Source organism: Chanodichthys erythropterus, chromosome 2 (assembly GCF_024489055.1).
Source record: "Chanodichthys erythropterus isolate Z2021 chromosome 2, ASM2448905v1, whole genome shotgun sequence".
NCBI lineage: Eukaryota > Metazoa > Chordata > Actinopteri > Cypriniformes > Xenocyprididae > Chanodichthys > Chanodichthys erythropterus.
In genome coordinates this window covers 14,401,655-14,473,743 of record NC_090222.1, presented here as the reverse complement: position 1 = coordinate 14,473,743, position 72,089 = coordinate 14,401,655, and the positions used below count along the sequence as shown (strand labels likewise).

The following is a 72,089-nucleotide window of genomic DNA, read 5'->3' as shown; positions in this document are numbered from 1 at the left end:
CTGACCACAGATTTCTATTCTTTTTTATACTTATAAACCTGCATATAGACTCGCAGCCTTTGAATTCCTATGCCACAAATATTGTGACATAAATATTTTGTCAGTTCTGTCAGATGACTTTGAGCTGAAAGGCGGAAGCTCAGCAAATGATTCTCAAGCTTTTTCCTGCCAATCACATTGAAGTTCACTATAAGGTCTCTTTAATTAACTGTAATTTCAGAGTCTTTAAACTGTCACTGCGACATTTTGCATAAAAAACATTGCCTGCTCCAAACAGAATTTATTACTGTACACAACCCCGAGGCCAGAGGCAATATTTTGCATGAAATGATTCAAGTATTTCTTCACTTGCCGGGAATAATTTACGTCAAGAGGCTCATGGCGGGACCGCACTCGGGGACAGGACCTGAGTGAGTTCTTTTATGAGCTCAACGTCCACAACATGTCAACCTTTTCCCTCCACAAATAAATATTGTGCAAACGTCAGAAAAACTCGATATTTACGCTCGGCGCATGAAAAACACACAAACATTATTTTTCAAAGACTGCGTGCTTAAACTCTCATTGCCCTCACAGTGAAAACAAGGCAGGGTGGGGGATGGTGAAGCGCATGCTGTAAGTTTTGTGTTTATGCTCCATGAAGTTATGAACAAATAACATCACATTTCTAGACAAAACTCCAGCAAGCACATTATATGTCATCATAAGCTACTTCCTTTGTGTGAATGCTAAATCAAGTCCCTTATTAAGCAACTCAATCTTTCATTTGCCTTTGTGTTGATGTCACTATCACTTTATCCCCTTTCACAGAATCCTGGTTAATTAACTTCTGTCCTGTCTGCCTTGTTGATTGGCTACTTAAGGACTCAAAGACTTCACACTCTTGTCAATATCTCGTGCATCAGAGCTCTGATTGGCTCTTCTTTTGTTAACGAGCTGGTCGGTGCGCTGACAGCCATGACAGCGATGTGGCATGATGTCTTTGTATGGTGAGAGAGAAGTGCGGTCCAGCCAGCTCACGCTGTCACTCCGCAGCTGCTGGCTGTCTCCGGGTGGATCGCTTCGTGCCCCAGCCCCTCGAACACTGTCTGTTGACCTTCCAGGCTTGGGGCTCTGTTTCTCTCTCACAGCTGTGCGCTTTGAACCAGAAATCGGTGTGTTAGAAGCAATCAGGGCCAAGCTCTGTTTTCAGTTCTTTCACCCTCAGGCCTCACAAGCTGTTCTGTGTGATCAGGCTTTTTGGGCAATGAGATTGGATATGCTGGTCAAGAATTAGAGAAACAGTCATTATACAGGCAGCTTGTGGTTTGGCTCCAAACAGAAAGCCTTCACGGGCTGTTCTTCTCTCTCCGGCAATCATTACTGTGTCTTTAAAGATGAGAAATGTACATGTTCAGCGTTAGCTTCAAATGTCTTCCTATATATGTGAAATGTATATGCTTATAACTGGGTTGCGCTCTTTTTGTTTGATTTATAATCATGCAGTGCTGTTAAAGGGTTTCATGTTCTCATGGAGCTTTATTTAATTTAAAACAAAGAACTGATCTGATGCTGGTGAACTGCTTTGACAGTCGTGTAACAAACTGTAAAATGTAGATTAAACTATAGTTGATGTGTTTTGGAACATTGTGGAAAGTTTCTAACTGGTCCAAGCTGGTCAAGTTGGTATGGACCAGAAACAAACCAACTAGGGCTGGGCGATATATCGCATGCGTTTGTCACGCGCATTTCGTCAGTAAAGCCGATTCCCTGCTTTCAAATGGAGCGGCATTTAATAGACAGAGCCGTAGATCACTGACAAGCCACGCAATATTGTGTTCATATCGCAGATGAATCGCCTTCGATAATGAACGTGATATTGCGTAGCTTGTCAGTGATCTACGGCTCTGTCTATTAAATGCTGCGCCATTTGAAAGCAGGTGATGCCGATTTAGCGGTAATCAGGGAACCGGCTTTACTGACGAAATGCGCGTGACAATCGCATGCGATATATCGCCCAGCCCTAAAACCAACTACCTGTTTGGTCTTAGCAGTATTTTAGCTGGCTGGTTATTAGCTAGTCTAAACCAGTGGTTCTCAACCCTACTCCAGTTATTTGCTGGTCTAAGATGGGCATTAACTGGTCGAACTGGATATTAACTATTCCAGGCTGGTTATAGCTGGTCCAAGATGGCCATTGGCTGGTCCAAATTAGTTATTAGCTGGTCCAAGCTGGGCATTATCTGGTCTAAACCGATCATTAGGTGATCCAAGCATTAGTTGGACTGAACTCGGGTGTGTTTCCCAAAAGTATCGTTAGCTAACTTTGGTAGCAAATTCCATTGAACTCCATTGGTAATGACAGAACTTGCAACCATAGTTGACTTTGGGAAATGCACCCCTGGTCATTAGGTCATTAGCTGGTCCAAGCTAGTCATTAGCTGGCTGTACTCTTTTTGCTGTAAAATATTCAGCTCTAATTAATTTAAAACAAAGAATTGATATTATGGTGAATTGCTTTCACAGCTGTGCAACATACTGTACAATGTAGATTAAGCTAGCTTATGTGTTTTGGAACATGGAGGCAAGTTTCTAGCTGTTCATTAGCTGGTCCAAGCAGGTAGACCATTGTGGAACAGGAATAAGTTAGAGCAACTACCTTAAAGTGGACAAGCTAATATAAAAAATAAAAGCTGGTCATTAGCTGGTCCACAGTGATCATTAGCTGGTGTAAACTGGTTGTTATCTGGACAAAAATGGTCATTTGCTAGTTTAAACTGAACATTAGTACCAGCAGGTCATTAAAGGATTATGCTTTTTTACATTTTCAACTTTCTTTAGTGTGTAATGTTACTGCTGCATGAAGAAGATATGCAAAGCTACAAGCAGAAAGTCCACTCTAAAGGGAGTTATTCTCTATATCAGTAGGCACTTTTTCTCCCTGAACTCCATGAAAAGCTTCGATTGTAGGTTTTTTCTTGGAACATACACAATCACAATATTCCTTATTTAAATAATTCTCCCCAAGGCATATGCAAAATAAAAGGCAGAGGCCTTAACTCACTACCTTACCAAAACTCGCGGTTATGGTAAGGGCGGTGAGATTTCCGAAATGCGCTCAAAGCAGTTGGCCAATCACAACACACTGGTCTAGCCGACCAATCAGAGCACATTGTGCTTTTCAGAAGGGGGGACTTCATAGAGACCGGAACTAAACAGATTATTTACTGATAGACTGGGAAGAGAGGTCACATTTAAGCATGAAAATCTATTCTTGTAGACCCCAAAAACAAAGTCAGGATTTTGAAAAAGGCCATAAGGTGGTCCCTTTTAACTGGCCTAAGGTGGTCATTAGCTGGTACAAGCTGCTCATTATATAGTCTAAATTGATCACTAGGTGGTCCAAGCTAGTCATTAGGTGGTCCAAGATGATCATTAGCTGGTTATGCACTCATCTAAACTGGTCATTAGCTTCTCTAAGCTGGTTATTAGCCGATCTAAACTTGTCGTTAGTTGCTCTAAGTTGGTTATTAGCTAATCTAAAACGGTCATTAGCTGCTCCAAGCTGGTTATTATAGCTGATCTAAACCGGTTGTTAGCTGCTCCAAGATGGTTATTAGCTGATCTAAATTGGTCATAAGCTGCTTATTAGCTGGTTTAAGTTGGTCACTGGCTGGTTCAAACTGGTTAATAATGCTTCAAGCTGGTCATTAGCTGTCACTGAATGTCTTTAACTAGTCTAAACTGGACAAGAGCTGGTCCAGACATTAGTTGGTCCAAGTTGGTCATTTGCTATTTTAAGCTCAGTGCTTTTTCAAAAACTAGCTAGACTACCTTAAAATGGCATTTTACCTTAAAATGGCCTTTTTTTGTTGTTGCCGGTCCACAACGGTCTACCTACCAGCTAATGACCAATGTGGATCAGCAAGAAACCAGGGTAACACTTTATTTCAGACTGTTCTCCAAAAAAAAAAAAAAAAAAACGACCCTATAGGTCGTTTTTAAAGCACCATATTACAACCTATATTTACGTTTTGAAGTCATACGCCCTCTAGTGGGCGTAAAAATAATGACAGTGTCGTGTTACGTCTGTCGTCATGAAATGACGTATGACTGTCATTACCAATCAAAATGTTTGTTCATTTAAATGCAATGGGTCTCATTCATGAAACATTCGTAAATATATGAGTGATTTGCACGTAAACAGACTTTCCCGAAAACTCTCCTCCTGATTCACAAATACTTCGTAAACGTCAGAAGTGATAGTTAAATGTGTGTGTGTTAATGAATTCCAATCAGTCGTAAATGGGACGCGCGTGCACGCTCATTCTCAATTACCATAAATCCCGCCCATTAAATCCGACTGACAACTAGGGCATCATTTTATGACACCAAATGAAGGATTTTGGCCATTTTATAGGAAACAAGTTCCATAGTTTGCCCAGCCCTATTGAAATCAATTCATTATTTGATTAAAGTGCTCCGTTTGCAGATGCTATAGGTGCGTTCACGCGGCCTCGAAATTCCTGTAGTTACAAGATTCTAGCTTGTAAAAACGTTCACGTCCTCGTAGAGTTCGTAATTACAGTTTGTAAGCTGGGAGTTTTCTGAAAGCTCCCACATGTAACATGTGGCCACTATACCACCTGACCGCTGTAGATATAATTTCCATAATTTCCAGTCCAAGGACCAAAAGGACGTGAACAGCTCCGAATATAACGTCATTTCAAGATAGCGGTAAATACAAGGTGACGCGAACGCAGCTTATTACTGGCTCTCACAACAAAAGTAAAAAGAAAAAATGTATGTGATTACTATATATAATATTTTTTTCAAAATGCTGTAAATATCTACCTTATTAAGGTGAATTAAAATGCAGCCTTATTAATGAGCAAAACGTTCGGATGTTAAACGCACTATTTACGCGTGACTGGGAGCAGGTGTAGATTTCTTTCGTACCAACTAACATTTGGAAAATACGAACATTTTAATGAATCCGAAAATTTACGCCAGAACCACTTTACACACGATTTACACAAAAATTCGTTCTGCTCTTCTTTCATGAATGAGACCCATTGTGTGGACTTTTTACACCATTTCTCCTATTTCCATTTATAAAAATGAAATGTTATTAATGACTACACCTACCCCATCCCTAAACCTAACCTTAGTGATTTATAGTGCATTTACACTTTATGAGCACATGTGTTCCCTGGGAACACATGATTGCATATAGTTATTGCAATGCTCTACCAGCTGAGCTACGCGAAACCCGAAACCTGATGCAGATAAAAGGGAACAATGCATTAAAATGAAAGCATATGCTCCTATGGGTTGTATTTCATGAATTAAAATGAAAGTGTCCTGTTGTCGATAGGGGCGCCACTTTAGTAAACGCTCCTATGAGTCGTATTTCAGGGAAGTGAAAAACCTATATGGTTGTATTGGTTGGAGAACATGTTGATTTATTTCGATGGTCCACTTTAGACATTCTACTAACATTACAATTATACTTGCAACTACATGTCTACTACCAGTCTTTAAAGAATTAGCAGACTGTCTGCTTGATATTGTCTAACTCTTTATATTGATGGTCCACCAACAGACATTATAAGTAACGTTTGAACTACATGTCAACTTATTACTAACCTGAACACCTAACCCTAACTTTGTAGTCTACTAATACTCTAAAGAGAGCTAGTTGACATGTAGTTGCAAAGTTACTTATAGTTACTAGAATGTCCAAAGTGGACCATCGAAATAAAGTGTATCAGCTGGTATCAAGGTACTTGTACTCTTGTACTCTTTGTACTCTTTCTGCTTCCAGTCTTGCTATGGCAATCCACCACTTTACCATTTATTTAAAATAAATAATGAACTGGGGAAATTAAAATATTTTTTTCTAAAGATTCTCTATAGAATGCATGTCAAATTTGGGCTCTGCTAAAACTAAAACAAGCATTTGTCTGGCACTCATTTGTCTTCAGCACATGACAAAACCACAGCGCCATGTTTTTCTTCTGACAGTCTCTCCTCTGACTCACTAATTGAACGAGACAGCCGTCGGCTGCAGGCCATTCCTTCTCTCATGCGTTTTGAGAAAACTTTCCGTCCTCACGACTGCTTCCAGCAATATGGCAGGACTCCAGTCATCACATTGTCAATGGATAGTTTTACTTCTGCTCTTTCTGGAGCCTGTAAACAAACAAGCCAACAATAATAAGAGTTCAACAGTCCATAGAACATCTGTAAAATCCCATCAAAGATTAAACTAATCAGGAGTAAAACTGTTTCAAGTAGATTTATGGATCAAAACAACACTGGATATGTAATCAAGATGTGTAGCAATGTGGAAATCACATTCTGGAATGAAGTTACTATTGCACAGCTTCCACTTTTTGCACTATACTTTAAGTCAGAAAAATTGAGGTTTTTTTTTAACAGTGTATCTGATTTGTTTACTCATAAATACGTCAAGCAATCAATGTGAATGGCACATTAACACTGAACAGTAGAGCCAAAACTGTTATATGTTCCACTTGTCAGCCCCTGCTTGAACACAGCGTCTCGAGAAACAGCCAGATATTTTCTTGGCTGAACAATATTTGCAATTCAGAGAAAATGACCTTACTCTGAGATGGAAAGGTTGCTGGGGATGAAAATTTGTCTTCATGTTAAGATTGCCACTGAGTTCTCAAAGCCACAGCCTTTGGTCTGCCCGACCAGCTGTCTGGAACTGACAAAACCAGAAATGGATTTACATTGTCCATACTCCAGACTGTCTTTCTCAATTTGGGGGCCATCAAGAGGCAATCTGGAAACTGTTAGTCAGTGAGTCCTTGCAGTAATTGCTTGCAGCTGAGAATTCAGTCCTGTGTGAGTGAAGTAAGGGGGGTGGGGAGAGGGAAACCTGAGATGTAACAAGTGCAATTGATCCTTTTCTGAATTCCCTCTGTGAGGAGCCACATTTGGGCTCCACACAGCTCAGGAAACAGACTTTCTGGAAAGGAAATGAAGCAGTCGCACACAGACAGTCTTCTGTTTTTGTTCAAACACACAAATATGTATTGAACACAGAAAAGATATCAAATATAAAAGGATTTAGGATGCCTTATAATATATACACAGTAAATACCCAGCAGACTACACTGTGTTCTAAAACACTCGCACAAACACACACGCTCAGATGGTCCTGGTTAACGCTGAGACTTGGGGGCTCCTCGATTTGTTTCCCCTGTGTGTTCTAGTAAACAGCATGACAGTATGTTTGATTAAGGCTGCACGCTGGAGAGTGCAGGTTTTGAGGACACAGTAGGGGTCTGGGCTCTCTCAGGGGCCTCTGTGTGTTTACTCTGATTGTTTAAGGTCAGAGAGAGAGAGAGCGCAGAGAAACATGTAGAGAGCTCAGGCATCCCCGGTCCCTTGCCCACAGCCAGCAGAATGCATTGTCCTGAAGGAATGATGATGGAAATATCTCTGGTATCTTGCAAGGATTTTTTTTTTCCTTTCTAAAAAAAAAAAGTACTCTTAAATAAATAAATATACAGTAAAAAACAAAAGCTGTGTTTGCCAGAAATTCACTGTAATGAAATTCACCATCATAATAAACTGTCATCAAATTACAATAATAACATCTCAGCCTACTTAGATTTGCTTTGTACTTAAAAATATACTGATGATCATGCAGGTGGTAAAATAGAAGGCTACACAATGACTAAAGGCCTTTACAATGATTAATAACTATCAGTTACTGACAAAAACATAAAGACCATCAAAGTAAATAATGTAACATAATATACTCAAAAACAGATGACAAAAATAAGATTAAACAATTTACATAAAATAAAAATGTCATTTTAATACAAAGTTCTGTCATGAAACTCTAGATGGCGCAGGCTAATAGGTCCTTTAACTCAACCTGCTCTTAATTATGTCGTTATCTATAGGGCACAGCTGATTGGTTCCTGCTGTATTAGTAGCCAATGAGCTTGTGTGCTCATCCTTCAAAATACTTTGGTAGCATTGCCTTAGCAGAAACCCTCCACCTTCCCCAGCTCCACCTGTATAGATCTGCTACGGGTAATTTATGTACGCTATATTGTACAGCAGCAGCATGTCGTACTTGCTCACAGCAGCCTGTCGTGTATTTATTGGCAATAGCAAGTACCGTACAAGTCCCGTAAGTCAAAGTAACATCCACATAGATGGCAGGACCCAAGGTTTCCCAGCAGAACATTGCCCAAAGCGGTCGACAGGGGTCAGCATGGGCACCCTGACCGGTCTGTGTCTATGCAGCCCCATATGCAACAAACTGCGATGCACTGTGTATTCTGACACCTTTCTATCAGAATCATCATTCTTGAGCAATTTGAACTACAGTAGCTTGCTTGTTGGATCGGACCAACCCTTGTCAAACTCACTCAAATCCTTACACTTGGCCATTTTACCTGCTTCTAACACATCAACTTTGAGGACAAAATGTTCACTTGCTGCCTAATATATCCCACCCACTAACAGGTGCCATGATGAAGAGATGTGTTAGTGTTATTCTCTTCACCTGTCAGTGGTGATGTTATATGGCTATATATTACAGTATTTTAGCACAAAAAATATATTTTTATAATCATTTTTCATAGTGATGTATCTGTTAACAGTTATCAGGTTTTTAAAGTGTTTTCGGTAACATTGTAAGTTAACATTCTTTTCTGATAAAATTGTGAACATTTTAAGTTCACAAAAAAAGTAAATAAATAAATCCAAAATAAATGAATCCAAAAATGTATACACTGTTTTTAGTAGATCTCTATGTTAACAGAAGAGTCAGAAGAATGAAGACAGAGAAAGAAAGAAGTGAAAAGGGATGAAGGAAGTCTTCTAGACATTTGAATGAAGGCATCTTTCTTTTGTTACACAGCCCCTCTCTCTCTCTCTCTCTCTCTCTCTCTGTGTATGTGTGTTGAAGGTCAGATACGCGTATTGTAGGGAGGATTCAACGACCGAATGCCTCAGATGGTGCACTAATGTAAATAACGCTGTTCTATCTACACATTCTCCAGCCTCTGCACCTCCCATGAATCACTCTGAATCTTCAGTGCAATCTCCCACTGTGGGCACAATCAGCCCAACCCTGCGACTGAATGTCTTTTAGATCCTCCCGGTGGAGGAGGAGGACATGCTTTAGGTTGCCTAGATGCTGCTCAGATTTGTCCTTGTTTGTCCAGCAAAGTGAGTTATATGTTGATGTCCATTTGTCAAAAAAGGAGGTGCTGGGGTGAGCTCTTAATCATAGACACATCAGTTGAGGAGTGGAGGTCCTCCCTTACTAGAGGAAGACACATCTTTTTGTCCTTTCTCCCTCCATGTCCTTGCCAGGCAAAGAGATGATGAAATGCAAGTGAAATCCTTTCAGTTCAAAGTAATGTTTGGATGACGCCTCAGTTCATGGTGAAAAAGACAGTACAGATGGGATGATTTAGAATAGTACACTTGCAGAGGAAGTGGCCATTCTTTTGGGAAACTTCCAAACCATTCTTTGGTTTAATGTTATTTTTGGGCTTTGCGCTTTATTGTACAAATACAAAGCAGAGTGAATGCAAACTCTTTTGCCGAATTTGCTGAAAATCATTTAATATTAATTTACTTGCTACCATATATAATGTATTAAGATGTATAATAAATTACTGTAATATGTCATAATACTGTATGTATATGTAGGTGTCATTGTTACAAATTACATGTAGTTACTGTAGTAATAACTAGAAATTCTGCAAAATTATATGCGATTAATCCTAAACCAAACTCTAAACCTATAGTAAGTACATGAGGTTAATTATTATTACTTAGCACTTAAAAGTATAATTACACTGTAATACTGACACCTTAAAATAAAGTGTAACCTATATGTATGTATATTATGTAATAATACTATATAATGTATTATTAAAATTTCATAGAATTGTCACAGTCACGCCTTCCCAGACTCCAGTTCCCACGATCCTTTTTGTCTTCACTCCTGAACTTACTTCCCTTATCAGCCTTCCCACTTCTCCTGGATTCCCTGCACCTGTTTATTGTCATTAGCATTCCCTTTAAGTTGGACTCAATCCTAGCACTCCCTGTCCGTTCTATTGTTATGTTAATGTGTATGGTTGGTTGTCTGCTCCCTAAAACACTCATTCATTGTGGATTTCCATATTCTCTTCGTCTCTACAACACCTACATGTAACAAGAATATGCAGTATCTTTAATACAAGTGTTTCATGCATTAATGCCTTACTTCACTTGTTTCAAATATAAACAAGGTTGAAAATAAGTCTTAATATCTTATGCAGCATTGCTTCTAATGTAAACTTATTGTGTTTTTAGATTTATATGTATGTTTTTACTGAAAAAATAAAAAAAAGATTAATAAAAGGAATGTTTCGAATTCAGAACAAGTTAGGCTCAATCAATGGCAAGAAATAATTTCAACACATCTTTCATTTTCTTTTCATATATCAAGAATATATGAAAAGAATATTCAGGCACTTACAATAGAAACTTAGAAAACTTAAGCTGTAAAGCTTAAATCATTTTACATTCATTTTAGGGTTTAAGGTGTTGTCATTGTCATGTTGCATGACAACTAAGTTCTAAAAATGGACATAACTGTACACATTGTTACAGATCCCTTGTTTCCCTGGACTCCATTTCCCAGAATCCTCCTGTTCTCCACACCTGCACTCACTTCCCTCGTCAGTTCCTCATCATCACTCATCACCTGCACCTGGACTCTATTGTTAGCACTCCCTTTATATTGCACTCACTCCCTTCACTCCTCGTCCGTCTTGAATGTTGTATAACGTGTATGTTTGGTTCTCCTTGCCTTCTATGTATTAAATACTACGTGCAATTGTGGAAATCCGTATCTGCCTCTTCTCTACACCAGCATACCATAACAGAAAGACGGAACCAAGAAGTTGGATTTTCACAAGAAAAAAAAAAAAATGGAGACTTTCCCCAGCTCCCTGGATCCAGCTCCTCCAACACCTCTCACCCTGACAGCCAGCGATCGCCTTATCGGGCTCCTGCAGGTAGGTCGTTCGCTGGAGAGGTATGTGGAGGAGTTCGTTGAGATCGCTTATTTGTCTGACTGGCCTGAAGCAGTTTTGATCTCCCTGTTTTTGGATGGATTGGATGATGACACTATCCGTTTTGATGAACCTGTTTTTTGTTTCTCCTTAAGTGAAACTATCAATTTAATATTGTGGTTAAATGGCTCCAAATTCTTTGTAGATGAGGTTCAGGATGAGTGTTGTCGTCCAGTCCATCCAGAAACACGGTTGGCCGGGCCAGTCAGTCAACCTCCGTCTTCCTCCGCATACCCCTCCAGCAAACTCCCTGCCTGCCCCATGCTGGACCCACATTCCTCAATTGGGTCCAGAAAGCAGCGGAGGAGGAAGCAGCCCGCTCCAGTGTCTCCAGAGCCCGCTCCAATATCTCCAGAGCCCACTCCAGTATCTCCAGAGCCAGCTCCAGTCCCCACAGAGCCAGCTCCAGTGCCTGTGGGGATTTTAATTGTGTTTGAGGGCATGGATTGGCCCTCTGCTCCAGTCTCCGCAGAGCCAAGTTCTCCAGTCTCCTCCGAGCCAAGTTCTCCAGTCTCCGCCGAGCAAGCAGCGCCAGTCTCCGCCGAGCAAGCAGCGCCAGTCTCCGCCGAGCAAGCAGCGCCAGTCTCCGCCGAGCAAAGTTCTCCAGTCTCCGTCGCCGAGCAAAGTTCTCCAGTCTCCGTCGCCGAGCAAAGTTCTCCAGTCTCCGCCGCCGAGCAAAGTTCTCCAGTCTCCGCCGCCGAGCAAAGTTCTCCAGTCTCCGCCGCCGAGCAAAGTTCTCCAGTCTCCGCCGCCGAGCAAAGTTCTCCAGTCTCCGCCGCCGAGCAAAGTTCTCCAGTCTCCGCCGCCGAGCAAAGTTCTCCAGTCTCCGCCGCCGAGCAAAGTTCTCCAGTCTCCGCCGCCGAGCAAAGTTCTCCAGTCTCCGCCGCCGAGCAAAGTTCTCCAGTCTCCGCCGCCGAGCAAAGTTCTCCAGTCTCCGCCGCCGAGCAAAGTTCTCCAGTCTCCGCCGCCGAGCAAAGTTCTCCAGTCTCCGCCGCCGAGCAAAGTTCTCCAGTCTCCGCCGCCGAGCAAAGTTCTCCAGTCTCCGCCGCCGAGCAAAGTTCTCCAGTCTCCGCCGCCGAGCAAAGTTCTCCAGTCTCCGCCGCCGAGCAAAGTTCTCCAGTCTCCGCCGCCGAGCAAAGTTCTCCAGTCTCCGCCGCCGAGCAAAGTTCTCCAGTCTCCGCCGCCGAGCAAAGTTCTCCAGTCTCCGCCGCCGAGCAAAGTTCTCCAGTCTCCGCCGCCGAGCAAAGTTCTCCAGTCTCCGCCGCCGAGCAAAGTTCTCCAGTCTCCGCCGCCGAGCAAAGTTCTCCAGTCTCCGCCGCCGAGCAAAGTTCTCCAGTCTCCGCCGCCGAGCAAAGTTCTCCAGTCTCCGCCGCCGAGCAAAGTTCTCCAGTCTCCGCCGCCGAGCAAAGTTCTCCAGTCTCCGCCGCCGAGCAAAGTTCTCCAGTCTCCGCCGCCGAGCAAAGTTCTCCAGTCTCCGCCGCCGAGCAAAGTTCTCCAGTCTCCGCCGCCGAGCAAAGTTCTCCAGTCTCCGCCGCCGAGCAAAGTTCTCCAGTCTCCGCCGCCGAGCAAAGTTCTCCAGTCTCCGCCGCCGAGCAAAGTTCTCCAGTCTCCGCCGCCGAGCAAAGTTCTCCAGTCTCCGCCGCCGAGCAAAGTTCTCCAGTCTCCGCCGCCGAGCAAAGTTCTCCAGTCTCCGCCGCCGAGCAAAGTTCTCCAGTCTCCGCCGCCGAGCAAAGTTCTCCAGTCTCCGCCGCCGAGCAAAGTTCTCCAGTCTCCGCCGCCGAGCAAAGTTCTCCAGTCTCCGCCGCCGAGCAAAGTTCTCCAGTCTCCGCCGCCGAGCAAAGTTCTCCAGTCTCCGCCGCCGAGCAAAGTTCTCCAGTCTCCGCCGCCGAGCAAAGTTCTCCAGTCTCCGCCGCCGAGCAAAGTTCTCCAGTCTCCGCCGCCGAGCAAAGTTCTCCAGTCTCCGCCGCCGAGCAAAGTTCTCCAGTCTCCGCCGCCTACGAGCCCTCAGCTCCAGCCGCCGCCTACGAGCCCTCAGCTCCAGCCGCCGCCTACGAGCCCTCAGCTCCAGCCGCCGCCTACGAGCCCTCAGCTCCAGCCGCCGCCTACGAGCCCTCAGCTCCAGCCGCCGCCGCCGAGCCAGCCGCTCCAGCCGCCGCCGCCGCCGCCGCCGCTGCAGCTCCAGCCGCCGCCGCCGCCGCCAAGCCAGCCGCTCCAGCCGCCGCCGCCGAGCCAGCCGCTCCAGCCGCCGCCGCCGCCGAACCTACTGCTCCTATGAACTGTGTTTTTGAACCCTCCAGCCCAAAGACTGTTTTCCCTCCCTGCCTCCCTCTCCCGCCTCCCATGTCTGTCTTCACTGAACCTTCACCTCAAGCCCCCTCGCCCAGATCTCCACCTCGGACCTCTGGGCGATTACCTACACCCTGGCTCCAACCTCCCTCTGCTCCACCGTTGCCCATCAGTCCTCCAGCCTCACAAGTCTCCATCCTGCCCCCGTTCACACCTTGGTCCCTCGTCAGCCTGCCTTCCCCTCTGGACTGCACTCCTCCGTCTCCGCTCCGTCCCTCCGTCCCTCGCTTCCAGTTGGCTTCCTCACTCCCCCTAGTGTTCACTTTGTTGTCTGTCGTCTGTGTTCAACTGCGGCCTTCTGGAGCCCCGGCTGCGCTTCGGTCGGCGGAGCCTTCGGTTCCGCCATCACCCGCCAGTCCTTCAGCGACGCCTGGGCTCAACGCCTCGAAGGCTTCGGCTCCTGACCCGCCATGGCTGCCCGCTGCACCTGACCCGCCATGGCTGCCCGCTGCACCTGACCCGCCATGTATGCCCGCTGCATGTCTGCCCGCTGCACCTGACCCGCCATGGCTGCCCGCTGCACCTGACCCGCCATGGCTGCCTTCGGCTCCTGACCCGCCATGGCTGCCTTCGGCTCCTGACCCGCCATGGCTGCCTTCGGCTCCTGACCCGCCATGGCTGCCTTCGGCTCCTGACCCCCCATGGCTGCCCACGGCTCCTGACCCGCCATGGTTTTTGGACCTGCCCTGGAGACCTCCACTCCAGTTTACTCCTTCCCCTGCTCCGGTTTGAGGTCTCCAGGGCGCCCGCCCCCCTCCCGGTTGTTACATCTACGGCGCGAGGACGCGCCTACCGGGAGGGGGAGGTACTGTTACAGATCCCTTGTTTCCCTGGACTCCATTTCCCAGAATCCTCCTGTTCTCCACACCTGCACTCACTTCCCTCGTCAGTTCCTCATCATCACTCATCACCTGCACCTGGACTCTATTGTTAGCACTCCCTTTATATTGCACTCACTCCCTTCACTCCTCGTCCGTCTTGAATGTTGTATAACGTGTATGTTTGGTTCTCCTTGCCTTCTATGTATTAAATACTACGTGCAATTGTGGAAATCCGTATCTGCCTCTTCTCTACACCAGCATACCATAACACACATAAAATGGTTAGTTAGCCAATTTAATACTAAAATACAGTGGCCTAGAGAACTCAATGTGCTGCAACTGAAGAAAACACATGCAAATAGAAAAAACACCAGCAAATTAAGAAAACATCTTTATCAGTTTGACAACACATGTGTTGCAAATACCCACAAAGCAACCAAATACAAAAATGCAATGCAAAAAGCATTTATTTTGACCTGAAATGACCATTAAGCATCATGAAGTTTATTTTTGTGAACCTCTTTGAACGTTATTTAGTTATAGTTGTAAAGTAAGTTAGCCAGCTTACATAACGTTTCACAGTTAATTGTGTATTTTTTGTGTATTGCCTAAAATTATTTAGACTAATCATAAAGGCTAAGTAATTTATGAACAGGGTGTTAAAATAAACAAGAAACTTACCTTTCAGGTCATCAACAACACCACTGACAAGTAGACATTGAAAAATAAGCAGCCCTAGCCAGTTTCATCAATTGTTGGGGTCCCCTTGAAATATTGCATAGTGAGTATATGCAGCATGTTTCTATATTTGGTTGCGTTGTGAGTATTTGCAGCACATTCCTGTATTTGGTTGCGTTGAGTTTTTGCAGTGTGTTTCTGTATTTGGTTGTATTGTGAGTATTTGCAGTGTGTTTGTGAATTTAGTTGCAGTGTGTTTCTGTATTTGCAGCGTGTTTCTGTATTTGGTTGTGTTGTGAGTATTTGGAGTATGTTTCTGTATTTGGTTGCATTGTGAGTATTTTCAACATGTTTCTGTATTTGGTTGTGTTATGAGTATTTGGAGTGTGTTTCTGTATTTGGTTGCATTGTGAGTATTTGCAACATGTTTCTGTATTTGGTTGTGTTATGAGTATTTGGAGTGTGTTTCTGTATTTGGTTGCATTGTGAGTATTTTCAACATGTTTCTGTATTTGGTTGTGTTATGAGTATTTGGAGTGTGTTTCTGTATTTGGTTGCATTGTGAGTATTTTCAACATGTTTCTGTATTGGGTTGTGTTATGAGTATTTGCAGTGTGTTTCTGTATTTGGTTGCATTGTGAGTATTTGCAACATGTTTCTGTATTTGGTTGTGTTATGAGTATTTGGAGTGTGTTTCTGTATTTGGTTGCATTGTGAGTATTTTCAACATGTTTCTGTATTTGGTTGTGTTATGAGTATTTGGAGTGTGTTTCTGTATTTGGTTGCATTGTGAGTATTTTCAACATGTTTCTGTATTGGGTTGTGTTATGAGTATTTGCAACATGTTTCTGTATTTAGTTGCATTGCGAGTATTTGCAACATGTTTCTGTATTTGGTTGTGTTATGAGTATTTGGAGTGTGTTTCTGTATTTGGTTGCATTGTGAGTATTTGGAACATGTTTCTGTATTTAGTTGCATTGCGAGTATTTGCAACATGTTTCTGTATTTGGTTGTGTTATGAGTATTTGCAGTGTGTTTCTGTATTTGGTTGCATTGTGAGTATTTTCAACATGTTTCTGTATTGGGTTGTGTTATGAGTATTTGCAGTGTGTTTCTGTATTTGGTTGCATTGTGAGTATTTGCAACATGTTTCTGTATTTGGTTGTGTTATGAGTATTTGGAGTGTGTTTCTGTATTTAGTTGCATTGTGAGTATTTGCAGTGCGTTTCTGTATTTGGTTGCGTTGTGAGTATTTGCAGTGCGTTTCTGTATTTGGTTGTGTTGTGAGTATTTGCAGTGTGTTTCTGTATTTGGTTGCATTGTGAGTATTTGCAGTGTGTTTCTGTATTTGGTTGTGTTATGAGTATTTGCAGTGTGTTTCTGAATTTGGTTGCATTGTGAGTATTTGCAACATGTTTCTGTATTTGGTTGTGTTGTGAGTATTTGCAGTGTGTTTCTGTATTTGGTTGTGTTGTGAGTATTTGCAGTGTGTTTCTGTATTTGGTTGTGTTGTGAGTATTTGCAGTGTGTTTCTGTATTTGGTTGTGTTGTGAGTATTTGCAACACGTTTCTGTATTTGGTTGCGTTGTGAGTATTTGCAGTGTGTTTCTGTATTTGGTTGTGTTGTGAGTATTTGCAGTGCGTTTCTGTATTTGGTTGTGTTGTGAGTATTTGCAACATGTTTCTGTATTTGGTTGCGTTGTGAGTATTTGCAGTGTGTTTCTGTATTTGGTTGTGTTGTGAGTATTTGCAGTGTGTTTCTGTATTTGGTTGCGTTGTACTTGCAGCGTGTTTCTGAATTTAGTTGTGTTGTGAGTATTTGCAGAGAAATTCTGTATTTGGTTGCATTGTGAGTATTTGCAGTGTGTTTCTGTATTTAGTTAGCATGAGAATTGCAGCACATGTGCTATCAAACTGATGAAGATGTTTCCTTAATTAGCTGGTGTTTTTTTTTTTTGATATTTGCACATTTTTTTTCAGTTGCAGCATGTTGACCTCTTTCAGCCACCGTACTAAAATCATGTTAACATGCATATTGACTGTGTCTTGTGATTATACTTTTGAAACAATGAGCATTTTCATGCTCATGAATTGGCCCCATTTATTTCCATTGTGCCTCACCGTAACATTTTGTGTGTGTGTGTGTGTGTGTGTGTGTGTGTGTGTGTGCCTTTCTTAAGGAAAGGAGAGGCAAGTGGAAATTAATTTTTGTGGTAATCAACATTATGCCACAAATGCATGCCAACTGAGCTTATCTTGAACTGAACCCAGAATATTCCTTAATTAGTCCAGAATATTTCTTTTTTTAGTTTAATTAGGTTTTTTTTTTTTTTTGACTTGTTGTGTCCAACAATCTTTTCATGCAGATGGTCTTCTAATGTTCTCTATTCAGGGTTATTTGGCAATAGTAGTACATTGCAGCATGGAATAGAAATGCTGCCTTTTCATGCATGGTTAGTCAGCTCTCTATTTTTCTTCACTGAGGCTGGAGGCCTCTGAGTGTCGTTCTTTGATCCAGCACATGAACTGCTAAAACATTTTGTCTCTTCTCTGTCCAAATGTTAGCACAGGGACAGCCATATGTTAGACCCAGATAAATCAGCCTTATTGAGTGGCCAGTCTCACAAACCATACAGATTAGAGCATTAGAGAACTAATGAGGCTGCTGGGAGCAGAGGGCCGCTTCATGTTACCTTGAACTGCGACTCTGTGTGAAACACAAAACAGACATGCATTGCGTTGAAAACAGAACGGCAGCTGCTGGCGGAAATCAAACACAACAGCTCGCTCTTTTGTGGTGAGTTCACTCTAATCCAAATGGTGCTTTTCACCTCCACTGAAAGGAACACAGGAATAAAGCTGGCCGCTGACTCGTTCGCAGACGTATATATGTACGTTAATCAGAGTTTATGATTTATACTTCAGTACACAGGGTCCATTTTTCTTTATAGCTCCCACAGTGGTAAATATATCAGGCTTTGTCAAAATTTTCTCTCTTCACAAATCAGTTATTATGCATGAAATGTATATAGCGCTCAGCTTATGTTTGTCTGTGTTTGGTTGCATTGTGAGTATTTGCAACATGTTTCTGTATTTGGTTGTGTTATGAGTATTTGGAGTGTGTTTCTGTATTTAGTTGCATTGTGAGTATTTGCAGTGCGTTTCTGTATTTGGTTGCGTTGTGAGTATTTGCAGTGCGTTTCTGTATTTGGTTGTGTTGTGAGTATTTGCAGTGTGTTTCTGTATTTGGTTGCATTGTGAGTATTTGCAGTGTGTTTCTGTATTTGGTTGTGTTATGAGTATTTGCAGTGTGTTTCTGTATTTGGTTGCATTGTGAGTATTTGCAACATGTTTCTGTATTTGGTTGTGTTATGAGTATTTGGAGTGTGTTTCTGTATTTGGTTGCATTGTGAGTATTTGCAACATGTTTCTGTATTTGGTTGCATTGTGAGTATTTTCAACATGTTTCTGTATTTAGTTGCATTGTGAGTATTTGCAGTGCGTTTCTGTATTTGGTTGCGTTGTGAGTATTTGCAGTGTGTTTCTGTATTTGGTTGTGTTGTGAGTATTTGCAGTGTGTTTCTGTATTTGGTTGCATTGTGAGTATTTGCAGTGTGTTTCTGTATTTGGTTGCATTGTGAGTATTTGCAGTGCGTTTCTGTATTTGGTTGTGTTGTGAGTATTTGCAGTGTGTTTCTGTATTTGGTTGCATTGTGAGTATTTGCAACATGTTTCTGTATTTGGTTGTGTTATGAGTATTTGGAGTGTGTTTCTGTATTTGGTTGCATTGTGAATATTTGCAACATGTTTCTGTATTTGGTTGCATTGTGAGTATTTTCAACATGTTTCTGTATTTAGTTGCATTGTGAGTATTTGCAGTGCTTTTCTGTATTTGGTTGCGTTGTGAGTATTTGCAGTGCGTTTCTGTATTTGGTTGTGTTGTGAGTATTTGCAGTGTGTTTCTGTATTTGGTTGCGTTGTGAGTATTTGCAGTGTGTTTCTGTATTTGGTTGTGTTGTGAGTATTTGCAGTGCGTTTCTGTATTTGGTTGTGTTGTGAGTATTTGCAACATGTTTCTGTATTTGGTTGCGTTGTGAGTATTTGCAGTGCGTTTCTGTATTTGGTTGTGTTGTGAGTATTTGTAGTGTGTTTCTGTATTTGGTTGTGTTGTGAGTATTTGCAGTGCGTTTCTGTATTTGGTTGTGTTGTGAGTATTTGCAACATGTTTCTGTATTTGGTTGCGTTGTGAGTATTTGCAGTGTGTTTCTGTATTTGGTTGTGTTGTGAGTATTTGCAGTGCGTTTCTGTATTTGGTTGTGTTGTGAGTATTTGCAACATGTTTCTGTATTTGGTTGCGTTGTGAGTATTTGCAGTGTGTTTCTGTATTTGGTTGCGTTGTACTTGCAGCGTGTTTCTGAATTTAGTTGTGTTGTGAGTATTTGCAGAGAAATTCTGTATTTGGTTGCATTGTGAGTATTTGCAGTGTGTTTCTGTATTTAGTTAGCATGAGAATTGCAGCACATGTGCTATCAAACTGATGAAGATGTTTCCTTAATTAGCTGGTGTTTTTTTTTTTTGATATTTGCACATTTTTTTTCAGTTGCAGCATGTTGACCTCTTTCAGCCACCGTACTAAAATCATGTTAACATGCATATTGACTGTGTCTTGTGATTATACTTTTGAAACAATGAGCATTTTCATGCTCATGAATTGGCCCCATTTATTTCCATTGTGCCTCACCGTAACATTTTGTGTGTGTGTGTGTGTGTGTGTGTGTGTGTGTGTGTGTGTGTGTGCCTTTCTTAAGGAAAGGAGAGGCAAGTGGAAATTAATTTTTGTGGTAATCAACATTATGCCACAAATGCATGCCAACTGAGCTTATCTTGAACTGAACCCAGAATATTCCTTAATTAGTCCAGAATATTTCTTTTTTTAGTTTAATTAGGTTTTTTTTTTTTTTTGACTTGTTGTGTCCAACAATCTTTTCATGCAGATGGTCTTCTAATGTTCTCTATTCAGGGTTATTTGGCAATAGTAGTACATTGCAGCATGGAATAGAAATGCTGCCTTTTCATGCATGGTTAGTCAGCTCTCTATTTTTCTTCACTGAGGCTGGAGGCCTCTGAGTGTCGTTCTTTGATCCAGCACATGAACTGCTAAAACATTTTGTCTCTTCTCTGTCCAAATGTTAGCACAGGGACAGCCATATGTTAGACCCAGATAAATCAGCCTTATTGAGTGGCCAGTCTCACAAACCATACAGATTAGAGCATTAGAGAACTAATGAGGCTGCTGGGAGCAGAGGGCCGCTTCATGTTACCTTGAACTGCGACTCTGTGTGAAACACAAAACAGACATGCATTGCGTTGAAAACAGAACGGCAGCTGCTGGCGGAAATCAAACACAACAGCTCGCTCTTTTGTGGTGAGTTCACTCTAATCCAAATGGTGCTTTTCACCTCCACTGAAAGGAACACAGGAATAAAGCTGGCCGCTGACTCGTTCGCAGACGTATATATGTACGTTAATCAGAGTTTATGATTTATACTTCAGTACACAGGGTCCATTTTTCTTTATAGCTCCCACAGTGGTAAATATATCAGGCTTTGTCAAAATTTTCTCTCTTCACAAATCAGTTATTATGCATGAAATGTATATAGCGCTCAGCTTATGTTTGTCTGTGCGGTATGTAGATCAATAAGTAAAATGCATTAAGGGTCATTAAGTGCCCTTTGTCTTTTGACCTTGTTAAAATATTCATTTACAACAGAAAGATAATCTTCCACAGACGACATGAAACAGACAATCACCGGACCACGGGTCTATATCTGGCCAATCACTGTCCATATAGCTTGAGCTTCTAATACGGCCCATTGGACATCTGTAGACTATGAGACTCCTTGGCTTTTATGCCCTTTACTTTCTCTTTGTGTTTTTCTTCCAAATCATCCCCTTGCAATTATAAATTTCTATCTGACATTTTTGTCAAAATTGAGTTATTCACACATTCTTATTTTTCAATTTTGTACATTTTGGGACTTTTTTTTTTTAAACAGAAAGGGTCTATCCATAAAGGCATATGGATAACCTCAATATTTCAAAACAGCTCAGAATGCAGATAAAACCTTATAATTCCAAGATAGTGAAATGGCTTGTTTATTTTTATTAAATAATATGCTACACTTTATAGTCAAATCAAGTCACATATTGCTTTATACAATACAGATTGTTTTAAAGCAGCTAATACACAGCAAAATAACAATGTTAAAATTCATCAATTATGAAACAAATTCAGTTTCAGCTGTAAAGCAGCTCAATAGAAGATAGTATCATTATTTAGCTTAATTTAGTTCAATGTCGTTTCGAATCAGTTCAGTCAATTGTTGCACAGTTCATCAATATAAGACAAGTTCAATTCCGCTATAAGCAGATATACAAAATGCAATAGTGTCATTATTCAGCTTCAATGCTGATTCCAACAGTGTCAATGTATCCAGCTCAATTCAGTTCCAATGTATACATTATACACTCTAAAAAATGTTTGGTTAAAAACAACCCAAGTTGGGTTGAAAATGGACAAACCTAGCAATTTGGTTGTTTTAACCCAGTGGTTGGGTTAAATGTTTGCCCAACCTGCTGGGTAGTTTTATTTAACCCAACTATTGATTAAAAATGACTATATGGCTGGCTAAAAATGAATCCAAAATAGGTGAGAAAGTAAAAATCAGACACATAATTACTAGAGGCAACAATAATAATCAAAAGGTGTAAATTTATTAATAAGCAATTTAATAAATGTTTATTGTTTATTATTCATGATCTTATTAATAAATGCTCTTTTATTAAACATATTAATAAATGTTAATTTCCAGCATATTTTGGGTTCATTTTAAGCAAGCAATACAGTAATTTTTATACAACAGTTGAGTTAAATTAAACTACCCAGCAGGTTGGGCTAACATTTAACCCATCCACTGGGTTAAAACAACCCAATTGCTGGGTTTGTCCATTTTTAACCCAGCATTTTTTAGAGTGTAAGTAAATGCTTGAGTCTTGTCTTTTGCATGACAGCTTGGTATATGGCTTTAGTAAGAAAATGTGATGTCTGTCTGACACCTTTTCTTTACTTACCACTCATATATCAACTTAAACAGATTACCCAATCTGAATTTAAATATTTTGAGTATGGCTTATAAAAGAATTCTTCATTTATGGTGAATTTTAGAGTGATGCTATAGATGGGTGTATCTCAATCCACTTTTGTTCAGCTGTCTGGTTTCAAGCAGTGAATGTATCTGCCTGAGAGAGGTTACCATTTGAATGGCAGAGGTCTTACACTTGTAGAGTTAACGCCTCGCTTGTTACTTTCTGAGGTAAAATACCCACCCGTCTATCACTCTGACAGCTCTGACAGCCATTCAGGGAACCCTGAGGTGCCCCAGTGCGCAATCAAAGGGCTTTTATTGAAAGAATCCAAAACTAGCCTGTCAGGACAGAGAGGCGGGGTCAGCTGTCATGGTGACATGGCCCTGCAGCGGTAAATTATCCTGAAAGAGAAAACTCTAAGATCCCATGAGTAGATCATTTTGAAACTCAGTGTAACTCTTGCACTGCTCTTATCTGCAACAAATGTTAAAAGGAAGGAGTTAGTCTGTTTGAAAGAGGTTTTTTGTCATCTTCATTTGGCCGTCCTCCTCCTTCTTCATCTTATTCCTACTCCTCTTCCTCACACACAGGAGGAACAGAACATAAATCAGAAATTATGTTCTCAATTTTACATTTTTACCACTGGAGGACACTACTGTACAGCAAATGAAAATTATTTTTTTATTACTTACTGAAATGGTGTTTTGAAGACTATTGATGTTGTAAATTATTATTTTACGAAGCTTATTTTTGGTTACTGCAGATAAAACAACTTTTTAGGCATTTTTATATATATCATCTGCAAGTTTTTATGTATCAGCCAAAAAAGTTACAGAGTAACAAATGGGGGGAAATTGTTCAAACAAGTTGTCAAACTTGCCTTGCCATTTATATTAACTGATAAATATTGGCACTTTTAAAAAACAGCTGGAATCATATTTAAAGGGTGTGACTTATTCATCAATGTCTGTGAATGTGAACACAGAATTTAAGATATAGTGCTTACATTTCCTCTTTCAAAGAGTTTTTCTTCTTTATTTTAGGAGAAAAGCATAACCCAGAGTTATAGTGAATCTGTCTGATGTCATTCATTATAGCGTAAAAAAAAAAAGACTTACACTTGCAGTTTCATCAACATAAGAAGAGTTCTGCTGAGGCTTGCTCTGAATCATACAGATGGAAATAATAATGCAATTTCCATCAAAATGAGGGCAGCGCTCTAATTTTGCAGGTGCTTTAGGGTCAGGGCTTGGAACTGAATAATGTTTACATTATCACTACAAAGCTAATGTGTGAAGTGCTTCTTTCATCTGGTATATCATTTCATACCCCTCTGTCATGGTGTCATCATCCATGAGAAGATGACAGCTCAATATGTCGCATGTTGAGTATGTTGGGAATCGGCGACCATGAAGTAAATCATATACTGTATAACATACTGCTGGTGAATAATGTTGTGTGTGTGTGAAATGTCAAGAAACTTTCCACACCAAAGCAGATCGTTCTGTCAACAACCTATTTCAAAGATTCAAGGGAAGAAGTATTGTAAGTTAACATTTTCTTAACTCAATATTTATCTGTTTCAAATTAAAGTAGTTATGGTTACAGCATCTTACATCAAGCATTAAGATCTCCCAATTCCCAACTGTGTAAATAACAGGTGGCGTAAAAGTATAGTTTATATGCTACACATGGCATCTCTTTCGTCATCTGTGGTTGGAACATTAAATTACAACTTAATTGCAGATTTGTTGGCCGAAAGCTTAAAAATGCTGCCTTCAGAGGATGCATTCCAAGGTAGGAAGGGATCAAGGCACATCCAAATCCAATGTTAGCTTCACATCATGTCTCCTGAGATACCTTCTTCTGATTGATTTTTTGAAGGCAGCATAGCTGTGTCCTTCACTGCCTTTGATATCCCACAAGTTGGTGGTCAGTTTGTATGTACGTTTCTGACCAACGTTTTCCACTTTTGATGTCATTTCTAGAAAGAAATTAGTATTGTAATCAAATATTCACTTGGTTATCACCAAAGCTTGTTCTATTTTGTTGTAGATCATTAAATCGTTATGCTGCCTCAGAAGTCTGTCTGAAATTAAGGTGCGTTCATGGCATTTTGTAACTGTAACTATTCTAACTTGTAAAAAGCATTTACGCGATTGTAGATGTAAACTCGTAATTTTCTGAAAGATATAGGCCATGTTGTAATTACCGCAATTATGTGATTTGAATTTATAAAATACATTCACATCCTCGTAGAGCTCATAATTACAGCTTGTAAGATGGAATTGTTTGAGAGCTCCTACTTGTAGCACCTGACTGCTGCAGATTCATTTAGGTGTTGATAATGGTTCCATAGAAATGCATAATTACGAAGTAATTACGACATGGGGTGAATGCAGTATATAACCTTGTACCACGTGGCCACTGTACCACCTGAACGCTGCAGATTTAAGGTGTTTGAATGGAAACACGCTGATCAGATCGATCAGTGTATGACAACGAGTACAGCAAGAGCGATTAGAAAGCATATGGAGCTTTATTTATGGTAATTATGACATGGCGTGAATGCAGAGTTAATAGACATTATTCAGAGCAGCGTATGAAAGCGAGGCTATGAGGAATAGACTTATGTGCTTTCAATGGCATCCGCTGTAAAAAAAAAGCTGTAGCTCCAAGACCACTTATAATTTTCCACAGCTCAGGTCTACTGAGATTTCTTGGAAAGATAATTTTGCAGTGTTTCGTCAGCAGAACAATCCAAAAACACATTAAATAATAGTACCACCCACTGAAGATTGGTTCTGAAGATATGGAAGCCCGTTTCCGCCACTAAATAAAAACCGTAATTGCGACTTTTTATCTCTGAATTCTTTTTTTCTCACAATTGCAAGTTATAAAGTCAGAATTACAAGATATAAACTTTAACTTGCGTGATATAAAGTCAGCATTGCGAGAAAAAAGTCTTTTTTTTCTTGCAATTCTGACTTTTTCCTCACAATTGCGAGTTATAAAGTCAAAATTCTGAGATATAAACTCGCAATTGTGTGATATAAAGTCACAATTCTGACTTTTTTCCTCGCAATTCTGACTTTTTTTTCTCACAATTGCGAGATATAAACTCAAAATTGTGTGAAACTTTTCTTGCATTTCTGACAGGTTGTGACTTTATATCATGCAATTACGAGTTTATATCTTGGAATTGTCACTTTATATCACGCGGTTGACCCTTTGCCGAGAGTTTGATTGACAAGCGATCTAACCAATCATAACGCCGAATCTGCCATTTTGTCCGACAAAGCAGTCAGGAGTTAGAAGATTATCCTCGGCAGATTTGAACTTGAAAAATGGTGCGTATTTACTTCTTTCCACATTTGAAACAACATTCCTTCTCATGTTCATTCATGTTTATTTGATGCTATAAATGGACTAGTAGGAAGAGATGATCGGTTCACGAGCCACTTGAGCTGAGGTGCTACAGCAATCTGTCACGACACATTAAAGAGCCACAAAACGGTTTTTATTGTTCGAATTTCTTAACAAATTACACAACTTGAAAGCTGGGACTTTGTTTATTTGTCTTAAGTAACCTGCTCTGTCTTGTCTGTCGATGTGTTGTCAATGACCAGGCTGTCACTGTAGCAGAGGTTATAGTCGCTGAATGGGTCTGCCATTATGGAGCACCTTTTACACTTCATAGTGAGAAAGTAACAACAGCGATGCCATAGAAATATAGGAGTTATACCGCAAAAACTGAAGTTCAAAGACAATATTATAAAGATTGCAGCGCGCTTGTTTCTCTGGCACGAGGACGTAAACAACTCCAGCGTCGCGTGTTGTTTTCTCTTATTTAAGGTAATTACAACATGATGTGAACACATCATCAGTTTCATTCAGTATCGTGCTCAAACGGCAACAAGTCAGCTGCCTAAGCTTTCGGATGCAGCCATTGTTTTTATGAAACAGTCGTAATCAGTAAGGGCCAGTGATGCAAAATTTCCAGTCAAAATCCGACCCGCCTGCTCAAAATATAGGCCTAATAATTAATTTAGGCAAGAACACTTTTTATGTACTCACTCAATAATGGAAATCTTTTCAAAGAATATCTTAAAAGATTTTAGAGTGGCTCCAGCCGTAGGCTATCATATGCCATTTGCAGATTTAACTGATCTGCTAAAAAGAAACATGGTAGAAAACAAACAACAATTATAAATAGAAAACTACTGTACAAAACTCTTTCCCTGGAGTCTGCAGTGAAGTTCTAAAGCCATTGTAGTGTGTGTTATCCAAAAATAACTCAAAGGTTTATGTAACATTGGGCTACTAACCAACTGTATGTAAAAAGGGAGAGACAGACAAAGGGAGATAGAGGAGTATAGTTTCCAGTCCCTATAATACCATTTCTCTCTGGGTCTTTGTTTAAGCCTGTTTTTAAATGCACTGAAGAGCCGATTCAAAGCTAGAGTTGCATAACTTCTCTCACATTAATTTTTCACCAACAAGTCAAAGCGTTGAGATCTCTTTGATTGGGGGCGGCATGCTGACAGAAAACGATGGAGAATGGTGAAGGGAGACAGACACACTTTTCCCACCCGTAATTGATTTGTGGACTGGAGCATCTTCATAAAAACATCTACAGTAGTTTTGGCATTAACACAAAGGCCATTGAGCCGTGGAGGCTGGTGTGAATAGCAGGGAGTTGGGTTTAATGCACGTTTTCGTCCTTAAGGGAAAAGCACGAATGCACTTATATAAGCTAGAAGAATCAGATGTATTGTTTCAGTATAAATAATCACTGAACTCAAACCTGACACTGGCAGCTTGGGCCAATTAATAAAGAGTTCTCTGTCAGGAAGGTTAAGAGTAGACAGGGTTGGATGCACTACACTGTCAGCACTCAAGCTGAAGCCGTAGCGCCCTACAGAAAACATTGAACTTTACTGGGAATTCTAGAATGCGCTTTTTGACTTTCATGTGTGCGGTTATAAATCTCAGCTTGTACTGTGAAAATAGAGCTTGTATTTATTTGATGCACATAAAATTGACTTTTAGAGGCTTATGAGCTCAGAAAGGCATTGCTTTACATTCTGAATCACTTGTGGCAAAATGTTGAACTAAAAACAGTTGGAAATAACAATGTAAACCTCTAGATACAAAGTTATTAAATCACTCTTGACCTTTCAATTTAAATGTCTGGCCTTAGGCTCTTGGACTTTCAATACAACAAAGAATTAAATGTGACAAGTTACCCATTTGGACACATCCTTAGTCTTTTACACTCTAAAACAAACTCTGAGCCATGTGTTCAACTTAATTGTAAAAAAGAGCCACTGAAAAAAAAAAACACTGAACCATGGCAGTTTACTCAATAGCTATACATACAGTTACTGCTGTAAACACTTGCTTTCAAATCCAGACTCATGACCCTCATCTATTATATTATTACATAAAGAATATTTAAGACATGAGCAGAATGCATTTACTTTTGGTTGTCATCAAGATGTACTTGTGCAAACTACCAGTGTTCCTATTCATTGTTGCACTGTGGCAACAAAATGAATAATTAATATAAGATTCTTTATTATGTGTTTAGCAAAGCCCAAAGTTATTATCATAGAAATCTAGACATAGAAATGAACAATTTCTATGCAAAATTAACTTGTCATTGTCAAGTTTCCGGCGCAAATATGCATACATTAATGTTAATAGCCTATTTATTTCATACTGCCTCTAGTTTAGAGGTTTTCAGTTCTTCAAATTGATTCAGTATCATAAGATAAATTGGAGCTTTTCTATATTTCTGGTGAATGTAATTGTTATTCCAACACTGTTATTGTTATTAATAGCCTCATAACATTATAATTTTCATCTCCCTCAGCCTCTTTTGGTTATTTTTTCTGTGATGAAGGCCTTTGCAGTTTCGCTTCTTTAAGAGTACATTGCTGTTAGTTGTTAGATGTTATATTTCACTAATCTATCTTAATTGTTACCTGGAATATGATATTCTGTTTTGTATATTAGCAGAAGTTAATGTACTGTAAACCCTAACGCTCAAAATAATTAATTGGTTTGAGTAGGACAAACTTAAATTGAACTTTTATGTGTATTTAGCACTTTTTTTTTCTTTCAAGTTGACAGAACTGACATATTTTAAGTAAACTGAACTGTTTAATTGTTTTGAGTTTTATGAACTTATATCTTTTAATTTAGATGAACAACTGAAAATGGGCGGAGATTTCCCAGCATGCTTTGCCCATGGCACTCAAAAGGGAGAGTATATGCTAAAATTGTTATATAATGTTTTTTGTGCAAGATTAATGTAAAGTGGGGGGTTTAATAGTGATTCATGTTTTGTTATGCTAATTTAGAAGAGTTTCTGTTAATATTGGTTTTTGGAGAGTTGGTGACAAGTGGTCCAAACTTGGATTGAGAGCAAGTACAGTATCTCACGGTATCCCATTTTTGTAAATATTTTATTATATCTTTTCATGTGACAACACTGAAGAAATAACACTTTGCTACAATGTAAAGTAATGAGTGTACAGCTTGTATAACAGTGTAAATTTGCTGTCCCCTCAAAATAACTCAACACACAGCCATTAATGTCTAAACCGCTGGCCACAAAAGTGAGTACACCCCTAAGTGAACATGTCCAAATTGGGACCAAAGTGTCAATATTTTTTTGTGGCCACCATTATTTTCCAGCACTGCCTTAACCCTCTTGGGCATAGAGTTCACCAGAGCTTCATGGGTTGCCACTGGAGTCCTCTTCCACTCCTCCATGACAACATCACGGAGCTGGTGGATGTTAGAGACCTTGCACTCCTCCACCTTCCGTTTGAGGACGTCCCACAGATGCTCAATAGGGTTTAGGTTTGGAGACATGCTTGGCCAGTCTATCACCTTTACCTTCAGCTTCTTTAGCAAGGCAGTGGTCGTCTTGGAGGTGTGTTTGGGGTTGTTATCATGTTGAAATACTGCCCTGCAGCTCAGTCTCCGAAGGGAGGGGATCATGCTCTGCTTCAGCATGTCACAGTACATGTTCGCATTCATGGTTCCCTCCATGAACTGTAGCTCCCCAGTGCCAGCAGCACTCATGCAGCCCCAGACCATGACACTCCCACCACTATGCTTGACTGTAGGCAAGAAACACTTGTCTTTGTACTCCTCACTTGGTTGCCGCCACACACGCTTGACACCATCTGAACCAAATAAGTTTATCTTGGTCTTATCAGACCACAGGACATGGTTCCAGTAATCCATGTCCTTAGTCTGCTTGTCTTCAGCAAATTGTTTGTGGGCTTTCTTGTGCATCATCTTTAGAAGAGGCTTCCTTCTGGGAAGACAGCAATGCAGACCAATATGATGCAGTGTGTGGCACTGAGCACTGACAGGCTGACCCCCCACCCCTTCAACCTCTGCAGCAATGCTGGCAGCACTCATATGTCTATTTTCCAAACACAACCTCTGGATATGACGCTGAGTACATGCACTCAACTTCTTTGGTTGACCATGGCGAGGCCTGTTCTGAGTGGAACCTGTCCTGTTAAACTGCTATATGGTCTCGGCCACCGTGCTGCAGCTCAGTTTCAGGGTACTGGCAATCTTCTTATAGCCTACGCCATCTTTATGTAGAGCAACAATTCTTTTTTTCAGATCCTCAGAGAGTTCTTTGCCATGAGGTGCCATGTTGAACTTCCAGTGACCAGTATGAGAGAGTGAGAGCGATAACACCAAATTTAACACACTTGCTCCCCATTCACACCTGAGACCTTGTAACACTAATGAGTCACATGACACCGGGGAGAGGAAATGGCTAATTGGGCCCAATTTGGACATTTTCACTTAGGGGTGTACTCACTTTTGTGGCAAGCAGTTTAGACATTAATGGCTGTGTGTTGAGTTATTTTGAGGGTACAGCAAATTTACACTGTTACACAAGATGTACACTCACTACTTTACATTGTAGCAAAGTGTCATTTCTTCAGTGTTGTCACATGAAAAGATATAAAATATTTACAAAAATGTGAGAGGTGTACTCACTGCTCTGAGATACTGTGTGTTAAATTGATTATAGTGCTGTACTCATTCAGCAAATGCTTTAACATGTTAGCAAATTAACAAGTTAGCCTTTTCTGAATTAGCTTGTTACTAGCTAATTTTAGGCTAATAAAAATGTTTACATTGGCGTCACATGATAATTTTAAGTTAAATGTATGATTGTTAAGGGCAATTAAACTGTATGAGTACAAAATAAAAATCGACCAGTTCTGCTTACTTAAACTTTGAATTCCTTAACTTAAAAATTTTGAGGCAACTGATTACCTCAAATTTTTTGAGATTTGCCAACTTATTCAGGTTTAGAGTGTAAATGAACTGTGATAAAGAAGCTTTTTATATGTAAAACTGTGAAATTAGATTTCATGGAATATACATAGTGTCTTAAAAAGGTATTGAAATCCCCATTAAAAATGATCTTATTTTTTAAATGATAAATAATAAGCTTACATATGCATTATTTAATATATAATTACTTAAATATGCTATTTTTTTGTATATAATATTCCTAAGTTCAAAAATAAAACATAAAATAACATTTTAAGGATAAAAACACAGTTTTAAGGGATCTTTGAGGCCCGAAGGATAGCTGTGAGTAAAAGAAAGAAGAGATAATAATAAAACAATTTAATGAATGAGAGCAATATTCAGGCATTTGGGGATTATTCCAAAAGAACCATGTGGAAACAAGTCTGGACATTGCCAAAAACATAACTACAACAAGGATCCAGCTTTTGTCCAAAATGTTTTAAATATAGTCCTGTCCACATAAAGAGTCCAAAATCACACATGGACAGTGTGTAAATCTAGCACATAGCTATATTGCTGCAAACAATGTCTGTGTAAGCTATTACAATGTGAAATTAAACAGCATATTTGTGCTATTGATTTTTTTTTTTTTTTTTTTTTTTTTTAAGTATGTAACATTTAATTCTGAGCTTTGGTTCTTTTATATATAATACAATATGGGAATTGTTAGTTGGTTCTGAGTAAGGCATAGATTGTGTGCTGAAACACACAGAACTGAAGTTATTCTGTCTCATTCCTGATTTCTCTTGGTTTTAAAGCCTCAGGAAGGCAGCCGAGTCCCTGCTGAATAATAGATTACAGAGAGCAGAGCTGGATGCAGCCGGCCACGCTGCTTTTGTATCAGTCGGCTTGTCCGGCACAAAGCCTCTCTCTCTCTGCAGCTACAACTTCAAACACTCGCTTTCATCAGTGCTCACACTTTCACCCAGGCCAAATATTTATGCATACGCTGTTTTACATAAGCTATGCTTGCTGTTTGCGTTCTTGGCTTGTTGCAAATTACAGCATATCTGTTATGCAAAACTCATATGCACAAAAGGTTAGGCTGGGAAATGAGTTCTGCAAATTATGTTTCTGAATGATAATATGACTTATGAGACATTTACACAAGAAGTCTAATTATTTAAGCAAGGCTTCATGCAACCAATCATGGATCACCACACTCGCGTGCATCACAGTGATCTTTATTTACAAAACAGCCTGAGGAAAATGACCAGCAATCAGTCTGGCAAGAAAAACCCTGTTTACCTCTTACAAACTGCACAGTATATCATATTCATTCATGTGGCATTTGATGGATATATGATCCAATGAAATACAGCACGAGAATCTCTCTAAAAGAGACACGCTGAGGCACCAAGTATGATATATGAACATTTTATGTTATAGCTAATAAAATATAAAAGCTATTTCTGGCCTTCTTTTTCAGGGTATGAATATAAATGCATTCTTTCTCTTCTCTTTGAAATGTCGAATCATAATAAATGCAAAAATAGGTACATTTCACTTTAATAAGGCAGACAAACTGAACTGAAGAGCATAATCTGACTCTGTGCACACCGATAAACATTAGTAGCAAGACTGCAACACAACCTGAGAGTTTAACTCTCATTTAAAGCAGAAAGTTGCTTTTGTCGAATCTATGCAGCATGCATTTCATGGCATTCGTAGTGCATTCAAAAAAATACAATAAATTTCACATACTAAATTTAAACATGACAAAAATAAACACTGAAACTCACATGCCAAGAGATGTCTGTTTTGCATGCAACATATTCACTTTTTAAGTACTGTGATAATTGACTTTGGTTCATCTTAGAAATCAACTTTTAAGGACGTATCCCTGATTCACGTTCATTCTGGATAATCTTTTGTTTGCCATGTGAACAGCTGGTATGCAATCATGTGCATGACAATGTATACTGTATCTTTGCGGTAAAAGTTGTAGTAATGTAGCTATACTATTTTATGATTGAAAGGTACATGAGGCTAAGGATGCATACACAAACATTAAACAATTTGTATGCAGTGCTGTTCAATATAAAATTATAACACAATCAGCAGTTGTCCCAGTGGTTTCATGCAAGTCTGAAGAGACAACAGCAAAAAATCACAGTGATATTAATTTATACATTCATCAAATCAGTGCTCAGTTTCTGCATCTCAAGCATAAGAATCCTATCAGCAACTCTGTTTTATATTTATGTAATTCCAGGCTTTGTAAAAGCAAACTTGTAACTTGCAATATAGCAGCACAGACTCGCTGAACGCAACATCTGAGCATTAGACACGTTACAAATTCTGACATTCAATTTTTTGTGCACCTGAATTTTCAGTTTTGTCAAATATGCTATTATAATCTCAAAAATATGGGTTGTTAAACTTTCATTTTAAAACCATAGTCATTGTTTAATGTTATAAATTATGCTGCAAGTGCAAGTGCCTGATTTAAAGGGATAGTCCACAAAAAAATGAAAATTCTGTCAGCATTTGCTCACCCTCATGTTGTTCCAAACCTGGTCTTTCTTATCTCTTCAGAACACAAGAGAAGCACGGTGTGAAAAATGTTGTCAATCAAACGGTTTCGGTTCCAGTTGACTTCCATTATATTTTTTTGTCCATACAGTTTAAGTCAACGGGAGCCGAGACTGGTTACCGACATTCTTCAAAATATCTTCTTTTATGTTCCACAGAAAAAAGCAACTCATACAGGTTTGGAACAACATGAGGGTGAGTAAATTACAGAATTTTCATTTTTGGATGGACTATGTCTTTAATTTCAATAGAAATACTGTCAATCTCAAAGCAACCTATGTAAAAAAAAAAAAAAAAGTTGGTTAACGTTTTTTTTTGTATGTAAACATAGTAAAGCTGTCAAAGTCGTAATTACTCAGTGGGCCGTCCTTTAATCGCCACATCATGCCTCTTATTTGTAATTGGCTACTGGGGTATGATTTGGCTCCACACAGTGGGTGGACTCTTTGCTCTGATTGGTTGCTTCACCCTGACTTGATTCTGTCTCGTGGGTGGAGTCTGAACTCTGAGAGGATTCTATCTCTCCTGCCTTTATGGAGATACACTCAGAGGCTCTGCGTGTTTGCTGATAGGACAGACAAAGCTCCTCCCACTTCTTTCGGTTGGCCTCAATTCCATCTGCCATCGGCTGAAGCTTCCTATTCAACTTCACAAGAGCCTGTAAAATACATTATCATCACTGTATAAAAGTTAATTAGCCTGAGTTGTTTCATTTGGTTTATTTACTTAACTGTTTTACCTCATATAGTGGCTTACAAATTCCATCAATCCATTCCAGCTGAAGAACAGGGAGCTCATCTTTACGATTACGATCAAAAATGGCCTGAAAAAAAAAAATAAACAAGACCAAAATAAAATCAATTTTAGTGAAAAATCAGCAAATTTTTTCAGCAAAGTATCTGTTGGTGAGAAAATACGTACAGCTGGTGTCAACTTCAGCTCTGATCTCTCTCTGTCACCTTGTTCAAAGAATTCACTCGTCACTAGTTCAGCCACCTGGAATTAGAAACAGAGATATAACATTATTTTAATGTACACTATGGTATTATGCCAACAAATGCTGCTCTCTGAAAACAAGTCTTATTATCTTACACAATTTTGCTTCTCAAAAAAAATGGATCGTATTTGTACTAGAAAACAAGCAAGGTTTTTTTCGCAAGGTCAGTCCAACCTGTTTTGAGATCTCCCATGGTCGAGTCACTGCACCCAAGTCACAGGCAGTCATCAGCATAGACCTAGTATGTTTAAATATTTAGAACATTACAACAGCTTGAGGCATTTCTGTTATCAAAGTTGAATTCACTCACCTGAAAATGTCTCTATGTTCTTCATTACTCCAACTGAACTGTCCAGATAGAACAACCTCAAAGAACTTGGTTCTTCTTCTTTTATGTCCAATGGGGGGAAAAAAACACTTAAGGTTCTTTCACTGTGTTCAAGTTCATTTTATTTAATGTTCCTTATAGTGAAGATCTTGCAGATCTTCACTAGGCTTTTAGGATCTGAACAAAAGCCACCAATGGGGCTTAATATCACCTCTTCTGCCTCCATTCAAAGGGCGCCTCATTGTGGCATAAACATGAAATACATGCGCCTGGTGGAATATTTAGAGCTGTTTGAAGCTGAAGACCACTACCCCTTTGAATATCTATTTAAACAAAAATTTCCACTTGACACTATTACTTACTTGAAATACAAGGTGAGATCTGTGGACAGAATGGCCTGTTTCAGTAGCTGCATCATGTTGCTGTACTCCTTGGAGCATAGATTAGCAAAAATGTTGTGACCCTGTTGAAGGTTAGACATTATTCAGAAATCTACAAGAAAATGATGACAAAGTCGTATTTGACTTTGTCAACTTAACAATGTAAAGTCTGACATATGAATAATAGTCTGAACAACCTATTTAAAAAATGGAAGAATTTATTGAATCTTCATCAGGTTTAATATGATATAGTGAGAATTTGAGGCTCACACTCGTGGAAGAAAAAAACACCTACATTTTATTCAGGTTAGTTCACCCCATAATGAAAATTATTGTCATTAAAGGGGGACTTTAAACAAATCCATTGTTTGGAAGTTAGTCGGGCCGAGTCCAATAACAAACATCTAACCAATCAGCATCAGGGGGCGTATGATGAAGAGAACGAGCAAGAGGGAGATTTGAAAATAATAAGAAAAAAACCCCTGAAGAACGAGAAATGGGACACAATACAAAACAGCTCAAAAAAATATCACTGGAATGAAGGTTTATATGCCTGGGCAAGCACTTTAGGAACCGGTTATATTAGAAAAGCTTTCCAGCGCTGGAGAGAGCTAAGAGGGAAGGCCTGAAAACTGCTTTGATCCCACTTCTCATGTGAGCACACTGGATTATGATTGTCTGGAGCTGCGGTGCTGTTTGCGACTAACAAAGAGCACTTTGTACTTTGCACTTTGCTGATTTTTGTGCTTCCTAGTCGTTCGTTCATCAACAGCGCTTTATTTTTTGTGAAGCATTTTGTTGTGCGTCAGCTGTGATAAACAGACATCCACTCGCATTGCGTGTGTAACAGCGGCCAGATAGTGAGAGTTCTGCAGTTAAATGACTGCGCACTGACGACCATTAGAGACTGTGGCGTTTAACGTCATTGGTAGTGCATTTGCCTCACATGCCGCGATCGGGCAGCGGTTTGAAACTGACTCAGAGCAAGGTGGTTAGAAGTGGAGTGTGAGTTTTGGAGGCGGAGCAATAAAGAGAGGGGTGTGTTTGTTTGGGTTGATTTCAAATATCAACAATGTCCAACAGCGTAGTTCAAATACCACTTACTGCACCTTTTATTACACACCCTCATGTTGTTTCAAACCCTTTCGTTCATCTTCGGAAGACAAATGAAGATCTTTTTGATGACAGAATGAGTGTGGTTTAGTTCAAACAGAGACTTGATCGCTTGTTATGAAGATTAGATTTAATTTAGTCTTTTTATCGCATGTAAACTTTGAACAGTGAACATAAGCAGAAGCTCAACAGAACCTGAATGACACACAAGAACAAACCTCTTCCAGAAGCTCAAACATGCTGCGTAACCAATGAGGTTCATTCGTGTGTGTTATGCAGCACGTTTGAGCTTCCAGAAGAGTTTTGTTCTCACGTGTGTAGCAGGTTCGGGAGTTTCTTCTCTCTATGAACTTTTTGAAGCGTCAAAATTCCAGTTGCAAAGTCAGTCTATGGAAGGAAGTCATCAAAAAGATCTTCATTGTCTTCCAAAGATGAACGAAGGTCTTATGGGTTTGGAACAACATGAGGGTGGGTAATTACTGACAGAATTTTAATTTTGTGGTGAAAAAAACCCTTTAAATGCTTAGTTTTATGATAAAAGCTCTGTAGCTTTTATTGCGGGAGCAAAATATTGCAATGCAATTCAATGATGATTGAGAGATGTACAAATAAACCTTCTTCAAAACCCAGGTGAAAAAAAGTACATTTCAATAATGTACTTAAAGTGCTCTATTTTCGTGCACTAATATTGTACTTAATATACTAAAAAATCTTGTTTTACTTCTTAAGATCATATTAAGAACATCTAAGTGTACTCAACTGTGCTATTTTGAGACACCATGAAATATGAACTTAAATGTGCTTTTAATATACTATCTCTGTATTTAAAAAAAAAATTTAGATACTACTTATAGTACATTTGAACCCATAGTGTACTATAAGTGTTACTAAATACATTTTTTAAATACAGAGATAATATATTAAAAGCACATATTTCATGGTGTCTCAAAATAGCACAGTTTAGTACACTTAGATGTTCTTAAGAAGTACTGAAGAAGAATTTTTAGTATATTAAGTACGAAATTAGTGCACAAAAATAGAGCACTTAAAGTGCATTATAGAAATGTACTTTTTTTTCACCTGGGAAGCTTGATCTATCCATTTATTACTCATATTTAATCATGTGTTCATGAAAATGATGTACGAATAATCAAATAAACCTAAGCTGCTTCAGTCCAGTAAATGTTGATCCTGAAATATTACTAACAATATCAAATATATTTTAAAAATCAGTAAAGACTGCACAGCAAAAAGAAGTGTGTACCACAACCTAAAAGGGGCATTTTTAGAATTGTACTAAAAAGTCTTTTACTTGCTAAAAAGTATGGTAACACTTTATTTTAGTGTCCTTGTTACTCATGTTACATGAAGTTACTATAGTAATAACAATAAATTATGCATAATTACATGTAACTAACCCTTAACCAAACCTAATCCTAACCCTATATGTAGCTAATTAATATTACTAATTAATAGTACTTAAATGTATAATTACACTTAAACACGGACACCTTAAAATAAAGTGTAACCAAAAGTATAAACTGTCAGTCAGAGGAAAGAAGACATGTTGTAGATTGTTCACAATAGTTTTTTCAGCAAAGTTTTGATAAATTGATAATTTAGAGTCCTTGGAAATTTGCGTATCAAATATGATACAGTAGGATTCATAGCGCACGCCTAAGGTCTAAGTGAGGTTTGTGGAAAGCACATCCCTCGTTCCAAGTTCTATTACTCTTACAAAGCCCTGAAATAAAGCCAATCACAAAACCAGGAATCACTCCACACCCCTGAGTATCATTCATAAAGAGTGCGTCTCCAAAGTTCTCTACGCTTGTTCAGTCTCTGCAATAGAAAGCAATTTCTTTCTCTCTTTGCTTCAGTGCAGCTGACCCAAGAGGGGAATCTCCTTAGCACAGTTAATTGGTGTTGGTTAAAAAAGCTCAATGGACGTCTACAGGAAATCGATACAGAGCTTGGTCATGATTAAACAGCTCAGAGCTAAATCAGCCACTTAATCAAACGCTGACAGCCATTTGCATTCTTTCCATCCACCGAGACATGCAAATGTGGACAGGGGTAAAATGGGTTACTTCTGCAAATTCATTACAAGAGAGGTGTGAGAGGGACACGGTATTAGTCCATTGCTTTGACAATGTTCTGATCTTTGTCCAAATGTATGAGTAACTTCAATTCAAGTGTGAATAGTAGTGGATTTACCTTGAACTGTATAATCCTCATAAAAATACAATTCAGTGCTTTATCTTGTTACTGCTCACTGCTGTGTCCCTCTACTGCTGACAGTACTGTGACCTGCTAGTTCATGTCATTTAAACATTACTCACCTCGCTCTGCAGGATCATGACAGCATGGTTGAAATGATGATGCTCAAGTGTGGCAGATGTTCCGTACAGCAGCGCCAGTGCTGACCCAGACCTTTGGGAACACAATAGAGATAAGCTACAGTACAATAAGAACATTATGTTGCTGTACACACATACAGGACACAGTACATAGAGCTAATTTCTTATTTGAAGGACTGCACTACACAATATATATATAAGAAATGTTTCTTGAGCAGCAAATCAGCATATTAGAATGATTTCTGAAGGATCATGTGACACTGAAGACTGGAGTAACGATGCTGAAAATTCAGCTTTGACATCACAAGAATAAATTACATTTTAACATAGGAAACAATTATTTTAAATTGTAATAATATTTCACAATATTACTGTTCTTAGTGTATTTTAATCAAATAAATGCAGCCTTAATAAGAGGTCTTACTGACCCTAAACTTTTGAACGGTAGTAAATGTATCTTGTTTTAAGAATGTTAAAGGGGTCATTGATTATGGTTTCACTTTTTTAACTGTAGTTAGTGTGTAATGTTGCTGTTTGAGCATAAGCAACATCTGCAAAGTTGTGATGCTCAAAGTTCAAAGCAAATACACCAAGCTTCTTCCGGGATTGGAGACATCACAAACCCCAACATTTACATGAACTCTGCCCCCGGTAACACACAACAAAGGGGGTGAGGCCATGTTGTGCTGCTTTAGTGTTGTTACCAAAAGTTGTAACTAAACGTTGTAACTTCTTCCTGAGTCTCTCCATCAATGTTTGACTCCAGTTTGAACAATGTAAGGCTGAACAGCGATACTGACAGTCTTTTTGGCTGTGTGAGATTCTCCAGTTTTGTTGTTGTTGAGCAACCGAAGCACAAGCTGTTAAAGCTCAGCTCTCTTCTGGAAAAGCAGGCCGGAAGCATCACCTCATTTGCATTTTAACGGACACACACAAAAACACTGTGTTTTTGCTCACACCCAAATAGGGGCAAATTTGACAAGCTATAAATGATCTAACCATGTAAACATGCATAATTAGGATAGCATAAGACGATTAATCAACTTTTAAAAGGGAGGAAAAAGAAACTGCCATATATTTTGTTGTTGATTATCAAAATCCACAGTATTGGCACAAATCTGTCAGTTATTAGAAGCTGGTCATATTAGATACATGCCAACATTGACAGGCTGCATGACATGTCTCATCCTTGAGCACCATAAACAACCACTGCAATTTACATTAACAAACTTTTGACTTACTTTGCCTGAAAGGCATTATTTGTGCCCCGATGGTCCAGGTCATGGCAGAAACACCCAACCATAAGAGCGAGAATCTCTGAGTCTGTCAGCACCTCCTGGAACCCAGCAGTCTGAAATCCACAACAGAGAAATCTACTACTGTGGTCAACCCAGTGACACAAATCCTTCAATTCAGTGATTAAATTATGGCCTGAAAGAACATTATTGATTTAAACTATGTGCATTTACAGCCTTTACCTCAGAAAATCATTAGAGGAATAGTTTGCACGAAAATGAATGCCCTGCCATCATTTACTGACACTCATTTTGTTTCAAACTTGTAATAATTTCCTTTTTTCTGTTAAACACTGAAGGTGTTTATCTCTTCCAAACAATGGAAGTGGATGAGGGACCAGGGGTGGTCAAACTCAAAAAAAATAAAAATAATAATAAATAAAAAAACACCTTAAAACCATTATAAAAATATATGACTTGTGAATTATATTCAAGACACACAACAGCTTTGCAAATTCAAGTCATTATAGGGGAAAATATTGCCTTCCCGTGTGAAAAAAGTATACTTTAACATACTTTTAAAAGGGGTATTTACTACAGAAATAATACACTTTAATATATTTGGACATTTAATTGCATGTTGATTGCAATGAAATGAAAATTTTATGTATTTAAAATGTATTCATTAATTAAAATGAAATATAGAGTATAAATATAAATATAGAGTGCTTTCTGACCCACTAGGACTTAGATACATCTTTATATGTCATTTAATAATTAGTTCTATTGTTTTTGAAAAACAGTTCATGTGACTTCAATGATTCAACCTTAATGTTATGAAGTGACGAGAATACTTTTTGTGCCAAAAAAAACAAAATAAAGACTTTATTCAACAATATGCAGTGATGGGTGATTTCAAAACACTGCTTCATGAAGCTTCGAAGCTTTACAAATCTTTTGTTTCGAATCAGTGGTTCGGAGCGTGTATCAAACTGCCAAAGTCACACCCCCCAGTGGTAAACCATTGAAATTTAGAAACATGACGTAATGAAGCCTCATTTACTAAAATCATGTGACTTTGGCAGTTTGATACACTCTCCGAACCACTGATTCGAAACCAAAGATTCGTAAAGCTTCATAAAGCAGTGTATTCTTGTCGCTTCATAATATTAAGGTTGAACCACTGTACTCATATGAACTGTTTTAAATATGTCTTTAGTAATTATCTTGCTGGCAATAGAGGCCTCACTGAGCCATTGGATTTCAGCAAAAATATCTTAATTTTTGTTCCGAAGATGAACAAAGGTCTTACGGGTGTAGAACGACATGAGGATGAGTAATTAATGACAGAATTTTCATTTTTGAGTGAACTAACCCTTTAAGTTGCGATTTTAACTGATATATTTTAATTGTAATATTGAATAACACACTACAGTTAAAATTATAATCAAATATTTTACATGTGCTTTAGTATGTTAGTCAGCACATCAATATAAGGTAAAGATTATTAAAACGTAATGATTTAAAATATGCTTTAAAGGAAATATTTTAGTTTGACATTATTACAAAGTGCAATTTTTAAAAGTGTACTTAAGTGTGTTAACATGACGGTGAGTAAATGATGACTTTTCAAATGATCCTTCAGAATTCATTCTAATATGCTGATTCGGTGCTCAAGAAACATCAGTGTTGAAAACTGCTTAATATTTTGCTGCTGAATATTTTTGTGGAAACTGTGATACTGATTCTTTGACGAATAGAAAGTGTACTAAAGCCTGTTAACATGAAAGTATACTCTCTTTAAACATTTAATTGGCCTTATATCTGCTAGTACAGTTTTTTTTTTTTAAATATTCTTTTGAAGTACACTACAAGTCCACATTCAATACATTTAAGCACAATTTTTTTCAGAAGGGTTGAAAGTCTATTTTGACAGTCATCGTCACCATTCACTTTCAATGTATATGGAAAACAGCAGCTTAGACAGTCTACTATTTTTGTGCTCCATGGAAGAGCGACATGAGGGTGAGTAAATAATGACTGAACTATCAAATTCAAATCACATAGTATCAGTCGAGAAGGCCACCTCGATCAGCATCTGTGCTTGGTGACTTACAGTGATCATAACAAACATGCACTGTGAGACGTTGAAGGCGTGCCTCCAGTTGTGGTAGGCTACGGTGCGGTAGTTCTTCCTCACGGTAAGCAGCCAGCGGCACAGCACCTGAGCAGAAAAAGAAACGAACGCTGTAGTATTCACAAACCGTACAGTAGCTCCAGACACCACAGTGTTCCAGGAACCAGCCTGCAGCACAGCATCTCACCGATCTATAACACAGCGATCCACACTCAACACAGCACACATATGTAAGCAGCATTTCACTCTTCCAGTCAGTATGGTTGGCGTTTCGCCCCCTCTCTCACAGTGATTGCCTCACCTCATAATCAATTTTGAATTTCTGCACGACACCAAGCTCCAAAAACATCCGCAGAGAGGCAGTGATCATGGCGTCGTTGTCCAGAGAAAAGTCATTAAAGTGGAACTCATCGATCCCGAGCTCACTGCTTAGGGGAATCTTAGCAGCCTGAGAGAGAAGAGGGGACAATCTCAGCGACTCTGGTAGCAAGGCAATTAAATACCAGAGCAGAGCCTGGTCCACTGAGGGCTCAAACAGAAAGAGTATATTACACTCTGCCATTTCAATTATTAATACTTTAGCTCTCTCAAGTCTAGGACCCACCAACTATAAATTTCTAGGAAATGCAGGGGGCTGAGATGTTTTTTTGCTCATCTATCTCTCTAATGTATGAGTTTAATTTGAAGTTTTCATCATGTCTCTCTGGAGGAAAGTTTTAAGCATTCTATATCCTACTGATCTCTGAATCTTGTACCGGCCCTTTAAGAGTGTGTTTGCAACACTACAGAATCTAGCTTTATCATTCTGTAAAGATAGTACTGCACTGGTCAAACAATACAGTAAGTTTGATATTTTTGATATTCATTTCAAATGTGCATGACAGGCATTACAGTGTACTGGCAAAGCGTCAATGAATCTATAACAGATATTGAATAAACAAATTATAAAAAGTTATGTTCCTTTGACATTTTTTTTAATTTACAAAAACAATTTTTTATTGTTTTTGAAAGAAGTGATGCTCTATATTAGGGCTGTTCAACGATAACCGTGGTTATCGTGTACAAAATAAGTCTGTGTTTACGTAATATATGTGTGTTTGTTTTGTGTATTATTATTATTATTATTATGTATATATAAATATACACACATACATGTATATATTTAAGAAAAATATCTTATATTTCTATACAAATATTTACATTTATATATAATTTAAATATATAAAAATATAAATATATTTGTATTTATACATACATGCTTATATTTCTTAAATATATACATGTATGTGTGTATTTATATATACATAATAATTATACACAAAACAGACACGCATATATTATGTAAACAGACTCTTATTTTGTACACGATAACCACAGTTATCATTGAACAGCCCTACTCTATATACAATAAAACAGTAAAAATAATACAGTAACACAGTAATATCAAGAAATAGTACAGTGAAAATGTTAAAAACACTCATTACTACAGTGTTCAGTGTCACATGATCCTTCAAAAATCATTCTAATATGCTGATTTTGTGCTCGGGTTACATTTCTTATTATTATCAATGTTAAACAGTTGAGCTGCTTCATATTTTTGTAATATCTTTTTTTTTTCAGGATTCTTTGATGAATAGCTTTTATTTGAAATGGAAAGCTTTTATAACATTATAAATGTTTTTACTGACACTTTTGATCAATTTGCATTCACCGAGAACATCTACAATTTTGTTTTAGATATAAATAATACATTTAAAACAGGATAATTTCATTGCATTTAGTTAGTATGTACTTAATTACCATATTTTATGTCTAGTTTGACTAGACTTACTTTCAGTCGATCAACCTCTGCCTTAGAGCACGTAGCATGATAGGACAGCATCTGGGAAAAGATAGAAACAACAATTTACTATGCACACAAAGTCTTTTTCAATACCCACACAGATTATGCACACCATCTGTTCTTATGAGATTTATATGCAGGCAAGATTGTAGCTGTTATGTTTATGAGCAGTTTAAAACAGATGAAGAAAATACCGATAAGAGATATTACTCACATCTAGAGCCACAGACTGCTTGGCCCAAGTCTTCTTCACCTGGTTATACATCATTGTGTTGTTAATGCCCAGACCACAGAAAATAACGAATGCCTGTGAGGATCAATGGAAATGAAAATTACTCATGCGTATATGATTTATGAAAGAATTAGTAGTGGCTCTAATTGGCTCTAATTCACTTATAGAATACTGATTGATCATTTTATTGCAACATCAAAAATTCGAAATAAAGTCACACCTCAAATAACCTTTGATCGGCATCATTAAATGTCTTCCTGTCCAAGCGATTCAGAATCTGGGCAACACCTAATGAATGTAAGACATTTTTTTTAATTGCTGTTTCTGTGAGTTAAGCAGTTAAGCATTTGTGTAGGGAAACTCACCAATAATCTGATGTGTCCGATTCCAGATGGGGACGCATAAAACTGATCTGATATGAAAACCAGAAGCCTGGTCCGCCTGAAACACATTGCTTGCATGATACGAGTGTGTGTTTGAGTACACTTTGGTTTATATATATGTATATACACAGATCAGGCATAACATTATGAGCACTGCCAGGTGAAGTGAATAACACTGATTATCTCTTCATCAGTGGGTAGATATATTAGGCAGCAAGTGAACATTTTGTCCTCAAAGTTGATGTGTTAGAAGCTGGAAAAATGGGTAAGCGTAAGGATTTGAGCGAGTTTGACAAGGGCCAAATTGTAATGGCTAGATAACTGGGTCAGAGCATCTCCAAAACTGCAGCTCTTGTGGGGTGTTCCCGGTCTGCAGTGGTCAGTATCTATCAAAAGTGGTCCAAGGAAGGAACGGTGTGGAGGAAATTTTGAGTTTCTGTATAATTTCCATATGATTTTACTTATGAGCTTATGGTTAAATGTATTAGTTTTTCTCAGAAGTGCTTAAGTATGCATTCTTAGGGTGACAAGTGGAAAAACACTGAAGTGGTCGGCATGTTCCTAATATGGTAAAAGGACAGGCTTCAGCCTTGGAGGTTAGATATATAAAAGTGAGGGGAAGCTTTCATTCTTTCAGTCTTACACTCTGCAGCTTTACTTGTGTTTCTGTTGACTGTTTGAACTTTCTTGCAAGAAATAAAACTTTCGACACTGAATATGGTTTGTCTCTTATGCAGTAAGAGTCTTGATGATTTTTGCCACAACACAGTTTTATATTATTTCGTTTAAATCCTTACTGTTCAACTGGTTGAGGTTGATATAGGATTTAGAAAGTAAAAAGTAATGCATTACTTTTTAGCGAGATTAATTAGTAATCTAATTACACCGTTGATGATTTACACTGAATATGTAATTAGTATCTAGTAATTAATTACTTAGTTAACCAGAGACAATAGAAGTAATAATACTAAAAAAACACTCTTAATTTCAACTAATTGCATTTAATATAAATTTAAACTATAATACAGTTTCATTTAAATAACATGCAATTTAGTGTCCAAAAGCATTACAGTAAGTTTTTAAAAGTAGATTTGTTTTCCAAAATAAGTACTCTTTTTGAGTAAGTATGCTAAAGTGTACTTATTTTTGACAAGGGCACTAGTTCACAATGTCATCACCTTCACCTAGTTCTTATGTAGCAACAGTGGTAAACAGATGCTGCTAGCATGCTAGTTCAGACCCAGCTGACACCATAGATGCATCCCAATTCGCGTACTTATGCCTTATTCTATGACGTTTTTAAGTATAAATAGTGCGAGTAGTGTGTTCACACTGAAAGTTCCAAAAAGAAAAAGTACACTTTAAATACCCGGATGATGCACTAAATTAACGGAAAAAACGAAGTGTGGAATGTTGGACACTTCATGCACTCAACTGTCGCAGCTTTAATTACGTAGTGGAGGGGGAGAGAGTATCGGACTCCGTTGTTAAATGACAAAATAACCTTATACAATTCACGCACTACATGTATGAGTGCATAGTGCACAAGTACATAGTGTCTAAGTGCATAGTGTAAAGTGCGTCATTCTGGACGCAACTCATGTGAAGAGACATGCAGGAAACAGCCAGTTGGGTGTGGAAACAAACATTTGTGTGAGTCAAGCAATCAAATCGAGTCTGAGAGGGTGTGTACTGCTCACCTCAGCATCAAAGCGGGGATCCTGACAGACGTCACTAATGTTAACAGGCAGGCCGGTTGATGCAACCAACTCAGCAATGCTGTTATTGATTAGCCAGTCCGAGCAAGACACCTTCTCCATGCTGACTTTGTCAAATGCACACACACACACACAAACACACATACTGAGCATAGTATACATTTAAGTCACTATGAAATCAAAATTGACAATTCTTCCCCGGTTTCACACACCGGCTTAAGTTAGTATTAAACTAAAATGCATGTTTGAGCTGTTTTAATTGAAAGAAAAACATGTCAAGTAACCATTGTTTTGTCACAAGATGAACAAGATGTTGTTTTTTCCTAAGAAACGTTTAAAAAATCTACTTAAATGTCCTAATTAATCTAAGGCCTAATCCTGGCTTAATCTAAGCCCTGTTTGTGAAACCAGGCGTGTTTTTTTTTTTTTTTTTTTTTCAGAATGTTTGCAGTGTTTATTATAAAAGTTTAATGTGCACTCATAATCTTTAATCAAAAACATTAACCCCTCGAAACGGCATCTGCTCTCTTCATAACGCATGTCTTGACGGAGGGTGGGACTTATGCTGCCTTCACCTGCCATTGTAAATTTCCTACTTCCCACTTCTGAAGTTGTGATTACGAGTTTGTCGCATTCAAGTGCTTTATTGTCGAACAGAACAGGAATCATGGAGGACACCAGGTTTATTTTTTGCCTTTTTATTGGGAAAATCTTATTAAAGCCAAAATTATATTTAGTGTCTCATTCATTTACAACAATATAAACACTCACTGTGCTATATAGATAGTCAGCTTGCTGACAATTTTGAAATTTCAGTCAAATACAGGCTATTTTCACCCAAGAGCGAAATTAAGTCCCATCCTACATTTTCTTCTCCTTTCAAATATATCCGTTTAACTCGGATATACGTCACAATAGGGAAGAAAAGAATATCACAACTTCCGTTTCATGCCGACTTTAATTGACATGCTGCCCACACTATAAACTATAAATATTAAGTATGTTATATTATTAACAGTCCTGTTTTTCTCACCTGATGTCATGATCGACGCTGCACAGTGGAGACATAAGCTCAAATGTCTGGGAGAACTTCACTACCTGAGAACACAGTAAAAAAGATTTTTGCATTCTCTGAAGAAAATGTGTGCAGTGAGCAATGTTTGCTGTACAAAACTTGCTGCTACAATGCTAGGGTGATTTCCAGGACATTGCTAAGGTGTCTTATATAAAGTCTGTTATATTGTGATATTCTGGTACATATTTATGGCTCTGTTTTATTGTTTGTCAGGCATTGTAAGTCCAATTGCCTAGATATGCATGATTTGAGGTAGAATTGTGATCGATGCTGAATTCACTGTTTGAAAAGGTACAAATAACTTTAAAAAGATTAACGGATTTGACCAAATAATATTAAATATGTTTGTTAGACTGATTATGTAACAAGCAGAATGATAAAGTGATATTTTAATGAACATAGGCCTATATAAAATTCAAAAATGGACAAATGACAGCAATTTTGTTTCTAAAATAAAGCAGACAGTCACTGTAATGTCACATTCAATATGCAGGCAGTGAGAATCATTTTCTTTTTTCAATCTTTTTATCCCTATTTTCTTTACTTCTTCTACGTTAACTCTGGACTATCAAGAGCTGAAACACGGTGCCCTCTACTGGCTGAATGATATATGCAGTCAGTGACATATGCATGGAATACAAGTCACCTGCAAAGAAAAACCACAGACTTTTGTTCCTTTAAGACGTAAAGCTACAGAGACACAGAGTGCTGAAGTGATGATGTAATTTTTCTAGGCCAACCTGGAAGTTAGCATTACCCTGAGCAATAAAAGTTTATGATTCTTACACGTTTTGTACATTGTAATAGTAAAAAAAAAAAACTAAACACAACTTTTATTAATTTTGAAGCCTAAATACATTTGGCACAAGTAGAAAGCTAAAAATAAGCTATAAATGATCTACATCATGATTAAATGACTTCAACATCACGGTCACCATCACTAAGCTTCTGACAACACTTTCAATCTTTATTTAAAAAAAAAAAAAACATTTTCCCTGAAAGTTTGAGTTAGAAAACTTCGCAAGAGTGTGACAATAAACACAACAAGGCTGTAAAAGCAAACTAGTGAGTAGATGAGATTTACTTTTTGGTGTGATGACTTTAATGTCCGCGAGAACCTTTAGAGGTTAGCACAGCTGTTGTCCCATTTTTAAGACAAATAAAAGCTTTTAAAAAATCACAAGAGGGTATTATTGATGCATTTTATGTCATAGAATAAAATGTGAAAATATATTGTATTAACCACAGGCATAACAACTACTTCAGGCATTTAAAGGTGCCATCGAACGTTTTTTTAAAAGATGTAATATAAGTCTAAGGTGTCCCCTGAATGTGTCTGTGAAGTTTCAGCTCAAAATACCCCATAGATTTTTTTAATTCATTTTTTTAACTGCCTATTTTGGGGCATAATTAGAAATCAGCCGATTCAGGGTGTGTGGCCCCTTTAAATCTCGTGCTCCACGCCCCAAGAGCTCGCGCTTGCCTTAAACAACATAAAAAAAAGTTCACACAGCTAATATAACCCTCAAAATGGATCTTTACAAAGTGTTCCTCATGCAGCATGTCTAATCGCGTAAGTATAGTGTTTATTTTGATGTTTACATTTGATTCTGAATGAGTTTGAGGCTGTGCTCTGTGGCTAACGGCTAATGCTACACTGTTGGAGAGATTTATAAAGAATGAAGTTGTGTTTATGAATTATACAGACTGCAAGTGTTTAAAAATGAAAATAGCGACGCCTCTTGTTTCCATGAATACAGTAAGAAACAATAGTAACTGTAACCATATTTAACAGTACATTAGCAACATGCTAACGAAACATTTAGAAAGACAATTCACAAATATCACTAAAAATATAATGTTATCATGGATCATGTCAGTTATTATTGCTCCATCTGCCATTTTTCGCTATTGTTCTTGCTTGCTTACCAAGTCTGTTGATTCAGCTCTGCACATCCAGACGTCCTGCCCTTGTCTAATGCCTTTCATAATGTTGGGAACATGGGCTGGCATATGCAGATATTGGGGAAGTACATATTAATGATCCCGGCTGTTACGTAACAGTCGGTGTTATGTTGAGATTCGCCTGTTCTTCGGAGGTCTAGGAAGCAATGGAGTTTGAGACTCACTGTAGGTCTTTGCCATGTACTGAACTCTTGTTAGTCAACTATGCAGAGGTAAATTCAATTTTTGAATCTAGGGCAGCTTTAACCAAATACCCATTCAAAACCCACTGACTTTGGGACGATGGAACCTGAAGTGCTAAAATGCTAACTCGTTTCCAGGTTTTGGCCAACAAAAATATGTCATCCCTGCAACACTCCATTGTCATTATATTGCTGATTAAGAGCTTTTTTTTCCCTTTTTTTTTAAATAGCATATTTTAAATAAATGTAATAAAAATAGAATAAATAATTTTATGGATTAAACAAATCACATTTGCTAAATTGAAACTAAAAATGTTGCACTCCCGTTTTAAGCCCCACCCATAGTCAGATCTACACAGAATACAGATAATAGCTTGGCTGCACACTCCTAACTTGAATATCATTCATGTCCGTAGCACAAACTATGGAAGGTTGTTTCTGCCACTGAATAAAAAATGTGGTAATTAAAAAAAGGGAATTGCAACTTTTTATCTCACAATTCTGACTTTTTTTCTTGCAATTGTGACTTTATATCTGACTTTATAACTCTCAATTACGACTTTATATTCTAACTTTATAACTCGCAATTGCGACTATATCATGCAATTCTGAGAGAAACAGTCAAAATTGTGAGATAAAAAGTCGCAAATATCTTTTTTTAAGAATGAGCAATATTGATGCTCTCTTTAGCAAGCACCAAGGGCCCTATTTTAACAATCTAAACACAGGTGCACTTTATTCTGGACTTGCAAACAAACTGCTTTGCAATCATTTCCCAGACTGTAATTTGTGTGGAAATTTTACGAAGTCTGTAAACAGGATGTTAAAACAGGTGCACACTGAATACAGACACAAAGAGGAGAACACAGATGTGCCAAAAAAACTGTACGAGGCATGGGAAGAAAAAAAATATTATTGAATTTATATGAATGTATCTCTGAAGGGAACTGACTCTCTTCAGAAGTTTCGATGGCATTTTCTTCTCCTCTTTATCTCCGTATAAAGTTGTGTTTTCAAGTGCAGAGCTGCTTAGTGTACAGCGGTAACCAAGGAAATGCTATATCGCTATACAAGCACCACCTACTGACAAAGAGTGAATTTTGCATTTTCATTAAGTCAGTCTGCAATTTTTGTTTTATGCAGGTGTCTTATGTAGCATAATTTCACAAAACTAGTCAGACAATGCTGTTTTGCTGTAAATCTTGAAATTATATAATCATATTTAAATAAAAAACAACTGCTTATGCTACAAAATCAAGCAAATTTGCTTGTAAAAAAAATTAGAATTGGCCATGAAAAATTTAAATCGTTGCATCACTAATAAAAAATATTAAATAAAACATTTAAAAAAAATGTAATAAAGTCTTTTCGCTGTAAAAACAATGCCTTTCAAAGAGCAGTATCTTTTTCTAGTTTTTCTTGCAAATTAAATTGTAGTTTGTTTGGCTAATATTAATGTAACTGTCAGAGCACTAAGTTTTAAAAAAAGATAATTCAGTCCACGCATGGTTACATTTTTTCCTATCCGGCCCTACAGTAGCCTAAACCTAAAATGAGTTTGACACCCCTGACTTAGGGCGTATCCAAATCCACTTTTGATAGTTGAACTACGTAAAAAATGGTCGGCGTTGTGCTCCTGCCTATAGGTGCATATTACTAATTACTGTACATATTGTTAAATAACAAAACAAATATTGCACCATTACGCCATTTAGACCAGGTTGCAGTCAGTCAATGGTGCAGTCTTTTTTAGTTGCCTCAAAATAGCAACACGCCAACAATGCACCTGAACACACCTAATTTTCAGACCAGCACACCAATGGGCGAACAGATGGGCATGAGTGCATTTGCTATTCATACAACGTCGGCGCTGGACGTGAAAATGATGGCTGAAACTAGCAAAAAACACTTGCGTCGAGCCTGTCATCGCATTGCACTGGGTGTTTGATAGGGCCCTAAGAGCAAGAGCATAGAAAATAAAGGCTTATGTGAAGGCAATGAGAGGTGAATTAGTTAAGAAAGGTGGAAAGTATAAAGAAAAACAAGAAAAGACAAAAAATAAGGATAAACCAAATCTTGACAGAAAAGAGAAAAGGAGGACTGAAAAATGATCTCACAGGGGAGTGGATGTCTTCAAGCAGAAGGACGGAGCAGCGCTCACACTGCAGCAATGTCAGCGCACGCTGCATGATCTTTCTCACAATCTTCTCCAGGTCCGTCTGCTCCTCAAACAGATCATTCACCACCTCCAGCAGGGCCTTGAGAAACAACAGCAGCAGCTCGAAATGTATTCAGATAACGCAGGCCTTCAAGCTTTGGACAGGATTATTAAATATTTTAAACCTTGAGACCTGAGGATTGTAAACAAGCTTACAAGCTACACTGTCTGAGACATCTAGAAACCTGAAGGCATATTTTAAAACATTCTGAAGAGTTTTATTCAGCAACATTTCTGCAGGTTTGACTCACCCTGCTCCTCTCATACTCCTTGCGGGATTCGGAGAAGAGTTTGGCGTTGGAGATCGATATTCCGCAGAATGGTAAATACATTTGCAGCACCTGTAGAAAGAAGTTTGATGCTTTCAAAGCTTCAGTCAGATTGATGCATGACGGTGAGATATCGAGAGGGAAAAAGAACTGGAGGCATCACATCAGTTCTGCTTCTTTGTATTTCTAGGGCAACAGCACAGCCTGCTTTCTGCTTTCAGTGCTGTTTGGCATAAATAATTCTAAAGAGACTTTCTGTGCTATTAATTACGATCTATAGAAAGATGCTTTGAAGCAGCGATGAAAGTAAAGGAATGAGATGCACGGGTATAGGCTGATTTGTGCTCAGAGAATGAAATTTTCTGTTGATTCTGAGGCATGTCATATGTGCTGATTTAGTCAATGACAATAATGACCTCTCGTCACACTTAAAGTGTTAGTTCACCCAATGAAAAAATTGTCATTAATTACTCACCCTCATGATGTTCCAAGCCCGTACGACTTCGTTCATCTTTGAAACACAAATGAAGATATTTTAAGTGAAATCTGAGATTTCTGTCCCTCCATTGACAGTCCACACAACTACCAGTACATCGCTTTACAGGTGCTGGTCATATAATTAGAATATCGTGAAAAGTTTTTTTTTTTTTTTTTTTGTAAAATTATTTTTTAAAAACGTTCATTTATACTAGATTCCCTACATGTAAAGTAAAACATTTCAAAAGTTTTTTGTTTTTGTTTTTTTGTTTATTTGTTGATTAGAGCATACAGCTCATGAAAGTCCAAAATCCCGTATCTCAAAATATTAGAATATTAGATATCCATCCTTACAGTATAAATTCCAGGTATCTCTTGTTCTTTGAAACCACACTAATGGGGAAGACTGCTGACTTGGCAATGGTCCAGGAGACAATCATTGACACCCTCCACAAAGAGAGTAAGTGACAGAAGGTCATTACTGAATGGGGTGGCTGTTTACAGAGTGATGTATCAAAGCATATTAAATGCAAAGTTGACTAGAAGGAAGAAATTTGGTAGGCAAAGGTGCACAAGCAACAGGGATGACCACAAGCTTGAGAATACTGTCAAGTAAAGCCAATTCAAACACTTGGGAGAGCTTCACAATGAGTCAAATGAAGCCGGAGTCAGCGCATCAAGAGTCACCACACTCAGACATCTTCAGGAAAATGTCTACCAAACCACTTCTGAAACAGAAACAACGTCAGAAGCATCTTACCTGGGCTAAGGATTCACATATAAACATTATTCAGCAAACATAAACAGAAGCTCAACCATACCTAATTGACACGTGAGAACAAACCTCAATGGTTCTTGCGGAAGCTCAGTCATGCTGCGTAACACACGAAAAAGAACCTCATTGGTTCTCGTACGTCAAGTAAACATGCTTGAGCTTCTGTTTACCACAACTGATGTGTGAGTTGATGAATGTTTATATGGGAATAAAAGCCTAAATTCAATCTGTTCATCATATAAGGCGATCGAGTCTCTTCAGAAAATTTGGACTAAACCGCTCAATTCATATGGATTAGTTTTACGATCTCTTTATGAAAGTGGTAGTTGCGAAAGACGACAGAATCTCTCAGATTTCATTTAAAATATCTTTGTATTTCGACGATGAATGAAAGTCTTACGGGTTTGGAACAACATGAGGGTGAATAAGTGATGACAGAATTTTCATTTTTGGGTGAACTAACCTTATAATTTGTGAGTGTGAACACTTTTAAGAAATTATAAGAGCAACAAAGTATCAGAACTAGCTTTGATTTATGAAGTCGCAAAACGACCACAGGGTTTCTTAGGTTATGAATGTAAAGAATAAATCTTCTCATATGAATAACTAATTTTAACTATTGCTATTCCAGCATGGCAGGATATTCGCTAAGGTGTTAATTCATCTTTTGATTTAGCACAGCAATTATCTTTACACACTTGAGTTTCATTACCAGCAAAAGTTTGGGCACTATAGTAATAGGCATCAAGGGAATGTAACAGGCTATAAATCCAGTAGATGGAACATATCTTTAGAATATAATATCAGCATGAAGTTAAAGGGTTAGTTCACCCAAAAATGAAAATCCTGTCATTAATTACTTTGTGTTCTGAAGATGAACGAAGGTCTTATGGGTGTGGAACGACATGAGGGTGAGTAATTAATGACAGAATTTTCATTTTTGGGTGAACTAACCCTTTAAGTGAAAAGGAGAACAGAGCTTACCTTCTCATCGTCCTCAGTGAATGGAGTTCCGCTGGGGTTCTTGTTGATGGCCTGCACTACGCCGATGACTTCACCGTCACTGTTGCGGATGGCCATGCACAGAATGGACTGAGTCTTATAGCCTGTCAGTTTGTCAATCTCATCACTGAACCGATGGTCCTACACAATACACAAGAGGCACAGCACTCTAGAAAAAAGGGCTCAATGGGTTTTATACAGTATGTTCTCAGCGTATCAAATCAGAGGTTCGGAGCGCCAAAGTCACGTGATTTCAGCAGTTTGCCGGTTTGACATGCGTTCCGAATCATGATTCGATACGTTGATTCATAACGCTCCGAAGCTTCCTGAAGCAGTGTTTTGAAATCGGCCATCACTATATAAGTCGTTATTTTGCTTTTTGGCACACCAAAAATATTCTTGTCGCTTTATAATATTAATATTGAACCACTGTACTCACATGAACCGATTTAAATATGTTTTTAGTACATTAATGGATCTTGAGAGAGGAAATGTCATTGCTGGCTATGCAGGCCTCACTGAGCCATCGGATTTCAACAATAATATCTTAATTTGTGTTTCGAAGTTTAACAAAGGTCTTACGGGTGTGGAACGGCATGAGGGTGAGTAATAAATGACATTATTTTCATTTTTGGGTGAACTAACCCTTTAAGTCTCGGCATAACCGTAGTAAAACTTATGCGTTTTAAAACAAAAACGCACTAGTGTAAACAGGGCCTAAGGGGTCGTTTACACTACACCATTTTCAACTAAAAACTGTTGTGTTATGTATGTGTATGTGTTTTCGCTGTTCGATTACATGACAACTGTGTTTTAGGGACCTAAAAATGCAAACTTTTGAAAACAAGGTTCAAAGTGCAATTTTTCATCTACAAAACTCGAATTTGTGAAAACGGTGACGTCACGTGCATGCATATGTTCAGTCTATAGGCACATAGTGTTTCTTTACAAAGTGACATCGCCAACTACTGTCCTGGCAGCATAATACAGTGTTTTTAGTCTTTTTAGCGGATCAGTGTGATCGGGGATCGTTTTGACGTTGTCAACGTCTGTATGAGAAAAATGCAAAGGAAAAACTTCCTTTTTTAGTACATCGTTGACATGTACGCTAAGAGTGTATTATTATAGAAAATGATTTTTCAGAACATTTCCTGATAATTGGGATATATTTTGATTTACTATGTCATTTTTTAAATTACTTTTGCTAAATTCCAATAAAGAAAAGTTTCTTTTCTTTTATTTCAAACTACACTTAAAGACTTTACCTAATTCAATTCTAACTCAAGATGATTTGGAAAAAGATGCTAATTGTTCCAGCTTCACACTTGACTATAGAAATGAGGAAGAGGAAAAACTATGTGTTGTCTTTCAGATCAATCTTCTAGCATAGATAGTAGTTTGCTATTTGGGAACAAGCTTTAGCCTATTTCCACCAACCTTTAAGTAAAAAGTCTGCAATTCCAACTGACTGCTATGAGAGACTCACTGCACTGCATTAATGGATCTCCTCTGACCTATACTGGGGAAGGCTTGCCTGTGGCCATGATATAATGATGTGTATGCACAACTGGGAGTGTGTATTTGAAGATGGGGAAACGGGTAACGTAGTAATCGAGATTTCTTCACATGAAGACTTCTTGAATTTATAGAATCAAAATAATCAGCAATTCCAAGCCTTGGTTGTGGAGACTGTAGAAATCACATTTGTGTAGGCACTCTTCACATAACCCAAGTCTATCCCCTATATTAAAATTTCATATTTTTGCTCTAGCTGTTGAGTAAACAATAGAACACAAAACCACACATATATACATCCAGGGAAGGCTTTTACAAGAGATTGAACTTGGGGCAAGTTTTGACAGTATGTTTCTTTTAAATGTTATGTGTTGGCCAAAACAAAGATTTGATATTTTTGTGTAACCTCTTGCAATGTTGCTGTTTCATAACTAGCTTGAATTTAATGTTTAGGCTATACATAGGCTATACATATTCAATGTTTAGGATTGACTCTAACAACTATCCCCGGTCTCCCCTACAGCTTTATTTTTCATGTATAGTGTACTAAAATAAATTCTGAACGTTTGTTATGAAATGTAAATGAATTTTTCCAGGCGCAATTTGTCTTGCGCAACGCAAATTTGTAATTTGAAGCCACTCGGACAATTAGCTAAACTTCAGTTATCTGAATGACTTTTAAAAAACGTCGGTTTTGGTTATGTATTTGTTGATGTGTAAGTTTATAATAAAGTCAAAAACAAAATTGACCGCAGTCGCTCGAGGTTACTGTTGTTATGGTTACCTCTGGCGAATGAAACTTCTTTTAAGTTAACGTCTTCTGGCAGAAAATACGCAGTTAGTAACTAATCAAAACCCTTAACCCACGAGCTTTTATTTTGACTTCCTTTGGAAAAAACTCTCAAACATCCAATAATTCGCAAACCTGACCGCTGAATTGTCTGTATTATTAGTTGCAATTCTACCTCGTATGCGTTCGGGATGTTGACGGTTTCTCCGTGTTCTGCTACATAACCTATGATGCCTTTTCCCCACGGAACCTGCACCTCGTTTGAGTCCAAAGTGCTCGAAGAGGGTCGCACCGTCGTACCCGAGTGTACATCAAAAAACTTGGACACGAGTGTCCTCTTATGAGACGGTCCCTCCACTAGGAAAAGCGAACACCTGTCTGCGTTCACCATGATGCACACATTGATAAGAATCTTGTAACTGAGGTTCGTCATGTCAAGTTCGTTAGAAATGTCCTTAACCAGCTCGAGGAAGAACTCCCTCTCGTTGGACTCTTTGAGTCTGTATTTGTAGTCAATGGCGCTGGAGGCATATTGAGGCACGTTCACCCGGGACTCTAGCAGCGCGCTCAAGATGTGCGCGGTGGTCGGCGGTAACGAGCTGGCTTTCCGCAAGAGCGCGCGCCGTCGCATACTTGACTGGGACTCGTGAGCCGTTAGACTGACGTGCTCGTCGTAGGTCCGGTGCGCCGTCATTGCTTTGGACCGGGCGAAGTTCCTGCGGAGCTCCATGTGGGACGATCTGCGCTTCAGTCCATCAGGGTTCGTGGGCCAGAATGGATCCCTCGCGACCCCGCGTTTCTCCTCCACCGGAGACGTTTTGGACGGCTGATGCTCTTTGATCCACCTGCTCAGGGTGTCACATTTCCCCTTCCTGACGAGATATTCCTCAAAAAGCTCCGGATGGCAATCCAAAAATGCCTCCACGTCGGAAAAATCAAAAGTTGTCATGTCGATATTGCCAAAAATGCCACAGCCAAAGTGTTCTGAATTCGTCTACAGTACCGCTCAGCTCACTGTATACTGCTGCACACACTTCACACATCCAGCTGTCATTTACATCACTGCTCTCCAGCCTTCCTCCTCACACGGGTCTTTTATGAAGCTCGTGGACTTGAGGAGTGAAATAAACAATTAAATGTGACTGCTGCGCGACGACGCTGAAAAATAATAAGCAATTTAAGCAGTTTGGCGGGTAAGACGCAGATCTCCTCTGGGAAGGACCTAAATAAACTTAAAAGCAAACTTGTTCACTGTGTCTGTGAGTGTGACTGAAAATGGATGTTTCTTTTGTGTGTCTAGTAATTTAAAGATCTCTGTTTTTGTTTTGTGAAGCTCCTTTGATGCGGTGTGGCTTCACCACGCTTGCTTAAATATGTGTGTGTGTGTGTGTGTGTGTGAGAGAGAGAGAGAGAGAGAGAGACAGAGAGAGAGAAATTATTTTCCAATAGCCTACCTTCTTTTATTTCATTAAGCACTAATGAGCTAAAGGCTTTTGAAGTAGCTCCAGTCTGAAAATCATGACTGCTTTCATTTGTCATTAAAGAATCCTTTTAATCTAAGTCTGTCCACAATATGTATATTCCAACAGGATTAATGGCTCATTGTTTCCTGTTTGCACAGAGAACGGTCATTATGAATTTAATATACACTGATCAGGCATAACATTATGACCACTTTCCTAATTTTGTGTCGGTCCCCCTTTTGCTGCCAAAACAGCCCTGACCTGTTGAAGCATGGACTCCACTGCCCTGAAGGTGTGCTGTGGTATCTGGTATCAAGATAGCAGCAGATCCTTTAAAGGTGCCGAAGAACATGTTTTTAAAAGATGTAATATAAGTCTAAGGTGTCCCCTGAATGTGTCTGTGAAGTTTCAGCTCAAAATACTCCATAGGTTTTTTTTTTATAAATTTTTTTAACTGCCTATTTTGGGGCTTCTCGTGCTCCACGCCCCAAGAGCTCGCGCTTGCCTTAAACAACATAAAAAAAGTTCACACAGCTAATATAACCCTCAAAATGGATCTTTACAAAGTGTTCGTCATGCAGCATGTCTAATCGCGTAAGTACAGTGTTTATTTGGATGTTAACATTTGATTCTGAATGAGTTTGAGGTTTTGCTCCGTGGCTAAAGCTAACATTACACACTGTTGGAGAGATTTATAAAGAATGAAGTTGTGTTTATGAATTATACAGACTGCAAGTGTTTAAAAAATGAAAATAACGACAGTCTTGTCTCTGTGAATACAGTAAGAAACGATGGTAACTTTAACCACATTTAACAGTACATTAGCAACATGCTAACGAAACATTTAGAAAGACAATTCACAAATATCACTAAAAATATCATGATATCATGGATCATGTCAGTTATTATTGCTCCATCTGCCATTTTTCGCTGTTGTCCTTGCTTGCTTACCTAGTCTGATGATTCGGCTGTGCAAATCCAGACGTCCTGCCCTTGTCTAATGCCTTGAACATGGGCTGGCATATGCAAATATTGGGGGAGTACATATTAATGATCCCGACTGTTATGTAACAGTCTGTGTTATGTTGAGATTCGCATGTTCTTCGGAGGTCTTTTAAACAAATGAGATTTATACAAGAAGGAGGAAACAATGGAGTTAGAGACTCACTGTATTTACTGAGGTAAATTCAATTTTTGAATCTAGGCACCTTTAAGTCCTGTAAGTTGAGAGGTGGGGCCTCCATGGATCGGACTTGTTTGTTCAGCATATCCCACAGATTCTCGTTTGGATTGAGATCTGGGTAATTTGGAGCCAATTCAACACCTCAAACTCATTGTGATCCTCAAACCATTCCTGAACCATTTTTGCTTTGTATTAGGGAGCATTATCCTGCTGAAAGAGGCCACAGCCACCAGGGAATACCTGAAAGGTTGTACATGGTCCGCAACAATGCTTAGGTAGGTGGTACATGTCAAAGTAACATGGCAGGACCCAAGGTTTCCTAGCAGAACATTGCCCAAAGCATCACACTGTCTCTGCCGGCTTGCCTTCTTCCCATAGTGCATCCTGGTGCCATGTGTTCCCCAGGTAAGCGACGCACCCGGCCATCCACGTGATGTAAAAGAAAACGTGATTCATCAGACCAGGCCACCTTCTTTCATTGCTCCATGGTCCAGTTCTGATGCTTACATGCCCACTGTTGGTGCTTTCAGCGGTGGACAGGGGTCAGCATGGACACCCTGACTGGTCTGTGTCTATGCAGCCCCATACACATTAAACTATGATGCACTGTGTATTCTGACACCTTTCTATCAGAACCAGCATTAACTTCTTGAGCAATTTGAGCAACAGTAGCTCGTCTGTTCGATCAGACCACATGGGCCAGCCTGTTTTTTTTTCTTTTTTTTTTTTCTTGTGTTAATGCCAACTGCATACATTTGGGCTCAGGTGTGTATTTTTATTGGAATTTTACTATTTCACCCCCATTTCCTTTAATAAATCTATTTTACACGTTACACAAAATAAAACACTCAGGACCTTACGGACAAAAATATCCCCATTGAAAACCATTGAACCTGCAATTTTTAATCCCAGGGCCATTTAACTATAAAATTATGCAGTCTTTGCTAACAGGCTTTCATTTTGTTGGCAAGGCTTCAAAATTAAAATCTTACTATTTTTTTACAAAATGGTACCATTTTCTCAGGTTTGGCCTATAAAGCAAATACTTGCTTTATTCCTGTTTTCTGCTTCTGCATATTATATTATAGCCAATTGGATAAATTATGCAGCTATAATTGTGTGGGTGTGTTGGTATGGATGTCACACTTTATATGTGTGTATTAAAATTGTGTGTGTGTAATTTGAGAGAGAAAAACTCTACTGTACTGCAAATCACAAACCCAACCACTGTGTGTACCAACAGAACTTTGCTGGCATCTAATGGGGAAAATTTGGTACTGCACCCAAACTAAATCTTACTGAAAGCTCATTTTTTGAGATATCAATCTCAAATTTTTAACACAAATTATTTAGATTAATGGCTTTGATTTTCTAGCACTTTTAGAGTTTCATAAAATATGTATTTTATATAAAATATGTTCATAAATCATTTTCATAAACTTAAACCTCTATATTTTTTTCTTATTTCACTTTTTAAACTTGTTTTACTTAAAAAAAAAAATAATCTGTCATTTTGTCTGGACATTTTGTGTAACTTTTTTTAATTGACGCACAAGGGTTAAACTCTTGCAATTTTTGGGATTTCCTCCGATTCTGGGATTGTAGGGTGCAAATGCAGGAGAAGTTTACTAGTATTCATGTCTTGTGCTCCATAAAAATCCTCCATGGTGATCTTGATTGGTTAATCACTTAAGCGTATTTAAATGGTTGCTGGTGTGCGTTTTAGCCTATACCAGTTGATGCTCATTAGTACGATGAGGTACTGCTGCAGCCTTGACATTTAAAACCACCCCTAATGGACCGCAGCAGTATATTCCGACACAGGCTAATGAAACCGCTTCTCTATAGTTGAGTATTAACAAGCAACCAAGGGAGTGGGATCACTGCACTACATTCATAATACAAAAGTAGGAGATGTAATACAGCAACCCCTCCGAAGAGGAGTACGATAATTGGTCACTGAACTTAAGTTTGGCATGTGTGCTAAATCCCAGCTTTTCTCCAAACCTTTGACAAGGCCCCTGGAGGATCCCAATTAAAGGTGTAATACTGAATATATTGCTCAACGCAGCCTTATAAATAAGGCCGGTCAGTGGAAATGCTTGGCAAGCAGTTGGCGGTGCCACCGGACAGGGTCTGGTATATCGATCAAATGTTCATGCTAAGACAAGTGAGTGGGAGTTTTTCCCCAGGAGTGTGCATTTATAAAAACAACTAGGTATATTAAATGTATGTTTAATGTAATGTATGGAAGTGAAGCATTTCAGGACCATGGACAGCACTCCTGCTGTTTTAAATGGAGAGAGCAGCGATGAGTGGGGGGAATCAATTTAGAAACCTAAAGGAAATATCAAGTCATTACTCAGGCCTTTAAAAAGAATTTTAACTGAATGAATGAAGATTCTATTCTAATTTCCATTATGATGTCATCATACGACGTGCAACTATTGTGCCCATGCAGGTCTGCGTTCTTTTTTAATCACTTGAAACATAAAAATAAATTAAGCTGACTGTTTTTCGAGAGCTGATATTACAATGGATGGAAAATTAAGGAGAGGGTAAGGCAATGTTTTTTGAGTCTCTTGAATACAGCTAAATGTAAAATAACTTTTACAAAGCTGCATCCATTCCTACAGTGTATTAAGTCTCTGTAAAGAAACTTTGGTAACACTATATTTTAATGGTCCCTTTTAAACATTCCGTTGACTATAAGTAACTTTGCAACTACAAGTCATACTCTCATTAACTCTCTGCTTAATATCTGCTAACTCTTTATTGTGATGGTCCCCCAACAGACATTCTACTGACTATAAATAAATTTACAAGTACATGTCAGCTTATTCTAACCCTAACCTTACCAGTCAACTAATACTCTACTAACAATCTAATAAGAGTTAAGAGATATGTAGGTGCAACGTTGCTTATAGTCAACAGAATGTGTTAAAGGGACCATCAAAATAAAGTGAAACCGAAACTTTTTGTTTAAATCTACTTAAACTCATTATGTAAAACAATGTAAAACTTGACTATAATGACTATACTTCACCTCAATATCATTGTTCAAAACCCATAAGACTTTCGTTCTTCTCCGAAACACAAATGCAGATATTTTTAAAATTCTATCATCATTATTGTCCATCCATTGAAAGTGTGTGCAATCAAAATGTTCAAGTTTCAAAAAATAACATAGACAAACATTTATATTCATATAGCACATCAAATTATGAATGGAAGCTCAACTTCATCGGTTCTTGTGGGTCAAGCACACTTTTAAAGGGTTAGTTCACCCAAAAATGAAAATTTTGTCATTAATTACTCGCTCTCATGTCGATCCAAACCCGTAAGACCTTCATTCATCTACAGAACACAAATTAAGATATTTTTGATGAAATCTGAGAGGTTTTTATCCCCCGCATAGACCAGAAAGGTACTAAAGACACCGTTAAACAGTCGACGTGACTTAAAATAGTCCATGTGACTATTGTGATGAGAATACTTTTTGTGTCTAAGGAGTCGGCGTTCTGGACCTGGAAGCGCTGAATGTAAATAGCATAGGAGAATGACACAGAAGAGAAGATATTGTTAAATAAAGTAATTTTTGTTTTGTTTTTATGCAGAAAAAGTCGCTTACGTCGCTTCATAAAATTAAGGTTGAACCACTGCAGTCACAAGGACTATTTTAATGATGTCTTTAGTACCTTTCTGGACCTTGAATGAAAAAAACTTGAAATTGCTGTCTATGAGGGATAAAGAAAAAAACTTTCAGATTTCATCAGAAATATCTTAATTTATGTTCCGAAGATGAACGAAGGTCTTGTGGAACGACATGAGGGTGAGAAATTAATGACAAAATTTTCATTTTTGGGTGAACTAACCCTTTAAGCTTCCATTTACTAAATTTGATGTGCTTTGTGCATTGATCAATGTCATGAATAAAAGTCTAAATGAAATCGGTTAAAACAATCGTATGTCTTTAGAAGACTTGGATTAAACCACTCGCTTCATTACTGACTATTAATGTCTTTATGAATGTTTTGAAGCTTGAAAATTTTGGTTGCATGGATCTTGATGGACAAAAAGGATGAGAAAATAGTTAATTTCATCTGTGTTCCAAAGATGAATGAAAGACTTATGAGTTTGGGAAACACATGAGGGTGAGTAAATGTTTCATCTTTAAACATTCCTATATGTGTAAACTGCACTACTTTTTCATTGGATGCATGTGCTATGAATTCAGCTGCTGAAACCAGAGATGCTTTTCCACTCTCTGCAGTAGCCTAGATCTCTGTTTCTCAGATAGCCTGCTCTGGTTTCAGCCTATCTATTGAATACAATCACCGAACTTTCTGCACTCGGAGACCCGGCCACAGCAGACTTTACATTCGGAGCTGTGATTGCTCTCTGGAGGCTATTGATTTCTTGCATTATTCATTAGGAATACATTTACTTTTGAATTTACATAATTAGCTTTGAGTGTAACAGTTAAAACCTACCGACGGGAACTGACATCAGCCTAATTTGTTCAAAGATGACTTTTGCATTATATTCAGAATTTATAAGTGAGTTTAAGGGCTTAGCGGCAGGATTAAGTGCGATCTGTCAGCGAGGCAGGTCTAATGAGCATCTCGCATCACCAAATCCCTTAAACACAACAAAGGCCGCAGCTGAGCTTCCATAGTGATGGTGTTTGGACTTGGATAAAGTGTCACTCTGTGGTTTCATGTGGCTGTTTGTAGATTCAATACTATGAACAGTGTGGGAATCCAAGCCTACGGGAGCAGATGCGATTTTCACGGCGGCGGTGACCTGCCCAACATTCGCCGTCCTTTGATCCACCAGAATCAGGCTGAACACCTGCCCACTTTTCAACCTGTGTGCCAGAGCATTGGTCAGGGAAGCATGAAAGAGGAAACCTGCTCTACTCCACTCAGACTTCCACCCATCTTGGGGAAACCGTTAAGCATCACTGGACTCTATATTCCAAGGTGAGAATATTCAAGGAGGCTGCATTTAAGATTTAGTTCTATAAAATGAAGAGGAGTACTTTGTTATCATGTTTTGAGGACATAAGCATAAAGACGATTAAGTGTGATGTGACCTAAACTATGTGTCTTTCAATTTTACACAAGGGACAACAGGGTGCACCCAAAAAGGCATCATAAACAGCAAAGCCAACAGGCTTATAGAAAGATGACTTTCAGTTATCAGAATGAACATATCCCTGCAGTCATTAGGGGACATCAACACTTCGGCTTTGGAGGATCTGTGTTGCCTGAGTGAGTATTGCTAATTTGCTAATAATGTAAATAAAATATTACATTATAGTTCATTTAATAACTTAATAATATAACTAAAATAAAAATATTGAATGTAATAATATATAAAATATTAAATATGTAATATTTTGAGTTATTTTATTTTAAATACATTAATGTTTTTGAAATATTTTACATTTCTTGTTTAATAATATATATATATATATATATATATATATATATATATATATATATATATATATATATATATATATATATATATATATATATATATGTATAAAATACACCACTAAGATTTTTAATGTTTTTAAAAGAAGTTTCGTCTGCTCACCAAGGCTACATTTATTTAATTAAAAATACAGTAAAAACAGTAATATTGTGAAATATTGTTACAATTTAAAATAACTGTTTTCTATTTAAATATATTTGACAAAGTAATTTATTACTGTGATGCAAAGCAGAATTTTCAGCATCATTACTCCAGTCTTCAGTGTCACATGATCCTTCAGAAATCATTCTAATATGCTGATCTGCTGCTCAAGAAACATTTAATGTGTACAATTGTACAAAATATTTGTGTACAATATTTTTTTTCAGGATTATTTGATGAATAGAAAGTCCAAAAGAACAGTGTTTATCTGAAATCTGATCTTTTGTAACATTATAAATGTCTTTACTGCCACTTTTGATTGATTTAATGCATCCTTGCTGAATAAAAGTATTCATTTCTTTCATTTCTTTTCAGAAAAATAAAAATAAACATTCTTACTGACCCCAAACTTTTGAACGGTAGTGTATAATGCTACAGAAGCTTTGTATTTCGGATAAATGCTGTTCTTTTGAACTTTCTATTCATCAAGGAATCCTGAAAAAAAAAGTACACAACTGTTTTCAACATTTAAAATAATCATAAATGTTTATTGAGCAGCAAATCAGCATATTAGAATGATTTCTGAAGGATCATGTGACACTGAAGACTGGAGTAATGATGCTGAAAATTCAGCTTTGCATCACAGGAATAAATTACTTTGTCAAATATATTTAAATAGTACACAGTTATTTTAAATTGTAATAATATTTCACAATATTACTGTTTTTTACTGTATTTTTAATTAAATAAATGTAGCCTTGGTGAGCAGATGAAACTTCTTTTAAAAACATTAAAAGTCTTAGTGGTTCCAAACTTTTGGACTGTACTGTATATATATATATATATATATATATATATATATATATATATATATATATATATATATATATATATATATATATATATGGTAATTTATTAACTTATTTAATTAATTCAACTATTAACCATTTCATTAAATTATTATGTAAATGAAATATAGTATTGTTTAATATTTAATTTACATTATTTATATATATCATTTCATTTGTTTTATTGAAAAACTGATCATGAAAAATCCGATAATGCCTGTTAAATGCCTTAAAAGATTTCAACTTAGACTCCAGACTAAAATTTTAATGTGTTTATCTTTAGGTCTGTTATCATTGAGCAATATTATGACCTCACCCTAACCAAGAAGAGTAATGTCCGACTGAATGACCAGCTGTAAGTTTTCACAGACTCTCACTTGTTAATTTCACACACTAATCAAACAGTAGGTTGATATTATCATTATTGATTTATTTATTATTTTATTATGGTTTGTTTCCAGGATTCCCAAACCAACGGACATTGACATGAGGTAAAGTTATGAAATATGTTTCTGTCTGTTTTTTTCTTTTTCTTTTTATACACCTTGCATGCTGTGTGTTTTTCCCCCCCTTAATTTTAACTGTTTGGATAAACTGCACATTAAAATAACACACCTGCTCTTCTCTTCTTGCTCTCTTCTTTTCATGTTTCTGAGTTACTAGTTTTGCAGTCAGGCAGGGATGGGTCAAGGACAGAGTGAAAGCACAATCTTTTCATTGTAAAAGATTTATAATCCTGTGTCTGTGTGTGTTCTTACAGTAAGAAGATGATTAAAGTTGATATTCCGAGGGAACATCCTTACAGCTCCCACATCCCCCGGTATCCCGCTATATTTCCATCATACCGATCCCCACCAGTCCAGCCTTCCAGCCCTTCTGCTCCTGTAGTTGTGTGGCGGCATCATCAAAGGAGCAAATAAACATAAAATAAAAGCTGAATAACAAAAAAAAATGTTATGTATTAAAACATTTTGTGGACAAAATGCATTTTGTAATCCAGACAACCCCTTTCACAAACAAAATACATACATCTCATTTGAAGACCGAGTCTCTTAAAAACACTGTATTGCCAAAAGTATTGGGACACCCCTCCAAATCATTGAATTCAGGTGTTCCAATCACTTCCATGGCCACAGGTGTATAAAATCAAGCACCTAGGCATGCAGACTGCTTCTACAAACATTTGTGAAAGAATGGGTCGCTCTCAGGAGCTCAGTGAATTCAAGTGTGGTATAGTGATAGGTTGTGACCTGTGCAATAAATCAATTCGTGAAATTTCCTCACTACTAAATATTCCACGGTCAACTGTTAGTGATATCATAACAAAGTGGAAGCAATTGGGAACAACAGAAACTCAGCCACGAAGTGGTAGGCCACGTAAAATCAGAGAGCGGGGTCAGCGCATGCTGAGGCTTATAGTGTGCAGAAGTCGTCAACTTTCTGCAGAGTCAATAGCTACAGACCTCCAAACTTCGTGTGGCCTTCAGATTAGCTCAAGAACAGTGTGTAGAGAGCTTCATGGAATGGGTTTCCATGACCGAGCAACTGAATCCTAGCCTTACATCAAGTGCAATGCAAAGAGTCGGATGCAGTGGTGTAAAGCTCGCCGCCACTGGACTCTAGAGCACACTTCTCTGTCTGGCAATCCGATGGATGAGTCTGGGTTTGCCGGTTGCCAGGAGAACGGTACTTGTCTGACTGCATTGTGTCAAGTGTAAAGTTTAGTGGAGGGGGGATTATGGTGTGGGGTTGTTTTTCAGGGGTTGGGCTTGGCCCCTTAGTTCCAGTGTAAGGAACTCTTAATGCTTCAGCATACCAAGACATTTTGGACAATTTCATGCTCCCAACTTTGTGGGAACAGTTTGGGGATGGTCCCCTTCCTGTTCCAGCATGACTGCACACCAGTGCACAAAGCAAGGTCCATAAAGACATGGATGAGTGAGTTTGGTGTGGAGGAACTTGACTGGCCTGCACAGAGTCCTGACCTTAACCCGATAGAACACCTTTGGGATGAATTAGAGCGGAGACTGTGAGCCAGGCCTTCTCGTCAACATCAGTGCCTGACCTCACAAATGCGCTTCTAGAAGAATGGTCAAAAATTCCCATAAACACACTCCTAAATCTTGTGGAAAGCCTTCCCAGAAGAGTTGAGGTTTTTATAGCTGCACAGGGTGGGCCAACTCCATATTAAACCCTACGGATTAAGAATGGGATGTCATTAAAGTTCATGTGCACGTAAAGGCAGGCGTCCCAAAACTTTTGGCAATATAGTGTATGTGCGCCCCTGCTCCAAAATCAGAATCATTATAAACTAAATCATTTATCTGTAGCTTTCTTAGCTGCAGATAGTTCACTGAATTCTGAGTTTGTCCTTTCTTTTCTATGTAAAAGGTGCCAGAATGACCTTAGATTCACTGAGAATGGTTTTCTTTTTATTCCTTCTTCAAACTATTGAAAAGCATGTCTCACAGAAGCAATGTCCTTGAGCGTTTGCAAACACAAATTCTTTCATTCTTCTAGCATCTGTGCCACCTCTGCATACAGAAAGCTGAAGAATGACAGCAATCTGTATTTTAGCTATTGTTGGAGGTTTATAGAGGGAGAATCAATGTTAAAAAAAAAAAAAAAAAAAATTAACAGAGTGACCTTCACTGGGCAATCTACCAGACATTTTTTCCCCTGTCATTTTTATGACTGTTGAAAGATGTATTATTGATACTTTCAGTGAACCATATATATAGTTTTCTTCTTCTAAACCATAACAACCATTAATTGTTGTATTTATATACTATTTATATACAAATTCATGTTTAACTATATATAATAATTATAACAAATGACACTGTGCATTAATACAGTACACCAAATAGGCCTACACCTTTTCTCCTGGATGGTTACCATCCCAAGTTTATCTCCATACTAACCAGTGTTGGGGATATTGCATTACAAGTAACGTGAGTTACATAATCAGATTACTTTTTTCAAAGTAAAGTAACATATTAACTCTTAAATTTACAACAAAATATCTGAGGTTTTTTTCCCCCCATTTATTGACTGTCATCTCTCCTGTTGAGAGAAATCAGGAATAAGTGCAAAGGTGCTGTCATCGCTGTGAACATGATTGTTGCAGTTTAAACTAAATGTGAGCATGCATTTACACATTTGCACAAAAACAGATTCAGTATTCCTCAAAATGAATAAAAACAGAAATGCACACACAGAATATTATGCAAAGATGCAATAATTAGGCCTAAATGTTAATTAAATAATATAAATATACTTTTATGTAATCTCACTGTATGAACCAATGTCATTGCTGCTGACCTTCGATGATCCAATTCAACCATACCAATAAGCAAAAATGACTTTAGATAAACTTTACATTTGTGTTTCATTCTTATGTTTTTATTACTTAAGTTAGAGTGTTGAACTTCTCTACATAACACACATGATAGATGCGCCCTCTACTGTACAGGAGTGAATTTGGATTTCCTTCAGCCCTGAGCCCTTTATATTTGCCAAAAAAAGTGCTAAAAAGTAAAGCAAAAGTAACATAACAGATTACTTTCTATAAAAAGTAACTAAGTAACACAATTAGTTACTTTTCTAGGGAGTAAGACAATATTGTAACAGCTGGCATAATAGGCAGGACTAAGAGAGAAGGATATGTAAAATTTACGAACATAATATGTAATAATATGTAAGATTTAACCTCAGTTTTATGAAGTGATGCAAGTGTTTTGTTTGCACACACACACACACACACACACACACACACACACACACACACACACACACACACACACACACACACACACACACACACACACACACACACACACACACACAAACAGAATTTACCACTTTATTTAAGCATTCATTTTCCAAAGTCATCTTGAATGTTGAACTGTCAATACAACTGAAAATTGAGAGAACAGTTGATTTCATAAATTGATGTTGATTTTCATAAAATGGTTTTGTTTGGACTCACCATTATGGTGATTAGTGTTCCTGGTGGTTGGGTACTTGGAACTTTTGGAACATTTATATTACCATAATTCTCTTCCTATTGATGCAGCAATGCAACAAATATGATTTTATTGACAAAGTTTGGTAGGAACACGTTCAAATGATCTACCCAGTCAGCACAAGAGAATGTCTATATACATAGTTGACTCACCTATGTTCCTCCACAGTTTTTCTGCATCCACCTGAATGAAAATTCATGTCTGGATTCTATTCCATCCAGGGGTAAGGGGGGAGAACTCTGGATTCAGAACAAATTTCAAGCTAGGAGCCCTCCCCTCAGACAGCACGCCAAATACACATACTCTGATTATTTGTAAGTGTGAACTTGTGAAATCACAGTTATTTGAAGTTTCAAAGAAAGAGAAATAATAAACATTGCTTTTAAAAGATAAACTAACTCACTAAATCTCTAATTTGCATTTCATGTTGAATTATGGTCTATTACAATTGAATTGTTAACAGCTATTTCATAAAAACCATACTACTGTGAAACATCAGACACTTGAGGTTAATTTCCTATAGATGTGCCAATATCTTGCAAACCTGCTTGAGTCACACACAGACATCAACATTTAACAAGCAAAACAAAACAACTGTAACCATTAAATTAAGTTTTAATTTAATAAGACTCTTGCCATTACAAAATTTTATTTGCTGTCTTTAAAAAAAGCAAAGCAATTGCTTAATTTATTCATGCCTCAATACACTCTGGGAGTACACTGTTACTCAGAAATATTAAATGTTTGGCTGCATCCGAAATTGCATTCTTCCCTAGTAGGTGAAAAACACTATGTGACAAAATAAGTATGACTGAATTCATAGTATGCTTAAAAGAGTAGGCAAAAAGTACCCGGATGTCTTCTGAAGTGTGCATACGATGGACTACTATCCCATGAGGCTACTGGAGAGGATTACTGGAATGGCAGTGTATGTAACTGAAGCGATGTAACTGACTCTGGTAGGTCACATGATAATGACAGCATGGGGAATGTAGTACATCCGAATTACTGTACATTCATACACACATTCATACTATATAGAACATACTATTTTAGTGGTCATGAAATAATTACTTAAAATAAGTATATACATACTCAAAAGAGTATGCGATTTCACACGCAGCCTTAGTTCACCCAAAAATAAAAATATAGACAAAAATATAATTGTCATCAATTTCTTATGTCATTCCAAGCCCGTAAAACTTTAATTCATCTTACAAACACAAAATAAAGATATTTTTAATATAATCTGAGAGATTTGTGTCCCTCCATTGACAGTCTAAGCAACTACGACTTTGACGCTTGAAATAGTTAAAGAGATCGTAAAACTAATCCATATGAATTGAGCGGTTTAGTCCACATTTTCTGAAGAGACATGATCGCTTTATACGATGAGAACAGTCATTGCTAGACTGAGAACAGTTTTCTTTTTTATTTGTACTTCTGGACCTTTTTCAGACAAGTGAAAAGCATGTCTCACAGCAGCAATGTGTGTCGGCCCACTGGTTGTCCTTGAGCGCTTGGGTACGCAGATCCTTTCACTGCAGCGCCTGCGACACCTCTGCATACAGAAAGATGAAGAATGACGGCAATCTGTATTTCAGCCATTGTTGGAGGTTTATAAATAGAGACTGCAGTATTTTTGAATGACCTTCTACGGGCCTTGCATACATAAGCCTAATGTTTTTCCTGTCACTAATTTACCAAGGAAGTTGTTCTGCGAATAATAATGTCACAGTAAACCATAACTGTTGTTGACTTCTTCAGACACTATGAAAATAGTTACTGTTTACATTTTAACTGTCATATAAACAATTATGGTAGTAGTTCATAATGTTTTATCTCATGTTTGTTAGATGACTAGCTAATTTAGTACATTCCAGGAATCACTTTGGTGATCAATGACTCTACTAAATCAACAGAGGGAGCAAATCCCATGTTTTTAGGTGTGGAAACTATTACATATTATGTTAAAGGATTAGTTCACTTTTGAATGAAAATTTCCTGATAATTTACTCACCCCTATGACCCTTATTTCTCATCTGGGATCGTGTAGAGCCCTTTGAAGCTGCAATGAAACTGTAATTTTGACCTTCAACCATTTGGAGGCCATTGAAGTCCACTATAAGGAGAATAATCCTGGAATGTTTTCATCAAAAACCTTAATTTGTTTTTCGACTGAAGAAAGAAAGAAAGACATGAACATCTTGGATGACATGGGGGTGAGTAAATTATCAGAAAAATTTTAATTCTGAAGTGAACTAATCCTTTAAATATAGGCCTAAACATTTTCTAAGGTAAAATTAAACATTGCTGAACATCAAAATTGGGCTCCTATTTGTAATGTAAATTATTTACATTTTTAAATGTTGTTTAATGATTATTGTCAGAAAATTTGATAATTACACAAATCAGGTTCCATTTCGATATTTCACTCGTACTGCGTATGGGGGAAAAGTCTTCCTTTTTCCCCGCTACTGAAGCCTTTTCAACAACCGTCATTGGTTCACTCATAGACAAGTTGTTGAACCAATGGCGGCGCGGCTCAGCTGCACGGCCTATGAGAAGAGAGCGCGAGAACATTCCCGCCAAAAGGGGTGGGGTAATGTGCTATATAAGCGAGCATTTCGCCTTAGGCCATCAGTCCTTTCTCCTTCAGCGACGACTGAAACTTCTCTTTGCTGATCCTCACAGAAGCCTGCAAACCGAGAAAGAAGCTCGCCGCCTTTGAAGAGATCCCGCAGCGGACCCAGCTGACTCGCCGGCTCCTCGCCTTCGCGCCGTCGTCGGGCCGCCGCCTCCCACTCCCGCGAACCGGCCGCTTCCCAGCGTGTCTCCTGCCGCCATCCGGCGCGCCCTGAGAGCGTCTTCCCGCGGTTACTTTATCGCACCTCAGAGCAACTTTCCAGTGGTTTTCACCGCTACG

At 38.2% G+C, this 72,089-nt stretch overlaps 2 protein-coding genes across 2 annotated transcripts; one reads left to right on the top strand and one right to left on the bottom strand.

Moving 5' to 3' along the window:
• Window positions 1-32,036: 32,036 nt before the first annotated feature.
• On the bottom strand, window positions 32,037-56,944 carry pde11al (phosphodiesterase 11a, like). Its single transcript, XM_067393054.1, has 20 exons — window positions 56,171-56,944; window positions 53,673-53,831; window positions 51,419-51,508; window positions 51,067-51,207; window positions 46,761-46,825; window positions 45,710-45,830; window positions 43,992-44,067; window positions 43,847-43,914; window positions 43,609-43,701; window positions 43,383-43,433; window positions 41,853-41,999; window positions 41,531-41,638; window positions 39,421-39,530; window positions 38,162-38,252; window positions 34,689-34,789; window positions 34,309-34,386; window positions 34,173-34,236; window positions 33,923-33,997; window positions 33,741-33,824; window positions 32,037-33,659 (listed from the first exon to the last, which is right to left on the bottom strand). Exons 1-20 carry the CDS (start codon window positions 56,942-56,944, stop codon window positions 33,393-33,395), a joined length of 2,763 nt encoding a protein of 920 aa, XP_067249155.1. The 3' UTR covers window positions 32,037-33,392.
• A 6,561-nt stretch (window positions 56,945-63,505) lies between these two features.
• Window positions 63,506-66,130, top strand: LOC137025026 (sperm-associated microtubule inner protein 4). Its single transcript, XM_067393042.1, has 5 exons — window positions 63,506-63,626; window positions 63,771-63,917; window positions 65,419-65,490; window positions 65,597-65,626; window positions 65,896-66,130. Exons 1-5 carry the CDS (start codon window positions 63,541-63,543, stop codon window positions 66,053-66,055), a joined length of 495 nt encoding a protein of 164 aa, XP_067249143.1. The 5' UTR covers window positions 63,506-63,540; the 3' UTR covers window positions 66,056-66,130.
• The last annotated feature ends 5,959 nt before the right edge of the window (window positions 66,131-72,089 follow it).

Coding starts and splice junctions, on each gene's coding strand:
- pde11al (XM_067393054.1), bottom strand. CDS start 56,944: ATGACAACTTTTGATTTTTCCGACGTGGAGGCATTTTTGGATTGCCAT. Junction 38,253..39,420: donor AATAATGCCTTTCAGGCAAA/GTAAGTCAAAAG, acceptor GTGTTCCCAAAG/GTCTGGGTCAGCACTGGCGC. Junction 33,825..33,922: donor AGCTGAAGTTGACACCAGCT/GTACGTATTTTC, acceptor TTTTTTTTTCAG/GCCATTTTTGATCGTAATCG.
- LOC137025026 (XM_067393042.1), top strand. CDS start 63,541: ATGAAAGAGGAAACCTGCTCTACTCCACTCAGACTTCCACCCATCTTG. Junction 63,918..65,418: donor GGAGGATCTGTGTTGCCTGA/GTGAGTATTGCT, acceptor GTTTATCTTTAG/GTCTGTTATCATTGAGCAAT. Junction 65,627..65,895: donor CCAACGGACATTGACATGAG/GTAAAGTTATGA, acceptor GTGTTCTTACAG/TAAGAAGATGATTAAAGTTG.